Here is a 72,089-nt window from a genome sequence, read left to right on the forward strand (position 1 = left end):
GTTTCATTCGCTTAATGAGCAGCTATCAATTATACACCCCTTTCCTTTTTGGCGAGGATGAAAATGACAGGTGGAATGTCTCGTACAACCTGCAAGCCTAGCACGCTATGTAAGCGCGACGCGACGTGAGATAATATAATAAGCTTCTTGGTACCCTCGACTACAGGGAGATCCGCGATTTTTCTACTATCTCATTATTGTATAAGAAGAGCCAAGAAAAAGAAAACAAACACCAATTTTAATAAGAAATTAAAAAAAAATGTTTTTAACAGGGTTCGAATCCCGGTGGGGACAAATCACAAAAATCACTTCTTACTGATGTAAATACGTAGTCGTTACATGAGTCATGTCAGGGGCCTACAACAACCCTGACACCAGGGTTGATGGGGTTGGTAATCCACACGATAGAAAAACATCATTTGTGTGAAATTGTGAGACACTTTTCATATTCAAGTCGCAAGTCGCTGGTGAACGAGGAACTTCGTCTGTCAAATTTGAGAACTCGCGCTTTGACATTTACTCGCTCTACTCGCGCGGTGCTGGGCCTGCAGAGCAGTTTACATTGAGAGTGTGCTTTACTACATCATACACAGTTGAATAGACGGTCTACAACTACACACTTCGAACGTAACTTTATAATATCCTTCAAAACAAATTCTACGTGTTCCACATCAATCCAGAATAATATTCGTCACGTTCGGATCTTACTCGACCAAATTACGGGAGCGAAGAGGCATTGACACATCAAACAAACAGTAAATTATCCTAACTCAATAAAGCTACCTACATAGACCATCACAGAAGAGAAGGGTCCCAGTCCCTTCTAACTCGATAATAAAAGGTCCCGTAATGCTTTGACTTTACTTGCGAAAATAAAAACGCAAAATTACCCCAATATTCGGGGTTCTGTAACAACCTTTTTATTCCTCCGCATGGGTATTAAAGTTTATTCAGGCCCTAAATAGGTAGAAATGAAAATAAACATGTAAATAGGTAGATATGTCTAGCTAATTTAAGTACAACTGTAACTGTGACATAGACTTATGGGTGTCAGGGTCATTATTGAGCCGCCAAAGACCCCTGACGTGGCTCATGTAACGATTATTTACATCAGTAAGTAGTAACCGGGCCAACGGCTTAACGTGCCATCGGCGGATCAACTTAGGTACTCTTTCGACAATCAGGTGATCAGCCTATTATGTCCTAACCAAACTAGGGATCACAAAGTGATTTTTGTGATATGTCCTCACCGGGATTCAAACCCGGACCTCCGGATCGTGAGCCCAACGCTCAACCACAGGACCGCGGAAGCCGTTACTAATTTAATTAAGAAATAATTGATGAGTTCTCATTTTCCCTCTGATTGTAAACATAATAACTGAGGGTCTGTGACAAGAATTTTATGTGAAAAGCCGGTCGAGTACGAGTTTGACTAGTACAGCGAGGGTTCGATACATACATCCATAAGCCTTTCGAACGATCAACAAAGATAATCTAAGGGAGACTTTTACTTTGCCGTCGAAAAAAAATTGTCTTAAATCAACATAGGTTGCGATTGGTTTACCAACCTGCATATAAGTTTTTTGTGATGGAAGAACAAATTTACGTCTTTTTCCTTTATTTATGATGTTTTTGCTAAAGTTTAATGATTCTAGGTCTATGGGAAGCATTCTATAGGTTTTAATTCCTCTTCTCAATGTTAGAAAATAAGGCTCAAATGGCTTATTCTTGAATCGCATTGACTTAGAAGCTCGTTTTTTTATAGGTTCAAGGGACAGCAGATTACGACCGAATACTTATGTATTAGATATTAATTTCAGCTTTATACCTCCACGTGTTTCCGAGAAAAAGGCGACGGACAACAAAGTGATCATTTAAGGGTTTTATTTTTTTGAGGTTCGGAACCCTTAAACACATCTTTTACATTTTTCTTGCCTTTTATTTGACATAAATGTCCACTTATATCCAACGAGACCTTTTACTAGAAAAACTTGTATGGAAATTCCTTTCGCTAAATAAGAATGTCAATAAATTTTCAGGATGTTCGTAAAAAGGGCCTTCTCGGGACTATTTCGAGGAGACCTTGGTTTAGTGGTATTTTGTTTTTTTTTGCTTTTTGACGTGACTTATTGTAGATTTGCCACAGATGGCATTAACTACTTGGCCGGACAAATGAGGAGCACTGAAGGCTCTCACCCGGTACAACGTTTAAGACAACAGGCCTGAGGGTGCCCAGGTGGGCGCGAACCTCAGCGCAGGGCGTCGTCTGAGAGGTAAAATATTTGAAAGAATTAATCGACCCTAGTGGGTCGATAGCGAAAAGCGCTGATTGAGGGAAATCGTCGACCACACCGGCGGGGTCGGTATCGGGGTTTAGTGGTATTGTATTCTTTGAAGATATTCGTAAAATATAAACATTAATACATACATGATTTGGGCGGTTGATTTGGGTCATCCGATTACTTTCTTGCTTGCAGACAAAGCCAAGTTTCTGAAAGATGTTTCTGTAATTGTTTTGTGAAATTTTTAATGATGTTTTGGCGGCGAGGGTGTGCTGCCGCCAAAGGATGTTTTCGGGGTACCGAACTGAGCATAGTACCCCGCTAGCCACAAGTTGGTAGTGTGACTAGGGATCGACGATCCGACACACGACCTTGTTGTTTGTTGTTTGTTGTGTTGGAAGTTGTATATATGCGTCTTGCTGTGTAAACTTCGATACCGCGTTTCACGACCGCTTGAAGACTGCATTATTGAATGTGGCGCCATCTGTTGCATGTGAGCGGAACTAGGTGGCCAACTAGTTGGGTCCGCTACAATGTTATTGTTTTCTTTTTGTGTTTGGCGTTTTTTTTTATTATAAACTATTTCTATTCTAAAAGAAAAAAAATGATAGGTATATGTATCGTGCTTCAACAATCATGTTGATCATCAGACCGGAACGGTTATTTATTAGAGAAGAAATTTTAATATGCGCAGATTTTTGATTGCGGAGTACTTATCTTGCCTGCCTTTGAAACACTAGAGTGGTTTAGGAAATTATTTAGTTCTATTGTTCCACATTCATAATATGATTGTTGTTTTAAAGAAATACTCGAGCGTATTTTGATGTCAATATCCGTATTTGCCATTCGAAGCCCAAAACAAAAACTACTAAACGGTAAATCTAGTTTAGAGTTCACCTCAGTAGAAATACCGGGTGAGAGCCTTCAGCGTTCCCCATTTGTCCGGCCAAGTAGTTAATGCTATCTGCGGCAAATCTACAATAAGTCACGTCAAAAAAGAACCTCAGTGGAAATAAGCAGCTTGCATTGTCTCGTATAAGAATTTTGCTTTCATAGAATTTAGCAATCATTTGTTTGTACCAAAAAAAAAAGAAAATATAACAAATAAAACTATGCGGTTATTTAAATAAATAGGGACAAAATACCAGTTTGAAGTGGTATATGAGCCATAAACAAATAACTGACGGTTGCAAGCCTTATAATAAATCTTGAATAAAACTGCTGGAAGGAGGAATAAGCGAGGAAAATGTACGGTCATGAACTTTAACGCGTGATATATCGCGCTATGTTGCTGGTACTAAATTGAGAAGACCATATGATAGAAATATTACTATCTAGCGCACGGAACTGGTACTACATGCAGGGTTTATGCATCATTATGCGGACATTTATGATGTTTAGCATTTTCTTCAACAATGTTTCTCAACCTATGCTCTTTGTTATTATTATTATAGACTACGATAGAATATACGCGTATAACATAGGTAAGTTCTCTAAATAGTAGCCAGTCACGATATAGCTACCTACGATAATATTATAAGATATCGCAAGCCAAAAGTTTAAGAAAACATGCACTTTAGGTGAAGTTCTCGTATTAGAGAATTCGCAATCGAAATAGAGGAATAGCGTTATTTTAATTGCAATAACGGTGATTAACGAAACTATTCTTTCCCTTTACTTACTCATAATTTCCCTAGCGTTATCAGGTTCCAATAACCTCACCTGAGGATTTGACAAGTTCGGTTTTTGTTTAAAAGCGACTGCCTATCTGACCTTCCAACCCGCGAAGGGAACCACGAAGGGAAATCAGCGCATTCTCGGGAATGGGGTTTCCACGCGATGTTTTCCTTCACCGCTGAGCACGCGATGATCTGATCAAAAATGAATTCGAAAACAATTTCGAAAATCATTGGATTCGAACCTGCGATCTCACCAACTAGTTCTTCCTACTAACAGCCCAGTTGCCTACGGTTCTCTACCTACTAAGTGAATATTTTGTATATTATGGTTAAGAGGACTACGTCATTAAAAAACTAAGGTGAATTCAATTTCGAATACTGGAACAATGTACAAGTGAAACCCACAAATGGTGCATCAAACAAAAGTCCAGAAGACCAGTTTATCAAGGCCCTTCATATATTGAATAAACTGAAGAATCGCAGCTTATTTACCCGTGTCAATAGGTCTTTGTATTCTGGACATCAGTTACTGCGAACATCCGTTTCGCTGCCGTTGAGCGCTGTGAAGTCAATTAAGTAGGCATACGTACTTACACAAAGTAACAAAACCAATCAAAATGAGATATGGTGAAAAGGAGCACTTCGAAATGAAATAAATTCAAATTCAAAAATATCTTTATTCAGTAGGTAACATAGTTACACTTTGAATTGTAATTTTTTACATAACGAAAGTCTTATCCGCCTAAATCTACTGCAGCTTCTCACAACCTATATAAATATAAATATATATATTTATTTATATTATTATATGTATACCCGGGAAAAAGAAGCTGCAAGAAACCTCGGCACAGGGCCCTAGACGTTCTTTCAAATATATCAGATACTTAAATCAAAAGGCGCTGTGTAAAAATTTGTTATCATAATTTTTTTTTGTGTAGGTAACGACCCTCTGCCATTTATGAAACTCTATCTCGTGCAATAAAACTCGAATAACTGACTTGGGATAAAAAAACTGCAAAACTCTGTTTTTTGACGTGACTAATTGTAGATTTCGGGACTAATTAGCCGGACAAATGGGGAGCGCTGACGGCTCTCACCCGGCACAAAATTTAAGACAACAGGACTAAAGGTGCTCAGTTGGGGCGCACCTTTCCCTCATTCAGCGCTTATCGCTATCGACCCACTAGGGCCGATTAATTTTTTCAAATATTTTTCCTCTCAGACGACGCCCTGAGCCGAGGTTCGCACTCAACTGGGCACCCTCAGGCCTGTTGTCTTAAACGTTGTACCGGGTGAGAGCCTTCAGCGCTCCCCATTAGTCCGACCAAGTAGTTAATGCCATCTGCGGCAAATCTACAATAAGTCACGTCAAAAAAAAAAAGGTTGCGCACCTCGGCTCGGGGCGTCGTCTGAGAGGATTATAATTGAAAAAACAATCGACTCTAGGGTAGTAGTAGTTGTAGTAGTACCTCTAGTTTATAGTATACCCTTCTACCAGCATATAACCGGATGTTCAATCAAAGCAACACGTTAGTTTAATTTGGGAGGTTCATATTCCCTAAGGAACGGTTAACGAAGCTTAATTTATATTCGGTATCGGCGAACTAGTGTACCCGTTAAACATACCGACGAGCGTATCCGATCAACTTACAGCGAGTAACGAGGAACTTGGACAAAATAATAAAATTACAGGAACTTAAAAAAAACCTATAACTAAAACAAAACTGGTGAACAAAGGAACAAACAGCTTTTCTGACAGAAACAAATGAATCGCGAAACCAAATTTAGAGTTATTATTATTGAAAACGGATTTTTTTTTTACTTATACTTCATGCGGTTTTGTTGCCTTATGATTGCAGTCGGTTTAGAGTTTCCATGCAGTTATACCAATCGCTACACCTTAAGATAGGCAAACACCCTGTAATATTAATTTTATTAACGGTTACTTACCCATGTCTGATTCCATTTTTTATTTTGAAACAGTTTTGTTTGTATTATATGCTAAATGTTCATATCTGTCTAAAAAATCTATCAGATTTTAACTGTAAATTATTTTTTAGTAGTAGCATCTTTGTCCTATAACCACTGGCCCCGATTCCTGCAGACACATCTTAATTTTATTTTAAGTTATACCTGTCATTTTCTTATCCGCTGAAAAGGAACAGGACGGATGATTGACAACTGTTAATATTAAAAGAAATGAATAACCCGGGCGAATAAAATAGGCATCTCGCAACCCATTTGACGTGAGCTGTCAACTTAATTCCGTCGGGTTATTGGCCAATATAAAATTTGGTAAGTGTTTTTTTAAATTTCTGCCTAAAATTGACGTGTGTTCTTTAAAATTTATGCCTGTCGATTACCCGTTCTTTTCATTTTCAGGGGATAAGAAAATGACAGGTTTAATTTAAGGTTAAAATTAGATGGTGTGTACAGGAATCAGCACGAATGTCATCCTAATTCAGCCGTATTAATCAAGGAAATAGGTCAATACGGCCAGCTAAGTCCCCGGCAGTGGAACAAGAGCCTTAGTTCGAAACAATCTCAATCAATTCACCAATATTCAATTTGAATAATCGATGTTCGAGCATCGAGGTCGCTGAGATTGACTGGCAACTGTAGGCACTGTGGCTATCACGTTTACAGCTATTTTCAGTTCAAATGGATAAATAGCGAAATTGGCGTGATTGGTAGAATGAATAGGCTATTTTCCACCAATAACGCATCGATTTGTACCGTTATAATAAGGTAAAGGGGTAATTTAGTATCAGTAAATGAGAATGCATAATAATCCTATTACGGATTCTCATGTTCTGATACTAAACGTCTCTGGCTACTGTGTTCCATCTCTCTTCTAGAAGTTAGTGTGGGCGGAGAAGAATCTAGAAGTTTCTGGTGGCTACGTGTGCGACTATGTAACGAGTTTAAAATATAATCGATATTGGTGATTAAGTCTCTAAAACCATGATTTCAATTGTTCGTAGTAAAGTGCGCCAAAAGTCAAAATGCATGTGAATTCTTACTGAATTGTAAACTTGGACGTTAGTTAAATCACATCACAATATTGTGTCTGACAATGTTTGTTGTATAAATGTTCTGTAAACTGTTTTTAAAACATAGAAAATTGAATTTTGATGTTTATCAGAAAATTATATCGAAAGTTATGAAGGTCGCCTGGGAATGTAAAAGCAGTTTGTTTATGTTTTATTGACATTAGGGTGATACTCTTGATTGTCCATGAAGGTTATGAATGCTAATACTAGAGTTATTCGTCTGCGTACCTCACGACTGATGAACGGACCGCAGAACCCAGTAAATGATGAAAATTATACTTTTTTTACTTAACATTATGTTAGAAACCCTATGGGAAATTCCGTTCCTCAAGAAAATCTAAAGTTACAAATTTACAATGTCTGAGAAGTTTATAAATCGAAAAATTCAAAGAACTCGGGAACTGGAGTTACATCAAATGGGACTCTAATTTAAAATTGCGGTTGCTAGTTTTTCAGGGGAGGTTCCTTAATTTGAGAAGTTTAAGCCGACCGCGTTTTAGTATTCGCCATGCGAAATGTAAACTGAACAAACTTTCGGAGTCTGAACTAACTTTGACAATAATCAACCGTGGGGAAAATCAACCAGCTCGCAGTCAGAAAACCGCGGAAGCTACCGCTGCGAAGTTAGATGTCAATCTGGCTCTCTTTTTAATATATAATTGTGGAACTCAGAATTAACATAACATAATATAACATAGCTTCACATCTGTCTCCTCGAAGGGGTAGGCAGCGGTGTATAGTATATACAACAACTCCTCGCTAGCTATGTATGTATGCCATCTGCGGCAAATTTACAATAAGTCACGCCAAAAAAAAAGGGCAAGCTATGTGAGTTTGAATCCCCACTCGGACTCTAAACTACTGAATTCGACTTTTTGAGTTTGAATTCATATTTGGATCATAAAAAAAAATTCACGTGGTATCCAGGATTTGTGCCTGGTTCATTGGCTGGACTACACGGGACTGAAACATAACTCTATACGTATATTATTACAACGATTTTTGTTTTCTTGCCTCTTTATAAAAACAACATAAACAGCCTATGTACGTCCCACTGCTGGGCACAGGCCTCCCCTCAATCAACCGGAGGGGGTGTACAGAGCATACTCCACCACGCTGCTCCAATGCGGGTTGATGGAGGTGTTTTTACGGCTAATAGCCGGGACCAACGGCTAAAAAAATAAAAATAAAAAAATAAAAATAAAAATCATTTATTTCAGGTGTTTTCCCATAGCAATTGTTAGTAACAAAAGTCTTATATCTATGTTAGTAAAAATTATATAATTTAGTGTATTTGGCAAGTTGGACGCGGGTCCAATGCTGCATAATAGCACTGTCCACGTCCAGCCTTGCCGCGACACACTTTTTGCTTCCAGGCTAAAATAAGTTAAAAAATTATTTCAAGTCTCCGTGGTCTAGTGGTTTGAGAGTTGGGCTCATGATACGGAGGTCCCGGGTTCAAATCGAGGTGGGGATATATCACAAAAATCAAATCAAATCTTTGTGATCTCTAGTTTGGTACATTATAGGCTGATCACCTGTTTGTCCTAAAGTAAGATGATCCGTGCTTCGGAAAGCACGTTAAGCTGTTGGTCCCGGTTACTACTTAGTGATGTAAGTAGTCGTTACGTGAGCCATGTCAGGGGCCTTTGGCGGCTCAAAAGTAACCCTGGCACCTCACAACTCACACGACAGAAGAAGTCCGTTTTTAAAAGATATTTTTTTTTGTTTTTGACCTTACATGATCGGTTTCACTTTTTATACATATGTTTTAATTTTACATACATACATACATAAACTCATGCCTATTTCCCACCGGGGTAAGCAGAGACTATAGAATTCCATTTGCTTCAATCCTGACACACTTCTCTTGCTTCCTCCACATTCATCAATCGCTTCATACACGCACGTCGGTTCAGAGTAGATCGTATTGAACCTTTTCTAAGGACATCTCCAATTTGGTCATCGTAAGTCCTTCTCGGTCTTCCTCTGCCAGCCCTACCATCAACTTTCGCTTTATATACCGCTTTTACAATTCTATTACCCTTCATCCGCTCTACGTGTCCAAACCAACCTAACATTCCCTTCTCAATCCTAGTCACTATATTGTCGTTTTAATTTTAAGTAAGTATTATCAGCATAATGTAAAGCAATAACACCATATACGATATGTCTGTGTGAAACTTTATCCACTGGATGTATGTGCAATTAGCTCGGTCCCAGTTGCGGCGTTCGCGGTACAATATGGCCAACTTGGGAACACCTAGTTAACCGCCGCTTGCTCTTACTTAGGCGTAACTTGATGACTTTAGTAAATAACATATTACGTGCTTACTGACAGTTTCCATAGTCTAGTGGTTAGAGCGTTCAGCTTCTAGAAGTTTGGGTTTAATTCTTGTGGAAAATTTGTTAAGATTTTTTGACAATTAAAACACATAATAACGGGTTCTTACCGCGTTTAAATCAGGGATATGAGACACCCGATATTATTATGATAATAATTATGATAATAACTGTGTAAACCTAAAACAAGATTATTTTGTTTGTTTATTATAGACGGCTAACCTATCACGTTGATCTAACAGAAAGCTCGTATAGCTGTGGGTACTCAGTTCATCTTGTGATGAATGACTTTGACTACCTCTTTTGGGTTTTGTCGTGAACTTATGTTATGTTATTTTAATAACTGTCCTGTTTGTTTAGAATCTATGTAGGATTTTAAAATTCCATGAAACGAATGTATGCCTGAAGAAAGAGGTCTATGATATTTTTTTTGTCTATGGAAATACTCTAGATTGGTCTATGAGTGGTGTGATTTTTAACTTTTTTCCGCAATGGCGAAAGGATTATAATTATAATATGTAAGAATAATAAACGTCGTGCTCGTGGTGCTTCGAAAGGCACGTTACGCCGTGTGTCCCGGTTACTACTTACTGATGTAAGTAGTCGTTACCAGGAGCCATGTCAGGGGCCTTTGGCGGCCCAATAGTAACCCTGACACCAGGGGTGATGAGGTTGGTACTCCACCTCAACCCACACGATAGAAGAAGAAGAATAATAAAATAAACTGTGTTGGATCTGAATTGCCAAGCTTTTATTTCCATCCCACATCTAAATATATAAAAGGAGAAACTGACTGACTGAATGACTGACATATCAACGCACAGCCTAAACGGCTAAACGTAGGCACTTGAAATTTGGAAGGGACGTAGCTTAGGTACCGTAGAGATGCACTAAGAAAGGAATTCCCGAAATTCCCACGGGAACGGGAATTAGCGGGAAAATTCTTTTGTATGAAAAATCTAAACCGCTTCAGTTAGACGCTTGAAATTTGGCATCTTTGTTAACTTATAGCTTAGTTGCAACAGGATATTTCAAAATTCCCACGGAAACGGGAGTTAGTGGGAAAAATCATTTGTATGAAAATATCGAAACCGCGTAAGATAGATGTTTTCAATCTAGCATGCATGCATACCTTAGTAAATATAAAGTTTAGTTATGGCTGTATTTTGAAAAATGGGAGTTAGCGGGAAGAAAAAAATGTACGAAAAAATCTAAACTGCATAAGTTAGATGTTCTCAATCTAGCATGCATACCTTAGTAAATATGAAGTTTAGTTATGTCTGTATTTTGAAAAATGGGAGTTAGCGGGAAGAAAAAATTGTACGAAATAATCTAAACTGCATAAGTTAGATGCTTGAAATTTGATATGCACTCCCACACACAAAGATCTCTCTTTTATAACACCCCACGCTGACGAAGTCGCGGGCAAAAGCTAGTCTATGTATATAATATATTTACCTGTCCGAAAAGTGCGAGGTGACTCCGCAATTCGTAAGGCAGGTTAAACCGTTGGTTCCGTATTATTTGCACAAGTAAATACAGTACGGTACGTAGATAGCTATAAAGCTACCTATCCGGTTCAATAATATGGCACGATAGGTTATCGACCTCACTGACACACGATATTAATTTCACACTTCAACACAAATTGTAACAGCCGTGGACTAGTGGTTTGAGAGATAGGCTCACGATCTGGAGGGCCGGGTTCGATTCCTCATGGGGACATTGTCGAAATCACTTTGTGAGACTGTCCGTTGTTTGGTAAGGACTTTTCAGGTTTGAATCACCTGATTGTCTGAAAAAGTAATATGATTCCGTGCTTCGGAGGATGTTAAGCTATTGGTTCCGGCTGTTAGCCGTAAAGTCACCTTCAACAACCTGCAATGGAGCAGCGTGGTGGAGTATGCTCCATACCTTTGTTGTTGTTTGACGGGAGGTTTGTGTCCAGCAGTGAGACGTATATAGGTTGTTTATGATTTATGAACACAAATTCTAGTCTTGCTAATAGTCACAACGGCATTTTGCTATGACAATCGTTATTTAAGTATGATTTGCACAAGTAAATTAGGTACGTAGTCCATACATGAGCTATCTATCCGGCTCAATAACATGGTACGGAAGGTTATCGACCTCACTAACACAACACGACCACCACACGATATTAATTACCCGACTGCGGCGAAGCAAAAAGGAGGGTTATGTGTTTTACTGCTATGTATGTATGTGTGTATGCACGTCTGTTACAACCTAACGTCTAAGCCACTTGTCAGATTTCATCAAATGTGATGTCACTAGAAGCGTCTTGATTGTCCGGTGTTTATAGATTATAAATGCAAACTGCCGCTTTCTAAAGACATTAACTGAGGATGAACAATTTTTTTTGAATGGTATCTATTGTGTTGGGTATCAAATGAAGGGGCTTAATTTACACATTTATTACTCGCTCTTACTTGCGGTTTTCCATGTATAGAAAGAAAGAAAGAAAGAAACATTTATTACTTCCGGACACCACAGACACAGACAGACAGGTGCATTACATTTAACACAGGACAGAAACCACACGGAAATCGATAAATATTTACTCGTTAAGTACGTCGTATTGATAACATAAAGAAGAAGAACATTACTGCTCTGACATGTTCCGGATAGGTTTTATCTCCAAATGTTACATAAACATGTATCGGAGCTTTTTATCTTAATAAATAAGACCCCAGACTAATATAAATAAAAATATACGTTTAAAACCTGGAGTAAATTTTTAAACTTATTTTTTTTGCTATGAAAATAATGAATTATTAAAAGAAAATAAGAAGCAGTTGTTAAGGTCGGAAAAGTGTCTAATTAATTACCTTCATTTGTTTGCTGGTGCCTTTTGTTCGACTTGCAATTTATAGTCATTTATTTCGTTATTAAATTAAAGAAAAAAATATGTGCAAGAAAACAAAGTATTAACAAAGTAACAAGGTATATTTTAACTTTGAACTGGGGATGGGGATCTGAAAGAATGTATACTGACTATGTCTTCCAACCAAGATAATCTAGATATTCACAAAACAATCCAAAACTATGAATGAACTGGGTTGTACATTCACCAATCTACGAGTATGTTTCAGTTTAGTAAGTGAAGCGATTTATTCTATCGTGTGGGTTGTGAGGTGAATTACCAACCTCATCAACGCACCAGGGTTATTATTGAGCCGCCAAAGGCTCCTGACATGGCTCATGTAAAGACTACTTACTTACAACAGTAAGTAATAACCGGGACCAACGGCTTAATGTGCCTTCAGCTCCTGATCAGCCTGTAATGTCCTAACCAAACTAGGGGTCACAAAGTGATTTTTGTGATATGTGCCCACCGGGATTCGAACCCGGGACCTCCGCATCGTGAGCCCAAAGCTCAAACCACTTGACCACGGAGGCCGTTAAGCGGCTAATTAGGTGTGTATTCGAACATAGTTCGAGGCGTATTCGATTGTGATCACCACTATCGCTATCGCCCACTACTTGCAAACGAAATCGATTTTATAGAGCCCGATTCGATATTAATACCATATTAATACTGGGATTTGTGGCATGATACCGAGGTCTGTCTATTGAGTGGAGTCGCTATTTCAATTACCCTATATTCCTGAACTGTATTTGATGTGGCTCAGGCATGTCATGAATGTCGACAATGGGATATTAATAATTGTAATTATACAATACGATTCTTGACAAGTTTAAGTATGTACCAACATAATTATGATATTCCGACTTGCAAATGTCTATTTTATTTTAATAATTATATAATGAAGATAACATTTGAATAGGTAGCCAGTTCCTGTCGGTTTTTTATCGTTTTTATGTCTTCGTTCTTTTTGTATAATGGCATTTAAAACACTTATCTTATCTTATCGAGCCTAAAGTGTACCACTGCTATATAAAAAAGAAGAAGAAGAAGTGTGTCAGGATCGAAGCAAATGGAATTCCGTAGTCTGCTTACCCCGGTAGGAAATATGCGCGAGTTTATGTATGTTTGTACGTTTTTAAAAACCAAACGAATTTATATATTACAGAAAAACGATTGTATTTCTTTGAAATTTAATGCTGTTTGATGTTTGCCGACTACTCGTATTTGGGGTTAGTATGTTTTTACCTATTTTCGTATTTAATTTATTATTCAAATTAGTACTGAAGTTACGATTAAAACGATCAGCCTTTGCAAACGTATGGTAGGTAATTAAAATATGCCGCATCGGCGAATCCCATTACAGAAATATGAAGGCGTAGATTGGACGTGTTTTTCCAATATTGCTTAATTATTTTGAGCATTTTGCGGATTCAAATATCCTTTTACGAATTGTGAGGTCATTTTATCCACCCTTATTTTAAAATCTGGTATATTCCTTCTGAAATGTTTATATGATTGTTAAGCACAACATAAAGACCTCCGTGGTCCAGTGGTTGAGCGTTGGGCTCGCGATCCGAAGGTCCTGGGATCGATTCCCGGTGGGGACATATCACAAAAATTACTTTGTGGTCCCTAGTTTGGTTATGTTAGGTTAGGTTACATTACAGGCTGATCACCTGATTGTCCGAAAGCAAGATGATCCGTGCTTCGGAAGGCACGTTAAGCCTTTGGTCCCGGAAACCTTACTGATGTAAGTAAGTAGTCGTTACACGAGCCATGTTAGGTGCCTTTGGCGGCTCAATAGTAACCCTGACACCAGGGTTGATGAGGTTGTTACTCATACACAACATAACTTCCTATAGAGCATGATACAATAAAAAAATAATGTACTTAAGTATCAACCTTGTGTCATGTTTCTGAAAGTGTAGAAGGAGAGAAGCAAGAGTCCTTGCCTTATCTAAAGGGGGTAGCGTACGCAAAGTTCGTCCGTCATAAAACTGACCCAGCCGAGGATCAAAGCCGCAACTAATAGGAACAACGCATCCAGAAGCTAAAAACATTTTGGTTTGTCTCTTTGGTTGCGTTGTCAAACCAGAAGTTTTATTTTTAATTATTCCGTCTAGTAGCCGTGGTACCCCAGTTGGTAGAACGCTTGTATCTCACTTTCATGTCGCAGGTTCGAAACCAGCACATGCCTAAACCAACGATAGTCGAATTTGTTTTCTAATTCATGTTTGGATAACAAATAATTATCACGTGCTCAGTGGTAGGAAAACATCGTGAGGAAACCCACAATCCCGAGAAATGCATCTTTCGGTGGTAGTGACCTAACCTGCATTGGGCTGGTTTTCCATTCGCGAGTTGGAAGGTGAGAGAGGCAGTCGCTTCTGTGAAAAATCGGACCTGTGAAATCTTCAGGTTAAGTAAGCGGACCCTGTGAAAAAACGGGATCATGCTAGTGAGATTATTCCGTCTAGGAACTACCCCATTCTGTGCGACAACAACAACTTTAGTCCAACTGGTGCGTGAAATCTGCCCCTAGTCTAGAATTACGTGTGCTGGTCTCTATGTGTCCATTCTTTCGTCCTATATTTCTGTGGTTTTACGAACCCAAAAAAACCTCGTCTATTCTGCTGGTTTGTTTGTAGCCCTACTAATTAAAACACTTCGAATGTATTTCAGTTCTTAACACAGTTTCGAAGGCAGCTTTTAATTTCAAATGTAGGGCACTTGGAAACTTCGCTCGGGAGAGAATAATGCTTCGAATGAAACATTCTGCAAACTTCTTTACTTTGGTATTAAAATAACTATACTATACTAACGTGCGTTAGTTATCGTGACAAGCTAAAAAAGCGTAGAAAGAATCGTAAAGTGTAAAAAGAAGCTAGTTACCTATCAACTGTTTTGAAATTGAAAATTTTAATTAGTTCAGTTTCTATGAGATTTTGAACCTAGTTTTATCTATACTAGAATATTATAAAAAGGAAAGTGTATGTGTGTGTCTGTTTGATTGTTTGTGCGTCTTTCACGGCAAAACGAGGCGACGAATTGACGTGATTATTTAAGAAGGGATGGAGAGTGACATAGGCTACTTTTTGTCTTTTTCTAACCCCTCACTTCCGTAAAATAGGGTGGGGGGGTGGAAGTTTGTATGGAATATTCCGCAATTTTCAAGGTAGAAAGTAAAAAATTGGTATGTGGTCTTTTTGTGACTAAAAATAAATATACATCGTCACTGGAAAGGCAAAAATACGTAAGCGCCAAGAGGCCATTTCGGGAAAAAGTCATTTAAAGTTTATTTTTCGTTTTTTTTTTTTATCCATTTATTCAATTTATATGACGTCAACGTAACATAGTAACATACCAGGTACATAGCTTTTTCATTTTCTATATCTAGTAAGACATTAAAACATTGACTGCAATATTTTATGGTTAAAAGAACTTACCTTAAGTGAATTTCAACCAAAATTATACGAAATGTTGCATCCGAAGAGATTTAACATACCATGTAGTCCGTTCTTCAATTTACTGCATCGTCTATCACACTGTTTAGAGAGGCTGAATAGAAGCCAGATTCTAAATAGAGAAAAAAAAAATCATTGAAGTCGTTACTGGTTCACTCATTCGCGCCGCTGTCATTTCATTCGTTTTAGATTTGTTTTATTCTGCAATAAAGGGGTTTCAAAAAAGGTCAGATAACGTATGCGATAGGATTTTGTAAGGTAGGTACTACCGATTGAAAGGTAGAACTCATAGGTAAAATGTCTGACGGGGTTGGGTGGGTTGTTAAATCTCTTCGGATGCAACATTTCGTATAATTTTGGTTGAAATTCACTTAAGGTAAGTTCTTTTAACCATAAATTATACTTCAATGTTGCATCCTCGAGATTTAACATACCATGTAGATGTTTAGCGTTTGCAGAATAAAATACGCCATAAGTACACTTAAAATCAATTTTTAATTATATCATGAAAAAAACAAAGGAAATTTTAAGTTTGGTCGTTTATAATTGCTTCAGCAAATGAACTATCACATTCCGTATTAATCAAAGGTTGATTATAGAATTTTGCGAAACAGATAGAGTTGCCAGTCCACCCAGCAGTTTTTTTAATTACATCAATAGCAACGCCGGACCTATTAGCCGCGGACGTGGCCGCGTGGCGGGTACTGTGCGCACTGAAGGTGCTCACGTCCACGCCACTCTTGCCTAATGTTTGTTTGATCCAGCGACTAATGGTTTGTGGGCTGGCAGCATGCATCGGTTTTTTGAATGTAAGAATGAGTTTATTTGTATTGGCATTCCGAAGTTCGGAAGTCTTACTTATATATGTACAGAGTGTCATTGCAGGGCAAATGGATTCTTTCTGTTTAAAAAAAGGAATAATCAGATTAGGATTATGCCTGTTCGGACGTGAAGTTTTAATAACTTCATTGATAGGTATAGTGATTTGAGAATCAGTAATATTTACTTCTTGAATATTAATTAATGATAACGTCTGGACTCGTTGTCCTGTTGACAACGCAAGTAGAGTTACTAATTTTTTTGTTAACATATTTAGATTTAATGATTCATTTGGGTATAATTTCGATAAGTATTCTAAAACAAGGTTAGGGTTCCATATTGCGTTATATTTAGGGAACGTAGGTTTGATTCGAAATACTCCTTTAAAGAATCGACTAATGTTTTCATCATTTGATAATTTTTTACTAAGGATTAGTGATAAGGCTGACCTAAAAGAATTAAGTGTACCATAGCTGGCACCTTTTTGGAAAATATGTGTAAAAAAATTTAGAATAAAGGCCACTGTAACATCATACAGATCAGTGTTGTGTAGTTGACAAAACTGGAACCATTGTTTTAAGGCTACATTATATTGTGATATTGTGTTTTTAGACAAGGAGTTAATCATAATATCGATGGTTTCGGTTGTAAAGTTGCGTTTTAAGTACGCTTGCCTGATAATATTGCACACGCCAGGGTAAGACTGCTCCACAACGGGTGTTGCTCTCTGAAAGGAGAGAGTAATAGATTTTTATTAGGCGTAAGGTAAATTACATCAGATATAGTTAATGATTTGAACAGGGGATACCAGGGTTGACTAGGCCAATTTGGAACTATAAAAATGCCAGTTGCTTTGTCGTTCACTATTTTTCGAAGACATTTTAAAATCAGTGCAAATGGTGGGAAACTATAAAAGAAATATTGATCCCATTTAACAGTAAACGCATCGATTTCATGGGCTCCAGGATCTCGTTTCCATGATATATACCATTGACATTTATAATTTAATCGGGATGCGAAAAGGTCTATATCAGGTAACCCGAATTTTTTTGTGAGTCTATTGTAATGTTCTAAATTAAGACTCCACTCAGTGTCGATGTTGGTGTGTCTAGAAGCCTGATCAGCGTCTGTATTATCCCGAGATCTAATGTAGGAAGCGAAGACGTGAATGTTCCTGTGTTCACACCACTGCCATATATCCCTGGTAATTTTGTTTAAATGAGGGAATTGTATTCCACCCATTTTATTTATATATGCAATGGCAGTGGTGTTATCAATTCTGAGTAGGACATTGATATCCTTTGAGCTTCGACAGAATGATTTTAATCCTAAAAAGGCTGCAAGCAGCTCAAGATAATTTATATGATTGCTGGATTCTTCCAGTGACCAGTGTCCTCTAGCCACCTCACCATTGCACACCGCTCCCCAACCAGTTAAAGATGAATCGGTGTAGATTTCTAATTCATAATTATTTTTATTGATCGAATTACTAGCTTTATATGAAAGTTCGGACCACCATGAAAAGTCCTCTTGCAAATGTGATTTTATTGGCATTAGGATATCGTAATTACCATTTGATGTATCAAGTGCTAAAAATTTTTCACGTTCAAAATTTTTGATGTACATCCACCCATAAGCTACAGCAGGGCAGGCCGCTGTTAAGGTACCGATAAATTTGGCAAAATTTCGAACAGTAGTACTACATTTGTGTTTTAATTTTCGAACTAAATTTGTAATTTTTTCGATTTTCTCTTCAGGTAACTCTAAAACCATTGTTATAGAATTAATGTTAAAACCTAAAAACTTGCATACTTGCTTTGGATCCGTGCAACTTTTTTCAAAATTAATTACGAATCCTAAATTTTGTAAAGTTTTAGTGACAGTTTTGACTGTATTTAGGCATGATTCATAATCAGAGCCTATGCATAGAATGTCATCCAAATATGCGATCAAAGTATGGCCTTGACTTCGAAGTAACGTAAGAAATGGTTTTAAAAGCTTTGTAAACACAAAAGGCGCAGAACTAAGTCCATAAGGTAAACAATTAAATTCATATAATTGATCTAATCTAAATCTTAAATATTTCCTATGCGAAGGATGGATGGGAATTAGAAAGTATGCTTCCTTCAAGTCTATTGTGGCCATATATGAGCCGGGGGAAATTAGTCTTATAGCCGTGCGTGTATCTTCCATTTTAAAATGGTCAGTATAAACGAACTTATTTAGTTTTTTCAAGTTAAGTATAAATCGGTAGCCGCCAGTACTTTTGGGAGTCAGGAAAACCGAAGAAATAAACTGATTTTTCATGTCATTACAGGGTGAGATTGCACCTAATAGAAGTAGTTTTTCAATAGATTTTGTCATTTCTTTTTCTGAATAAGAGGGATTTGTAGGTTCATATACTTGGCATACTTCTGCAATGAAAGGTATTTTATATCCTCTGACATATGACAGAATAACAGGATCATCAGTAATTGTTAGCCAATTATGAAGAAAATACTGAATACGTCCAGCGTGAGGTACCTCTATTTGCGACGGCGGTCCTGCATTCGACCGGAATGAGCACCCCGGCCGCGCGGCTGGTTGGTGGTGGCCCTCCTCGTCGAGGTCGACGTCTGTGACTCGTGGTACTTGGGTGCTGGCTTCGCATTGGCCGGCAGTCGAGGAGGGGCTCGGTAGTTTCCCGAGAATGTTGTATTTTTACGTTGAAACGATTGCTGGGGCGGAGCGGATTTTTTAATTTGTTGGCTAGATCTCTCGATATCTTTTGTATTTTTAATACTTTCACTTAATCTTTCCCCAAACAAAAAGGAGTCTCTTTTAACTCCTTGTATGGTACTCCAGAATCTTTTATCTAATAGCGGTACTATCAATTTACGACGATTATTGGTTTCATCGTGATGTAGATCTAATAGAACTTGCGCTATTTCTGAAATCCTTTTTATGGTTTCAAGCTTTTCCAAATCCGTGTTAATAAGGTCCTTCGTGAGGTTTACCAAGCCAGCTAGACCGGATCCAAGTTGGTTCTGAGATTTTTCGAGTCTTTTATCTCGATTTTTTGCAGCTTCGGATAAAACTGCAGCCACCTCAGGGTTTAATTTCGGGGCATGCGCCAAAGTAAAGTTCTCTGGGACAAGCATCTTTTCAATCAATGTGACTTTGTGCTCTTTTGTCAAGCCGTCTAGTAAAATATTACCCCAGCGTTCAGAGATCTCACTAGGGATTTTTTCTCCTAGAGGTCGTTCTGATATTTTGGCTACGCCAAGAACCGAAAGTATTTCTTGTGGCACATCGGATGTCGATGGTTGGCTCTGATTGAGGGTCTCGAAGTTAGTCGGTTGTGTTTCAGAAGGCGTAATAACTTCTGGTATGTCAGCATCTTCTACTGGCTGTAGCGATTGGTCTTGCGATATTTTGCTTACAATAGATTGTGGTCTATTTGAATAATCATCCACCTCATTTTCTAATTCATAATCCGCATTACGTCTGCTATCGTCAGCAGAATATTCTGCATCTGATCGGTAATCTTCTGAAGAAGATGTATTTAAGGATTCTGAACGTGTGCGCCTGCGTCGTCGTTCTGAAATAACGTACGCATAATTACTTTCTGGGCAGTATCACGTACTACCACTTTAGGAAAGTAGTAATTTATGTTCCTGGATAATATCACGTATCACCACTTTAAGGAACAACATGGTCGTACATCACTATCAGGATAGCATCTCGTGCTACCACGTTAAGATAGTAAAATATGCTTAACCGTTATTTGAAACTATAGTACTTGCATAATTGAATGAGAGAATAAAAATTCTAAACGTAGGTAGTTGTAGGTACAAGGAAAAAAAGTACTCACCGGCATGTTCCCTTAGACTTTTTTCTACTAAACGACGAATTTTCTTGCTGATATGTTTATCATCACGTTTGTGTTTTCGTTTACCCATACTTAGGAATCTCTTATCAAACAAACAAAAGTTTAAGAAGAAAAACAAAACAAAAAGATTCACGAATGTTGGTTAATTTACAAAACTTGTTTTTTACTAACTGAGTGACGTGTAGACGATGCAAGAAACGAAAAACGAATGAAATGACAGCGGCGCGAATGAGTGAACCAGTAACGACTTCAATGATTTTTTTTTTCTCTATTTAGAATCTGGCTTCTATTCAGCCTCTCTAAACAGTGTGATAGACGATGCAGTAAATTGAAGAACGGACTACATGGTATGTTAAATCTCGAGGATGCAACATTGAAGTATAATACGATATTGGCGCTTACGTAATTTTGCTTTTCCAGTGACGACATCATTTTTTTGGTAATCTGCTTGCCTTCAAAGAGGGGATGATAACTTTCAAGGTGAAGTTTTAGGAAAGGGAAACCGTGTTACCTCGAATTTAACGCGAGCAAAAGCTAGTAAGTAATATAGTTGAACAGAGGCTCAGGACACCCAGAGAAAAGCGCTCCGAAGCAATTTTTTTTATTTTCTCTGTATATCTAACCCTTTTAGCACTGAAATAGGGAACACGATTGATGAAAAGAGGGTCGTTCTTACAGCTTTACGTCATAGGCTATAACACGCACTGAACCATTAACATCGTACCATCTGTCTTTCAGGGTAGACAAAGAGAATGTAGCTCCAGTTCCGGACATAGCACATTCCACCAACAGAATGGGGCCCTCATACGAATAAAGCTGTCTCATACGATAATTACGAATGCATCCAGCGCACTGCGCTAGAAAATGACTGAGCAATTACATCCATTGTTTCATAAGAGTTCCACCACATGCTCTCATGCACTTCCGACATTGTGGAATGTCTTTTTAAACTTATGTCGCTTGGGTTAATCAGGAAGGACCATTACAGTACTTTTGCTTCACAATTCGGAGTATTTTTTTATTTATTCTGAAATGATTCTATTCTGATCTACGTCAACCACTCTACTAATATGATACATTTATATGTATCATATTAGTTGCAAGTATCATCCCGTGATCATGGCACTTGCAACAGTGTCGAAATATCGGGAGTCTCATATCCCCATTTAAACGCGGTAAGAACCCGTTATTATGTGCTTTAATTAGATAGATGGATATTGTAAAAGGTTTATTTACGCCTATAGTAACATAACATGTTTTATCACGGCGAACACCTCGACATTTTGTTCCGCAGTTTATTGTGAAAATTGTTCAATAAATTGAGATAATGGGAAAATTGCGGGCGACATTTACGAATCAAAGACATCGGTTGGTCTTTTCTGAGAAACTCAAGGTTGACTCGTTATTGCATTTTCAGTAGCAAACGCGCGGTTGTAAATGTCACTCCTTACCAACCTTTTAGAATATAATATGTTTAGGGCTAGATAGACAACACATTTGTTTACAAATTTTCCTCCTCTATGCCTCTCTCGTTTACTTCACCTAAGTTTTCAATAAATCAAGAATCACCATTCTTAATAATCATCTCCCTAGCATTAACTCGTTTTGTCACAGGGTCCGCTTACCTAACCTGAAGATTTGACAGGCCCGGTATTTTACAGAAACGACTGCCTGTCTGATCTTCCAACCCGCGAAGGGAAAACCAGCCTTACAACTTTAGGTCACATACCTCCGAAAATGCATTTCGGGGAAATGTGGGTTTCCTCACGATGTTATCCTTCACCGCTGAGCACGGGATAATCACTTATGATCCAAACATGAATTCGAAAACAAATTCGATATTGGTTTAGGCCCGTGCTGGATTCGAACCTACGACCTCAAAGTGAGAGGCAAGCGTTTTACCAACTGGGCTACCACGGCTCTCGGTACGAATCACCATTCTTTATAATAGTATCAAATATCGATAATACTCTAAGAAATTAATAATAATAACTTATTATCAATGTATCTACTATTTTAATCCCCATACACTCTAGAAAACCTAGAATTCTCCACGATGCTTGTCATACCGAGCATGTCGTACAAACAGACATAATGAAATCCTGTTTAATGTGATAGGCTACTACTACTTCTAGGTCCTCTAGTAAGATGACCTAGACTAGACCATGGGGTCTAGAATTACCTGTTATCTCACTCTTTATACTCGTAGTTGTTGTTTGCCAAAGGCATTGCTTGTATGAGTATACGAATGTAATGTATGTCGAGTCAGCTGTATACCAGCTTCCAGCATTCCAGTTAAGCTTTTTATCAAATATAAGTCCGCAAAATGTAATATACACTTTTGCCAATCACGTTTTACGGCGAATGAGTCGATAACCCTAAAAGCTTTGGCATGTCGACGACAAGGCATTACAGTATATTTCTCGTAAAATCTTGATTTGATGGAGTACCTACGGTGTAAAATATGTCCCACATTTTTATTTTTACTTCTACTTTCTTTACACGATGTGATTATGTGTCAAATGTCTTGTACGAAACATTGATCAGAATTTTGTTACGACAGAAAGTTGGTTGCCTACGGCATTGAGTTAGTAATGTTTAAAAATCTTAAAGGTCGATTTAGACCAAACGAGTATGCTCATTCTATAAAGGAGAGGCAGAGACAAGAATACACCAAAATAATACTCTAGATCTATTGCCTACGATATTTGGTTAGTAATGTATAAAAATCTTAAAGGTCGATTTAGACCAAACGAGTATGCTCATTCTATAAAGGAGAGGCAGAGACAAGAATACACCAAAATAATGCTCTAGATCTATATTCGTGTGGTCTAAACCCACCTTAAGAATGTTACTTTGCGTGCAAAGTTAATTTAAATTCTCGTTATTGCATAACATTGACGAAGTTTGCGGCTTGAACGCAGAAGCCGAGTTAGATTAAAAGTATAAAGACCCTCATGAAATTATAATTTAATTTTTCCGAGGAACTTATTCTTTGAAGTATCATGTTAAGAATACGTAAGGCGTAAGGTTGATTGCGCGAGGAACATGGTAACTTGAGCGCCTCAAAGAACATGCAGTGCCTCCTTAAGTAGAATGATAAATGGCGTGGTACTTTTGTACCTATTTTATTTTTAATTAACATCCCATAAAATCCCGGCAATCCTACACACTTTCATACTTTTGCTATCCGAATTTAATTGTTACGTGTTTCACGCGTATATATGTTTGTGGAATACTTATATCCATTTATCGAAACATTCCATAGGTTTATTGGATATTCATAAATGAGGCGACTAACGATACCTAAGTTTTGTTTTCATAAATTCAAAATGGCGCCGTTAAAATACAAAATATCGATGGAGACGAACAAAAAACTGTTTAACATTATTTTGAGTAGCATATCATTGGATAGGTCTTTCAAAATAAAGTAGACATTTCTTAGACAATTTTAAGAGTTTATATACAGCCCGAAAGTTATGCAGGTAAGGTAACCTTAATAGACATCTGTAAAACGTCATCAAAACAAAACGTGTTTGTGGGTAGATAAAACCAGAAATTAAACACATCTGAAAAGTTATCAATGTAAAATTGTACATATTAAACAACAAAAAATATTTTTATAAAAATAAAACCAACAACTGAATTGAATTGAATTTTAAGTGAACTAAAAAACGAAGTATACAAGATGATATGTAGGAAAATAGTATGGATATCCTTTTTACCTAAGTAATTGCAGTCGGAGGCACACGATACATGTAGCTAGTACTTCTTCTAGCCGCAACAGGTTCACACCTAAACACAAATCCAACGCCTCCGAGTGCGATTGATTGAGTCTTCTATCACGTGCGTTATGAGGTTGATTATCAACCTCATCAACCCTGGTGTCAGGGTTATTATTGAGCCACCAAAGACCCCTCAGAAAGGCTCAGAAAATTGATTGAGTAAAAAGTGAAAGTTTCCATTACTTTGTAGTTGTTTTTCTACATCATCTTGTTTTAAACGCTCATCTTGTTATAAAGGAGCGCTGATCAGGCGAGAAGGAAAAAAAACAGTCAAAAACGTTTTTAGAAGAATATTAAAAATATAGCATTATCTTAATTATTTATTCTTGTGGAGGAAGCGAGAGAAGTATATTCATATTCATATTCATAATTTATTGGTAATAATTCGTATTACATGTCAAGATAAAAATTAGTCACATTACAATATTAAAAATTAAAATAAAATTGTTACATCAATACATTCATACAAATAATGTACCTACACAATATTTGAACTGTACTGTCCAGTACCTAATTATCTAAATTACAAATTAATAAATTCATCGTAACTGTAGAACGTGTGCTCAAGAAGCCAACGTTTGAGTCGCGATTTAAAACAAGGTATAGACGGTGCGTCAGTGACGTGTGTCGGCAGTTTATTGTACACCGACGGGCCCATGACGTGGGTCAGCCGATCGGACTTTGCGAGTCTGTGACGAACACCTACCAGTCTACCACCACTCCGCAGGTTGCGTCCATGCACCTCCCTAGCCGTTATGTATTCGTCTAGGTTACAGCGCACATAAGTGGCTACCTGCAGCACGACTATGGACGGCAGTGTCAGGATACCCAGAGACCTAAATAGCGGCTTTGCGGACGTATCTTTTGGCACCTGTACAATAGCCCTGACGGCTCTCTTCTGCATGCGGAAGACTCGCTCCCAGTCAGCAGCGCGTCCCCACAGCTCTGCGCCGTATTGTACGAGCGAATGCACAGTGGCAAAGTAACTTGAGCGGACTACATTTTTGGGCACAACTCTCGCTAGCCTTCGGAGTGCGAAGCATGCGCTCCCTATCCTTTTGCAAAGCTTCTCGATATGTGCTTCCCATTTTAAGCCGCGATCTAATTCAAAGCCCAAAAATGTAGTTGCTTGCACCTGCTCTATTTTTGTATTGTCTACAAAAACCGTCAAGTCCCTCGGGTATCTTCCACCAAGATGAAAATGGAGAAAGTGTGTCTTTTTTAGGTTTAACGCGAGCCCGTTGCCACGGAAGTATTGGGCTAACTGGGTCGCCGCCTCATTCAGTTTCTGCTCAAGCTCGTTAATAGTGGGTGAGCAGATTACACCGGCAACATCGTCCGCATACATGAGGATTTCCCCTGCTGTGACTGCCTCGGGAAGATCGTTGAGGAGCAGCGAGAACAGAATGTTAGAGACGGATGACCCCTGCGCTACACCCATCGACGTGGTTAGTGGTACTGACCTCACTCTCCCTCCATCGCTCACGACTACTTGTGACCGGTCGTGAAGAATGTCGGTTAGCAGTGCATGTGCCCGTCCAACTATATCAAGCTCTAACTATATCAAGATCTAAGCAAATTTAATTCCATAGTCTCTGTTTACCTGGTGGGAAATAGGCGTTATCTTTGTAAGCTATGATAAAATGATACTTCGCTAGAAAAACTATTAGAATAAGTACGACTGTCTTATAACAATAATGGTTTCCGGCGACTGTCATGTCTGCTGCCACACAGTTGTCGTGTTAAGGCGTATGACAAATATATAATAAAATACTGGATTCCAGTTCGACGCCATTTCGCGCGGGAATTATCGCATCACATTTTATCTTTAGCCTAGTTTTTTACCATGAGATGGCTAAATTTGAAGTTCGGTATTACCCCCGATGCTGAAATAAATACGAAGTTGTGTTAATTACGGAAATTGTATCAATCAATCAATCAATCATTTATTTGCAAGAACACAAAGTTAAAGATCTTATTCTAAGTAAAACAGTGCATGTATTCAACCTGCAAGCAGGTGTGCAAATATTTATGCATATACCTAATTATATTATTATTAAGATCCTTGGGGGAGGCCTATGCCCAGCAGTGGGAGTCATACGGCTGATGATGATAATTATTATTAAGACTTATTCCAATAGTTAAAGAATTCGTTGACACTATAAAAACACATATGTAATAACCATTTCGTTAAATCATGCTTAAATTCTATCATATTTAATTCCTTTAAATTTTAAGGGTAGGTAGGTATTTAATATTATTATAATTTTATAAACGTCCAGGGCCCTGTAGCGGCGTTTTTCTTGCAACTACTTTTCCTCGGCTATACCGGTTATGAGAAGCTGCAGTAGTTTTCGACGGATAAGACGACAAGAAATATGTTTACTGTTTAATGTAAAGTTATATGATTCAAAGTGTAAAACTCTGTTACTAAAATGAATAAAGGTATTTATTTATGCAATTAATCAATTTCTGCAATTTACTTGGGTTGATAAACACAGGATCATTTTCCTTTTTATTTGGTCCTAAATGAACATACTTATTTTTAAGCAAAAGTTTTCCTTGATCGAACTGACCATAAATGTTCAGAAAATTAATTATAAAACGAAATATTTTGCCAATAGTTTCTGTCGCAAACTGTTGGTGCCAGTTGCTCCGCAACGATAGTGTTGAAATTAAATACATATTTTCTTGGTAAGCAATTATAAAATCTATATTAGTTTTTGCTGTACAATTGTTATTGCAAGTAATTTACACAAAATTTATTTTTAGAGTTTTCCTTGGATAAATGAAATACATGATTGAGTGATTTCATACATGTATATTTTTTTCTGGAGAAGCTCGGTGGCGCAGCGGTAAACGCGCTCGGTTTGCGATTGTTGAAGTTAAGCAACTATCGCAAAGGCCGGTCATAGGATGGGTGACCATAAAAAAAAAGTTTTCATCGCGAGCTCCTCCGTGCTTCGGAGGCACGTTAAGCCGTTGGTCCCGGCTGCATTAGCAGTCGTTAATAACCATTAATCCGTACTGTGCCCGCGTGATGGTATTAGGCCCGATTTCCCATCTCCCTATCCATCCATAGGGAAGGCTCGTGCCCCAGCAGTGGGGACATTAATGGGCTGATGATGATGATTTTTTTTTTCAAGATTTAGATCAAGACTTTTTCATTAATATACCGAGTTGTTGGTCACCGCCTATCTGACAAAACATAATAATATGACCGAAGAGATATCCTTGAACATGTGGTGTGGTCTAAACCAAGAGTTATAAATGTGATTATGAATGTGTACTTACCATTTAATTAAATGATGATTATTTAGATCGTTGCCCACCAAGAAGTATATTCTTAAAAAAATAATGTTCCGTTCTGAAAGTGTTTGAGTATGCGACGGGATCCAATTGTAATGCAAGAGGGGGATTTCGCTGGCCTGGGATAATGTACCGCATCTTATGTATGAGATTGTGCGAGTGGAGCTCTTCTTGGATCTCTTTGTTTGAGGCTTAAAGTCTACCGCTGCTGAAGTTATTATGCCTTATTTGTTCTGTGGGATTCGTATCTTTACTACTGTAGTGTGAGCAGACCTTAACATAAAGTATTAAGAACAACGATTGTGTAAACCAACGAATAGCTAATAGAAATCAAACGTGTACCATTTAGCAATAACCTATGTAGTTGTACCATATACGGATAGTAGAAGGCCCCGATACCGACCCCGCCGGCGTGGTCAACGATTGATCGACGAATCTCTCAATCAGCGCTTATCGCTATCGACCCACTAGGGTCGATTAATTCTTTCAAATATTTTTTATTTTGTTTATATTTCAGACGACGCCCTGAGCTGAGGTTCGCGCCCGACTGGGCACCCTCAGGCCTGTTGTCTTAAACGTTGTACCGAGTGAGAGCCTTCAGCGCTCCCCATTTGTCCAGCCAAGTAGTTCTCTCTATCTGCGGCTGCGGATGTCTACAATAAGTCTCGTCAAAAAAAAAGAGGATCGTAGAAGGAAGTATAGTACTGTATAAAAGGACCATCCCAGATATCAATAAATCAGTTATATCTCAGGATTCAACGAGTGTTTTATTCACTAACATTACATTACCACGAATATAAAATACAAAGAATATGATGTAATATACGATCGAAATGAAGAAGAACACTGTGTACTTCTTCTCTACCTGCTGATTGTTATTTCTACACAATTTTTCGAGATGATCAGTTACAGCAGTGCTTCAAAACATATTTTCGTAAAATTATTTTTCCGTAAGTGCTAGCACTTTTCCATACAGCAGTAAAAACAAGAGTGCTCGAGTGAACTGTTTAGTTTTTACGTACCTACGTAGTAATTCACTGACAGTCGGTCGGTTCAAAAGTACCGAACGACTCTCAGTGAATCAGTGGAACATGCAGCAGAATGCATTGTAGGTACTTTTCTGAAGTTGCTACGAGTGTTAGCAGTCTGAAGTGGGTGACTAGAACCATCATCCGAAGTGGTGTAATATGATGAACTACGGTCTATGGTTTCTGCCACATATGGTTTTGGTTAATTCCACCTGCGGCAAATCTACAATAAGTCACGTAAAAGAAAAAGGTCTATGGTCTTACCTTACAAATCAGAAATAAACGTGGGATGAACGTGGGTTTAAGTATTTGACAGCAAAGCAAAATTGAATCCAATTATTATCCCTGGTTTATTTTTTATTTGTAAGGTGGTATGTGTATTAAGATAATATAAGATAAATTTATTTATTTGCGTGGTGGAGTATACGCCCGTATATATAGGTAATAACACCTTCGGTTGATTGAGGGGAACCGTGTGCCCAGCAGCGGGACGTATATAAGCTTAAATTTTTAAGCGATAATTTAATTCTTTTAATTCCTAAGCGATTTAAATTTTCTCTTTGTGCGTTTCCCCAAGCACGGGTAAATGCTATAAAAACAAAAATCATTTATGTTTATATTTCAATTATTATCTGCCAAAAAGTTTAAATAATTTTCGACCAATTAAATGGCTTCCAAAGTCCTCAACCTCCAACATAATCTCATAGATAAACAAACTTGTTCTGGAATCAGGAGCGCTAGTATCAAATACCTCACAAAGTCTACGAATAGGTCCTAATTTTATTCAATTTGCAACTTTGGATCCCGAAAGTTTGGTGATGCATGACTCGAACAGTAATTTGACTTTTATTGCTTTACTCCAGATATTTGGCAAAGGGTTGGTTGCGGCGGGTGTGATACGAAAAATTCACACACGGTTCGTGTACAACTCAAATAAAAAGTTAAACTTTTTTAATGGTTATTTGAGTTAAGACTGGGGTTTAGTGGACATTTGCCTGTTTGAGAAACGAGACGATATGTATATAGCTTTACTTTATTTAGGTATGCAAACCCTGTCGCGGTTTGACTTACGCATGAGTACCGTTTAAGTAGGATTTTTAAATTTTTGCACCTACTTTAGATTATGTCTGACAGTAAGTATGTATCGTGGGTAAAATACAAATATTATTTACTTATCATTCTTTGTCAGGGGGGTGCTTGTAGATAGATAAATTAAGGAGGAGGGTGGAAAGCTGAAAGTCAGGTTTAATTCATCATCTCCCTAGCGGAAAAACAGGATTCTTTCACGGGGTCCGCTTATCTAACCTGAAGATTGGACAGCTCCGATTTTTTACAGAAGGACTGCCTGTCTGACCGTCCAACCTGCGAAGGGAAAACCAGCACAACGCAGGTTAGGTCACATACCTCCGAAAATGCATTTCTTGAGAATTTCGGTTTCCTCACAATGTTTTCCTTTACCGCTGAGCACGTGGTAATCATTTATGACCCAAACATGAATTCGAAAACGAATAAGAGGCAAGCGTTTTACCACGGCTTCAAAGTCAGGTTTTATTGACTTCACTAAATGTAAGTATTTACGATGTAGGTACCTACTTCGGATTAATAATAATAAAAATAATAAACAGCCTATATACGTCCCACTGCTGGGCACAGGCCTCCCCTCAATCAACCGGAGGGGGTATGGAGCATACTCCACCACGCTGCTCCAATGCGGGTTGGTGGAGCAGATGCACTTCGGATTAACAATGATTATATTCCTGTTTCATGTATCCATATTTCTTGACGTTCAAATGTTTATCTTCAATTCCTCGGAGAATATGATGGCAAAACCACTCCGGTTGAATTTGTCTTTTCGCCAAAAGCTCGGTAACACATCGAACACAAAATAAATTAAAGTGAAAACATTTCAAACGGCGGGCTTTATCAGCGACTGTCACACCGTGTAGCGTCGGTTCTTGGAGCTGGACCAAGCCTCGCCTTTCTACAGGGTTGGAGTCAGAGGGTTTACAACCAAAAATAATTTTTTATCCGTGCTATGAAGTCTTTTGTTGCGTTAAAAATCTACAAGACCGAGAAAATGTGTTTTGCAAGAACGTGTGACCTGACTTAAACGGGGCTAGTTTTCGATTTGGGTTGGAAAATCGTGACCGTCAGTCAGAAAGGCTGCTCAGTCGTATCGACGTATTTTAAGTTGAGATGGTACTCAATAATTGCTGCCCACTTAATGCCGCCTAGTGCCTGTCACCAGACATTTGCTTGGCAGTTGGCTCTGTTAAAAGTGCTCCTGCAATAGACAAAAGAGAGATGATTATGTAAGCAGTTGGAAATAGATGTTTCAAGGAAGCTGAAATAATATTTTAGGTGTTTGTTTATACATTTATTTGTACAAAATAAAACAGACAGTACAGGTAAGCTTATCTATGTGGTGTTATGTGGTGTTATGTGGTGTTTGTAGTGTGTGCTATTGAAATAAAGGGTGTATGTGACATCATAACGAATACTCAGGGGGATGATTTAGACCATGATTCTAAGTTAATATCAAGTGGAATTTACCGTCGCAAAATTCATGTTTTTTTTTTAGATTTATAAATTATTTTTAATTCTATACTTTTGGGATGGAAAATTCCACTTGATATTAACTCAGAATAATCAGCTGAATCATCCCCCTTAGTATTCCTTACGTTGTTACTTACACCCCGTTCAAGTACAACCCCCGTACAGTGGCTACCATATTGGTATAATAGTCATACAAGTAGGTATAGGTGTTAGTGACACTGTAACAAATACCGAGGGGGATGATTCAGACCATGATTCTGAGTTGATATCAAGTGGAATTTCCTGTCGGAATATTCATGAAAATTTTAGTGTTTTTAAATTATTTTCCGTTCCATACTTTTGCGACGGAAAATTCCACTTGATATCAACTCAAAATCATGGTCTGAATCATCACTCGAAGTTTTCGTTACGATGTCACTAACACCCTGTATAGTCGTTTTCGGTTAAGATAGGTAGATCTGCGTGGGACTGGAATATATTTAACAGGTAACGATTTTGAAGAACTAGTGTTGTAATGGTATGTTGTAACAAAAAAAAAACAACACTTAGAAGGATATACTGATTTCATCCCTGCACTTACCGTTGCCCTGCTCTCTAATTTTTCAAAACAACATGGCAGAGCTCCAAGATGAATAACACGTTATTCTGATAGTGCATACATTTATAGATTTATGTTGGTTAGTCCAGAGAACTTTACAAGCCTTTTAGAACGACCGGCAGCGGTGGGTTTTGGCAGCTTTGTTTCGTTTTGAGAACCGATGTTGAATTCCCTTGCGGACTGGTCTATTGGGAACTAGTATAACACTTTCGTATCTAAAGAGTCTTAGGTACTCGAGTAGGACAGATATTAGAGGGAGCCCTGAAAAGGGCTGTTTGTGGTTGAGTCCTGAAAAGGACAAACCAAACCATATCTCACATAGTGAACGAGTGTCCTCTGCACCAGTTCCCAGGTGGTATAGCCGAGCTGCATTATGTGACGGATGCAGCAGAGACTTGGTTAAGGGAGCTTAAGCTGGATATTTGATCCATACAGGATATTTTATTTTTGTCTGCCATACGCAATAATAATAATAATCTAAAAAGTAAGTACCTACTTACCGTCAATTATAAAATCACTCCTGTAGGTATAACTCAACAGACTTGGCCTTTCATCTGCTTTTGGTATTTATACACCTTGCTTCGTCCACTCTAGTCAAAAATATTGCTATATGTGTCTCAAAATAAATTTCTTATGATTTCTGTATAGTATGAGATACCCAAAATTATTACAGTTATGGTAGATTGTTTTAAATTTTGTCCTACACCACGCATGGAAAGAAATACAACAGAAATGCATGTAATCCTACAAATTCAAGTAGGATTTAACAAACTATCAACTTTCATACAGAGTTGCGGAAACTTAAGGAGCTTACATAAAGCGGATGCAGTTACTTGCGTCCTATTTCCTCAAAACTTTTAGTAACATAGTGGGCCGCAACGTTAAACATTCAATAGTGGATGTGGACTGTAGCTGGTATGGGCGTATTGAAATAGTTCCAGCGCAGTAAAAAGAAGCAGTTTATAACTATTGAACCGGAATAGATGTGCCTGCTACAGACGCGAGAGTATTTCTTCCGCAGTAAACGGTTTAAAGACAGTTTGGTTCTGTGAATTGGCTTATCTGTGGTAGTTTCAACGCTACATATGGTCAAATTACAATTTAATAGAATATGAAAACGGATTCATACATATAGGATGAATGTTTTGGAATGTTCGTGATTCGAAATTTTAAAAATGTTTCGGTATTTTCACTTTTCTGAATTAAAAATACATTTTGTTTTTAAAAGCTACAAATTTTATGCATAATTATTCGCTTATTAGTTGGTAGTCTGGAAAATATATATATTCCTTGCAAAACAAAATTTTTAATTTCGGGAAGTGATTGAATTAGATGGTTTTCCCTTCGTGGGTTGGACGGTCAGACGGCAGTCGCTTCTGTAAAAAACCGGACCTGTCAAATCCTTCAGGTTAAGATAAGCGGACCCTGTGACAAACGGGATAATGCTAGGAAGATGATGATGATGATTGAATTAGGTGATAATACTTTCTCTCTCTCTATACCTAGAATAATGCTAACATTATTCCCATACAATATGGTGGCCGGGTTTATTTTCGCTTTGTTTTTATTAGTAATACAACTTGTTAACATTTATTATAAAAAAACGAATCTGAATGGTAAGGGAATGAAACTTTGTAAAACTCGCAACGACACCATTAACGTTTTGAATCTCTTTCATTACAATTCTTTTATTGAATATTGTTTGACTTCAGCAACTTTTGCGAGTATAAAAAGTGAACGGATGACGCTGGCTGGCGTTCTTTGATTGCAGTACTTACTTGAATTGTGCAAGAAGTTCTTCCCAGTTTACTTGTGTATATTTTGTGAAATAAGTAAATATTCTTGATAGTTTTCAAAAGTGTTTGTCTACATGCGTGAATTGTAGCGTTGACAAAGACTTTCCGAACGGCGTTTCTCGCTACGGCGAGTGGCCTTATTTTCCCTCTACGTCGAGCGAGTTTTGATGTTATTGTACAGTGATGGTAAAAACTGTTTTGCTATTTTCTTATACTTTCAGTTCGTTGTTTTTATATAAGTAGTAGTGTTAGACCTATTCTTTTTATTTATGATTTGGTTTTAATAGACAAATACTTACAATTAATTTGCACGCAATCTTACATACAATAATTCGTAGATATTAATTAGTATTACCACATACTATATCCTCATTTGTGTCTAATGTAAAAAAATGGTGGGTTCGTGCAAGTTTACTTCTTCTTCTGTCGTGTGGGTTGTGAGGTAGATTACCAACCCTATCAACCCTAGTGTCAGGGTTACTATTGAGCCCCCAAAGGCTCCTGCCGTGGCTTAAAGTGCCTTCCAAATCACGAATCATCTTACTTTCCAACAATTAGGTGAACAGCCTGTAATGTCCTAACCAAACTAGGGATCACAAAGTGATTTTTGTGATGTGTCACCTCCGACCACCATCACCTTTGGACCTCCGGATCGTGAGCCCAACAGTCAAACAACTGGACCACGGAGGCCGTGCAGGTTTACTGGGAAAAGTATTCAATATTTCTCTACTTCTACTGATTTTTCCGTGAAATTTAACTCAAATCAATATTAGAAATCGACAAGTAACCGTGAATTCCCTTCATATTCCATTCGTTTAGCGTCAATAAACATTTTATGCAACCACAGTTCATCGTGTCTTTGACTTTAATATAAAAACCTTTTTTTTTGCGAAATACATCAGCGTCATATAATGGCATTCGGTGTATATGGAAGGCTTTTAGGAAGGGTAAACACCATTGACGCTACGCGAGCGTAGGTTAAATGCGTGGAGCTGGGAAGTGACTATTGGAGTTTGTGTTTTATATTGATGTCGAGTTTTAATATTAAACTGCAAGCGCAAATTGTGAAGTGAATAAATGATGGTTAGAATGATGAAACCAATGATTTTCGAATTTGTTTGGATCTAAAAGTTATTTAAAAAAAAGAAACTACTTAACTTCAAAATCTGTCAAACAAAAAGTAAGAAATAATTTATATTTGTCGAATACAATGTAAGAATCTAAATTCTGATTGATCACCTGATTGTCCAAAAAGTAAGATGATCCGTGCTTCGGATGGCTCGTTAAGCCGTTGCGTTGGTCCCGGTTACTACTTACTGATGTAAGTAGTCGTCATATGAGCCATGTCAGGGTCTTTTGGCGGCTCAATAGTAACCCTGACACCAGGGTTGATGAGGCTGGTAATTCACCTCACAACCCACACGACAGAAGAAGAATAAGAACTTCGAAAATAAAAATACGAAGCCTGATTTAAACTGTTTGCGTAGCCTATTTCTCTGTCAGTGGTTATTATCACCCGAATTTTTTCCCGTTCAAATGTGTTCCGTTTTATCCCGCCGGATATGACTATAATGTATGGATTTCGGAGGAGTTAAAATTTTTATGAGAGGATATACTTTTACCCGATTTGTAAATTGATTTTCCCTTGTAGACTTGATAAGGTCCATTCAGTTATTTTCATGAAAACATCGTGCTAAGAATTCAGGTGAACCTCGTAAATATTTTAAAAAGGTTTTTATTTCATCATTGAATTTAGCATTCAAGGACAAAATAAGGGATGTAGTGAGATTGAATAGCAATTACTATTGATTACTGGATGTGAAAACAAAATGACGAACTTTTTTAATTTATTTTAGGAATTATAATTCACTTACTCAATTTGTACCGCCTACCCGATGTTATTTAATTAAAATGTTTGTTGGTTAATAAGATTATGGAGTTAGAAGGAGCCTACATGTTTTCACTTTGATGTTCGAGTGTTGTGGCGTAGCTCATTTCATCAATTCGAATATTCATTTAATTAGACTTATAAATACGCGTCTCCATTTGATGCCGATTTACATTACATCTTAAGAATATAAACATAACTGTTGAGCTAATAATAAGGTCATGTTTACATGAAACATACCAGCCAGCCAGATCCAGAGGCTAAGGAAGTAGTGTCGACGCTTCGACTTCGAACAATAAATTCCCTAATAGTTTTAATTGTAATATTGCATTATGTATTCTTAATCTTAAGTTCGGGTCTTAAGGCATAATATATTTTATGGGCCATAAATAGACTAACTAGTGTATGTAATCTCTAAAAAAGTGGATGGACAAGTTATCATAACACAACTTTCACGCACTTTTGACACTTAGTCCTAACAGAAAGTGATATAGCAAGGGCTTTAAAAATGCCGCATCAAAAGCAATTCATCTATAAAGAAATATTGGAATGTATATTTGCACGCTAATTTCGGGCTAACCTATAAAATTCTACTTGGGTTCTATGACGATCTTGTGACGTAGTGAGTAGGCGCCGCTACTTCAAAAGCGCACCCCGGATGCCGGGCAGCAGCGGTATCAGTACTGGTTGGAGGCCGAGGAAATGGATTCTGGTAGGGCTCTAGCTAGAACATCACCGATTCAGAAATTGGTCGGTGTACGATTGGGGCAACCATCGTTCTACACGCCCTATCTTTGGAGTATTGAAGGCGATTACTCCACCAACAAGAGCGCAGCTCTTAAATAAAGAGAGAGAGATACTCGTATTTGCACGCAAATATATTGCTGTTTTAGGTGAATTTGCTTCAATGTGGCCTGTTTAGCCTCCCGGGTCATATGTACTGATCCATAATCATAATATTCAAATTGATATGATCCCTCCGTGTGTTTCACGATATGCCGGGAAGATAAGCAGCAGAACACGTTTTATATGTTTTATTCACTGCCAAAAAAGTATAAAAATGACATAACTTAGTATCATACCTGTATTCCTGAAAGGGTAGGCAGAGATATACATATAGTAATAGTAATATACACCCACTTTTATCCAGCTAAGGCCCATGTATCAGGGGACGAGCCTATTGTCTCTATTCGGTCACATAATATCCTGGAAACCAAGTGATATCAATTATCCATGAGCCAAACATGAATTGAAACTCATAAAGTCGAACTCAGTGGTTTAGATCCCGATAGCCATTGGAGATTCACGGATTAACCCAATAAGCATAGAAGAATAAAATAGTATAATATACAGGGTGGCCCAGAAGTTCAGGTTCAAAATGAAAGATAGAGGGGCTCATTAGCTACCAGAAACACCCCCATGTATGTTCAGCAATTATTTACGGTTTAGGAGATATGACCCATTTTGTACCTTTTTCTAGATTTTCTACCTTACTTCAGAAATAATCATTTTGTCGCTATCGCTTTCTTAATAATTATTTTATTTTACTTCACAACTAACCTAAGGCTGTGTACCGCTCAATCAAAGATAAATCAAAGTCAAATCAAAGATAAAAAAAAAAGTTATCGGAAGTCAAAGTGAGAATTCGACCATAATTGTTACAATTGTTAATATTCGCCGAAGAATAATAAACACATGAGATTGTCATGGACCCTGAAAGTATTTCTAAAAACTGCTCCATTTTTTAGAAAAAATAGGCTTTTAGAAACATCCAAAAAAAGTACCCTTAATATGGGCAAACAACTAATAAAAATAATAATAAAATAAAAACATTTTCTATGATAAGGTATTTAATATACTTGCCTTTCATTCGTATTTCTGTAAAATCTTGCAAAAGTGTAATTTATTCACGAATCAGAGTGTACCTACCTATATAGACTCGGCGCTTTCCAAAACAGAATAAATTATTAGCCACGTTTTAAATCGCACTTAGTTCCAGTTATATTTGAATCGATGTTCGGTTAAATGAGATTTTTTACTAAACGGGATCTTTTAAAGCGATTAAAATATGCTTTTAATATCGCTTCATTTGTATCCATAACAACCTTGGTAGAGTAACATTGAGAACCTTTGACTCTTGAAGTACACTGCATGGGTGGCCCGATTCCTGCAGGCACCTTCTAATTTTATTTTAAGTTATACCCGTTATTTTCTTATTCGTCGAAAAGGAAAGGGACGGATGATTCACAATTGTTAATTTTAAAATGAAAGAATAACCGGGGCTAATAAAATAGGCATCTCGCCGACATGCAACCCGTTTGACGTGTGCTGTGCTAGCAAATATAAAATTTAAGGAGAGATTTTTAAATTTTAGCCTAAAATTGACATGTGTTCCATAAATTGTATGCCTCTCGAGTACCCGTCCAAAGGGACGGGGGGGGGGGGGGGGGGATAAAAAATAACTTAAAATAAAATTAGATGATGTGTACTGGAACCAGCACCAATAAAAATCTTAAATTTAGGTCTGTTTCGAACAGCATTCACTACTTGGCTAAACAAATGGGGAACACTGAAGGCCATCACACTGTTTCAAATTCAGGATATATAATACTGATAGATAAATACTGAGCCGCAAACCTTGAAGGCGTAATTCATTGAAACTTAAATTTATTTCAAGCTTGAATTTATTTACAGAAGAAATTAAGTAAAGTCGCTGGCATTCAGTAGTGTAGAATAAACTCTCCATTGCATATTTACATAATTATTCACCTAGCCGTAACGTCCCGTAGGCCGAGAAACGGCAGAAGTGAAATTTTAAGTAACCTCTCTCCTCTGAGTCCTGATGACCGCATTATTTATAAGGAGGCTCTCTACTTTATGTTGATTTAATTTTGCCCTTTTTTCGCCTGTTACCTAAAAGAACCTTCTCGGATGAAATAATATTTCGGGGTGTAAAACAGAAAGCTTTTTTCTGGTGAGTTGTAGTGCACCGTACCAACCGCTATGTTCGTTTAGAAGCGGGAGGCTTAAAATAAACAAAAAAATAAGTTCAACACGTCCGGGACACATCACATACATATAATAAGGAATAATACTAAGTATAGAATGGCAACTCGGCGCTCCTCACCAGCGGCTGAGCTAGGTTAACTCCCTCCCTCGGTCTTATTTTGAACAGCAATATAATAGTGCAGTTCAGAGGACAGTACACGCATAGCAATTTTTAGACGTAGGTTTAGGTCCCAAGATTTTGATATGTTTATTTAGTAATCCTTAGACGATTTGCCCTACTCGTGTCTTTCAACTTAAGTAGCTTGTTTAGTACAAAGGTTTTACGTAGGTACTCCAATTATGTGCCTATAAACGGGGTGTTAGTGACATCGTAACGAATACTAATGGGGATGATTCAGACCATGATTCTGAGTTAATATTAAGTGGAATTTTCCGTCGCAAAATTCACGATTTTTTTTAAATTATTTACAATTTTATACTTTCGCGATGGAAAATTCCACTTGATATTAACTCAGAATAATCAGCTGAATCATCCCACTCAGTATTCGTTACGATATCACTTACATCCCATACAAGTATATACGGTAGCCATACAAGTAGGTAGTGTTAGTGACACCGTAACGAATACTGAAAGGGATGATTCAGACCATGATTTTGATTTGATATCAAGAGGAAATTCCTGTCGGATAATTCATGAAAATTTTACTGTTCTTTTTAATTATTTTCCGTACCATACTTTTGCGATCGAAAATTCCACTTGATATCAACTCTAAATCACGGCCTGAATCGTCTCCCTCAGTATTTGTTACGATGTCACTAACAGCCTGTATAATTTAAACACTATACTAAATGTAACAGTTTTGTAGAAAACAACTGAATAAGTTATAGCCTCGAATTCGGCTAATTCAGATCAAATCAATAGACCTTTGATTATTTATTCAATAGAATTCGCTTAAATTGAGAGCTTTTGGTTGTAATTTTATTTATATTCAATAGGGTAGAACGATTAAAATACAATTTGACATTAATGACTGGCTTTTTTATATAATATATCTTTTTTAATAATAAACCTATTATTAGTAGCTTTCTGTCCGCGCCTTCTTTTGTCCGCTAACCTCTGATATCGCGGTAACTGCCTATACTGAGTTTGTCCGTGGAAAATGAGAAAATAACACACCATTACGCCTGTATCTCTAAAGGGGTAGGCAGAGGCGAGTAGTATACACACTCAGACTTCACCAGTTGTGTTGAAGTCCCATAGAAGGCGAGCCTATTGCCATTAACCGGGCACGAATCCTGAAAACCATGTGAAATCAATTATTCAATATGATCCAAACATGAATTCAAACTTATATGACATAAAGTCGAATTTAGGTAGTGGTTTAACACTTTCAAGGACAGAACGTCTACAGACGTTCCGATTCCAAGGTATCATACTACCTATTATGAACCATCAATGACCCATGGTCTCTGTCCGTGAAAGAGTTAAAGCCCGAGCCGGGATTCGAATCTGTGACACTACGATGTAAGTCACGCGTTCTCCAAACAGGGCTATTACGGATTTTCACGGAAAAGGAGAAAATATTCATTAAAATACCTCACGTCTGCCCCTGGGGTAAGTACATCCAAAATCAGTAGCCGTATAAATTGTGGCTGATTTTGTAAATTGACGTATCTGCAATATTTTGCTAAAAAAAATAGCCTACTTGACGACCTAGTCAAATGAGATACTTTTTACGAAACGTCAAAACAATGGTTTTCTACGGAGTTTGTATGGAAATACTGTCCTGTGACGTCATCAATAAAAGCGGTCAAACATCGTACTCATTGTTACTTAATTCATAAATAAAATTCGGAAGTAGGTAGAAAAGTAAAATAATATTGATTTTTGGTCATCTTAGACAGGCTTCTATTTCTAGTTTATAATTTATCTTTAACCCAGTCAAATACCCAATTGTGTCTTATCGACAGTAGCAAAAGGTGAGATTTGCCAAAAATTTCAGATAAGTACGTCAGTTAGCGACATCGCTACAAAATGTGATAAGGTAACACACAGAGTCTGTTTCTTTCCCCCCAGCCGTTGCTTTCTTTTATTCCAGTGAGGTCTATTCATGGAGCATCTCCACCACCGCCATATGACTACCTATTTCGACCAACATTATATAGAATGACCCAGAAGTTTACGTTAAAAATGAAAAACAGGCTAATGGACAACCTAGTCAAATGAGATATTTTTTACGAAACGTTAAAACGAAAGTTTTCTTTGGAGATTGTATGGAAAAACTGTCCTGTGACGTTACCAATAAACGCGGTCAAACGTCATACTCATTGTTACTTACAATACAATACAATACAAATACACTTTATTGCACCAAAATAAAAAAGAAATAATTACAAATTAATTATTATTATTATTATAATTACTTAGTTAATAAATAAAATTCGAAGTAAGTAGAAAAGTGAAATGTGATTGATTTTTGGTCATATTAGACTAGTTTCTACCTCTAGATTAGCCTTTTATAATTTGTTTGACCCAGTCAAATACCATATTAGATAGAGGGGCTCCGGAAAGCCACGGGAGCTCCGTGGTTTCTTCGCAATGAAAATCTGCACATTGACTTAGGTCTGCCAACCATTGCCCAATGGCTGAAATTAGCTTCCAAACGTTTTTTCGATTCTGCTCCGCACCACCCAAATCCCCTGCTAGTTGCGGCTTCCGAATACATTTCGCTTAGGGATGGTACTGAAAAGTATCGGCGTCCGAAAGACGTAATATACGATCCCGACGACCCCATTACTCTAGCCATAGAGGCAGCCAATCAGGTCGCGACACCAAACACTTCAGGACCCCGATACCGACCCCGCCGGCGTGGTCGACGATTTCCCTCATTCAGTGCTTATCGCTATCGACCCACTAGGGTCGATTAATTCTTTTAAATATTTTTCCTCTCAGACGACGCCCTGAGCCGAGGTTCGCGCCTAACTGGGCACCCTCAGGCCTGTTGTCTTAAACGTTATATCGGGTGAAAGCCTTCAGCGCTCCCCATTTGGCCGGCCAAGTAGTTAATGCCATCTGCGGCAAATCTACAATAAGTCACGTCAAAAAAAATAATTGATAACCAGAAACACACCCATGTACCCATATATGTTTAGCGATTATTTACGGTTTAGAAGATATGACCCATTGTATACCTTTTTCTAGATTTACTACCATACTTCAGAAATCATTATTTTGTCGCTTTCTCTTTTTTCCGACTTCAAAAAAGGATGAGGTTCTCAATTCGACCGTATATAGTTTTTTTAATAATTCTTTAATTTTTTTCCATCTCCTAAACCGTAAATAAAGGCTGAACATACATGTGGGTGTTTCTGATAGCCAATGAGCCTCTTTATCTATTTTTCATTTTGAACCTGAGCCTCTGGGCCACTCGGAATATTATTATTTTTAGTTATGTTATGTTATTTTGTGTAATGTTTTTCGGAGCTATGTGACATAACCTGTATTGGGCTGGTTTTCTCTTCGCTGGTTGGTAGGTCACTTCTGTAAAAAACTGGGCGTGTGAAATATTCAGTTTAGGTAAGCAGACACAGTGAAAAACAGGATAACGCTAAGGAGATGATGGTGTAACTTTGTGTTTCTGATGTTATAGTATTGCTACTGTGGTGTCATCTAGCAATATTTTTTTCTTACTTTCTTTCCATGAAATTTCATTCCAATTTTGAGAAATAGTACCTATCAGTAGAATATCTGGTATAAGCTTCCTAGCTTAGTCGAGTCACGAGTCTGTCTTTAATTCTTCCACGCCGGTGCACAGGGGTGTCTAATGAACGAGCGTTCACGTTCAGTAGATAAATCACATTTTTCCTGCACTCGCCGGATTCACTTCTAAATTATTTCGGTACGTTCGATTTTCTCACTGCCAATTCTAGCTGACACACGGCAGTACCCTAGTAAAGTGGGTTGATGTCTATTTAATTTGCACCAGTTATTCTTTACAACATTGATACAGAATTATACTAAGCCGAATAAAAAAAAAACAACAAGCTAGTACCTATGCAACCTCTTTAACGCAAATGTTTATTTATACATTGTTTGAGGTTTACGCGGTTATTATCACAATTAAAATACATAATACCGGGTTCTTACTGCGTTATTAGCAGGAATATGAGACTCCCGATATTTCAACATTGTTGCAAGTGTCATGATGGGACGACTGCCTAACTGCTGCTAACTGCTGTTTGCCCTTAGAAAATTTTGGATCTACCTACTCCACTCCAATGTCATCAGTCGTCTCGTGATTATGGAACTTGCAACAGTGTTGAAATATCGGGAGTCTCATAACCCTGATAATAACGCGGCAACAACCCTGTACTATGTGTTTTAATATTGTTTATTTAGTTATTTCGTAAGGGTTGCATTTAGAGATTTGTAGAAACAGAAATGTTTGGCACTTGGCTAGACTCTCTATAGATTTAAATGCTAAAGGCATAGTAGGCGTAGTGTGGAAGCGAGATAGTGTGGTAGTCTTGAACTAAGTACTTGTCATAACAGCCCTTAAAAACAGCTAAACGAGGAAAGAAAGTATTTTATTTTTATACATTTTTTTTGACGTGGCGTTTTGTAAATTTGCTGCAAATGGTATTAAACACTTGACCGAACAAATGGGGAGCGCTGAGTGCACTCACCCGGCAATTAAATAAACAATCTATAGATATAAGTACTTATTAACATTTTCATAATGTTGTTTGATTTGTTTGATCTTGTGAGCAATGTGTATAGGACTTCAAATTGAATGCCTGGATCGCTTCTCACTGCCTTAGCGCATACTTTTACAGCGAATAAACCATCAACATATTGTACAAGAAGCCCAAAACAGTGTCTCTCTAAATGGGAATTATAAGATGTAAAATTACATTATTTTTTTATTCCTAATAATAATCCTTACGAAAGTTAAATTTGAGGTTAAATGTTGGTTTGTTTAATGAGGAGTTTAGTTTCGTGAAAAGAAGTTTGAAATGTTGCGATTCTACATACATAGCATACAGTACATAAACAGCCTATATACGACCCACTGCTGGGCACAGGCCTCCCCTCAATCAACCGCAGGGGGTATGGAGCATACTCCACCACGCTTCTCCTATGCGGGTTCGTGGTGTTTTTACGGCTAATAGAAATATAAACGTGCCCTCCGAAGCACGGAATCATCTTACTTTTTACAAAGTGATTTCGACAATATCCCCATCGGGAATCGAACCCGGACCTCCAGATCGTGAGCCTAACGCTCTAACCACTAGACCACGGAGGCTGTTGCGATCCTATAGTACAGTAGGAAGTGTGTTTATTTCTATGTTGTAACTAAAATATACACATATGATGATCATGATCTTGTGGCGCTTGGATGACATTGACTTAAGGGCACTAGTGTGCATAATCTCCATACATTTTTCTTTATAAAAAAGCGGTCAAGTGCGAGTCGGACTCGCCCATGAAGGGTTCCGTAACAGCAAGTAATATAATATAAAAGTAAATTACGGTTTACGATTTATGATGTATTAAAAAAAACTACTTACTAGATCTGGTTCAAACCAATTTTCGTTGGGAGTTTGCATGCTTATCTACATCATGTATTTTTTTTAGTTTCAGTTCTATGTATGGGGACCCCCAAATTTTTTTTTCTATCATTGCGTAAAAATCTTAATGCGGTTCACAGAATACACATATTTATCAAGTATCAACAGTATAGCTATTATAGTTTCGGAGAAAAGTGGCTGTGACATACGGACGGACGGACAGACATGACGAATCTATAAGGGTTCCGTTTTTAGCCATTAGGCTACGGAACCTTAAAAACTGATAAAAATTACGTTTTTATAAATTAGCAGCAGAAATAAACAGACTATAGACTGCCAAAGTTGAAAATTACTTTTTCACAACACTACATAAAATGTTTTTTGAACCTGTACTTAAAATAATACTACATAAAGAAATAGTATTATTCAGAGGAGGAGGACAGAAGTCCTAGTATGGCTTTGTAATAGACTATTCTGGGCGCCATCCCACTTGCGTCAGACAGAGTACTGCGGGGCGTAAGGCAAGAGGGAAACCACTGTCCTATTTTTCCCTAAAAAGTAGCATGGAGAGTATTTTTAATGCTACACCGACAAGAGCGTGGCTCTTAAATTGATGATGATGACTTAAAATAACGTTGAATGTCATGTGCAATATTTTGTTTCGGATACATACGTGATATACTAAGCTCCTAAAACATCGGGTTTGATTTTTCGTAGTCGGTATATAAATGTACATTACTTCTTCTCTCGTGTGGGGTATGGGCTGTGAAGTCAATGACTGACCTCATTAACCCTAGTGTGAGGGTTACTATACGTAATATTGAGCCGCTAAAGGCACCTCACGTGGCTCATGTAGCAACTACATACTTACTTAAGTAAATAATAGTCGGTACCGATTACTTACCGTGCCCTCCGAATTCACAAAGATCATAATAATATGTTACTTTCGGACAACCGGATGATCAGCCTGTAATATTCTAACCTAACTAGGGATCACAAAGAGAGTTTTACCCACTGGGAATCGTATTCGGGGCTTCCTTGTTTAACAACCAACGCTGTAACCATTAGACCACGAAGGCCATTACCTGCGTTACTTTCAGAACAATTCGATTGATGCTTCATACAAATGACCATAAATTAGAAAGTGTGTTAATAAGATATAGGCCTCCCGTTAACTCTGTCAAAGGGTGATATTTTAAAACTACTCATAAGTACAGTTTAAAGGTAGTACGTATTCAAATCAGCTTATTTGTTTACATTTCATTTATGAAACAAAAATAATTGGGGTATTAATATTAAGAAACAAAGTGTAATTTCTAAACAAGTACAACCAATAAAATAGACACCCGCGTCATGGGACTGCCTAAAATTTTTAGTTATTTTACAAGGGGATATAAATAAAACACGGCTGAGTAACCAAACCTCAATCACGCTGGGAGGTTTTAGTTTACTCATCAGGATTAGCTGACAGAGACACGGAGTAAGGAGAAGTTGTCCAAAAAGTTTTCGTACAAAACGCCTCCGGGAGTTGTTTCTTTTTAAAACCGAAGTTGGGTATTGGCTGGCTTATCTGTTCATGCGGAATTTTCGCTGAAACTCGCTTCGCCGGCGGATTTCCGACCCGATACGGTGCCGTCGGTTTAAATCGACCTGTTTGCGTTACGCACACAATCTTGTTTGGGGACAAAGTATTTTTTTCGACAGGAGACGTAAGTCCCTAACTCCCTTGCGGTCCCGATACTCCCGATACGTCTCCAACAGCCAATAAACTGGCTGCCAATAAACTACAGACGAATAAATAGGTAAAATAATTTGCGGTAAGTACTTACTTGAAGTTCTTGTAAAACCTTTTTATAATAATCTAAACTTAAATAATCTAAAAAATTCCCAAACACAGAACAATATACAATTCTTTACAAATAATAAAAAAGTTAAAATAAGTAGGTATTATAAAATTACACTTTACACTTACTTTAAATTACACTTTTAATATAATTTTTTTTTTTTCATTTTTATTTATATAATTGAACAAACATATCACAACAGAAGTAAAATTATTTTATACACAGAACAACAACACTGATTTACGATTGTTAGTCAGTCAAGGACACGTCGTTCGTATCAAGTCTGCAAAATTAACCTTCTTTCTCTCTTAATAACATGCTAAATCTTTATGGGCATGACTGACGTTTTCAATAAAGACGACCTCCTTTCAGGGAACGAGAATTTTCCTTCAAGACGAAATAGACCTTTAAACTGAAATATAAAAAAATAGAAGAAAAATAACGGCTTTTTGAGGCTGAGCCGCTTTATAAAGCTCGTTCACCGAAATGAATACTGATGTCAAGCTCAAAGGTGGGTTTTACCTTGAATTTTCATACCTCAAAAATGATGTCAAATGAAAAATATAATTTAGGATCCGGGATTACTCATCTCGATTGTTCATTTTGTCTTCGTTAAGATTTTTGTCATTTTTTGACATTATTTCTATATACATATCTGATCCAAATATCAAGCATCAATTATTTTTATACATGCCTTTGCCATTGCATTATATTCTTGATCTTACAGCGCCATCTATATTTTTACTGGGGAATGTAGCCTGGAAAGTTCCTCATTCTATATTGAGTTGAGCCGTGACGAAGGTCCGCAAAGTTGCTTCTTAAGTTTCTAGTGTTCTTACCTCGTTATAAATTGCTGTGAATTACTAACGTAATATAATAGGAGCTCGGTGGCGCAGCGGTCAACGCGCTCGGTCTGCGATTGTTGAAGTTAAGCAACTTTCGCAAAGGCCGGTCATAGGATGGGTGACCACAAAAAAAAAAACAAAGAAAAGTTTTCATCTTGAGCTCCTCCGTGCTTCGGAAGGCACGTTAAGCCGTTGGTCCCGGCTGCATTAGCAGTCAGTCGTTAATAACCATCAATCCGCACCGGGCCCGCGTGATGGTTTAAGGCCCGATCTCCCGATCCATTCATAGGGAAGGCCCGTGCCCCAGCAGTTGGGACGTTAATGGGCTGATGATGACTAACGATGTAACTTTACTCGCATTATTATTTTATTTGTACGTCTTATGTTTGTTCAAAGCATGGTCTGATAATAAAAAAAAAAACGTCGTCAGTAGTACTTTGGAATTCCCTGGTCCCCAGAGTCCCTGGAATTGAATAATTGCTGAGATAGATAATATGAGATAATAATATTTGACTGCGTTAATGATAAATTATCTTCTTATCGTGTGGGTTGTGAGGTGGAATACCAACTTCGTCAACCCTGGTGTCAGGGTTATTACTGAGCCGCCAATGGCCCCTGACATGACTCATCAAAAAATAAAATAATGATAATTTTAAATTATATAATGCTTATTTATAAATAAGTACCTGTCTAAGGTGTCCAAAAAATCTTAAATTTTATTAAATAATAATTTATTTATTTAACAATTTATTTTACACAGAAACATTATATTATACAAGTTGATTACATACAAATCAGACAAATGGTCCGTCATATCCAACAAAGGACATAATTACAAGTGGCTGCAAATTCTCTTCAATTTATTTGTGTCTCTGTTCACCTCATTAAGGATTAAGAGATTGAGTTTATATACAGGGTGTTTAACTAATTATTTCCGTCGTCTTCTTCTTATCGTGTGGGTTGTGAGGTGGAACACCAACCTCATCAACTCTGGTGTCAGGGTTATGTCCGTGGTGAAAGTATGAAACTGAAAATAATTAAAAAAAAAAGCACTAAAATTTTCATGAATTTTCTGATAGGAAATTTCACTTGATATCAACTCAGAATCATCCCTTTCAGTATTTTTTACGGTTGCACTTACACCCATACGCATTTGTATGGCTAACTGTACGTACTTGTACAGGGTGTAAATGTCATCGTTACGAATACTGAGGGGGATGACTCGGCCCATTATTCTGAGTTAATATCAAGTAGAATTTTCCATCGCAAAAGTGTAGAATTGAAAATATTTTTTTAATTTTGAAAAAAATCATTAATATTTATTAATAATAAAATTAATTTTATTTAATAATAATTCTCCTCAGTATTCGTCACGATGTCACTAACACCCTGTTTGTGATTCATTAATGGTGTACGGGATTATTTCCTCCTTTGACCGTGGGAAAGGCGGCCAGCGACAGGCATAAGCTAAAAGCTAATAAAAGCTCTATAAAAGATTTCTTTAATATTTTCCCGGCGAAGAGTAAGCTGTTTTAACCCAAAAATATCGCAGATTTACCCCCCGCCTATCCTTTTAAATGGCATCATATTTTTGATAGCTATGCTGTAAAAATTTGACACGCTCTTATCCCCATTGTAAATGAGTGGATTATTTGTAGCTAAAGTCCCTTTTTCTTGCATCTTTAATGTAAGAAAAATGGACTCAGAATGCTTAAGAATAAAAGGGCACCTTTTATTCTTAAGCATTCTGAGTCCATTTTTAGGTTTAAGTGCTAAGATTAGTGTGCTAAGACTAATTATTTATTAAATAGGTATATCAAGTTAAGCTTAATAGCTACTTATAAGTCTTTATAAAAGCGAGTAGTAGTTTTTGACGTGACTTATTGTAGATTTGCCGCAGATGGCCTTAACTACTTGGCCGGACGAATGGGGAGCGCTGAGGGCTCTTACCCGGTACAACGTTTAAGACAACAGGCCTGACGGTGTCCAGTTGGGCGCGAACCTCGGCTCGGGGCGTCGCCTGAGAGGAAAAATGTTTGAAAGAATTAATCGACCCTAGCGTGTCGATAGCGGTAAGCGCTGATTGAGGGAAATCGTCGACCGCGCAAGCGGCAAGATTGGTAGAAAGGGGTCCTGAAGTGTTTGGTGTCGCGAGTTGATGAGCCGCCTCTATTGCTAGAGTAATCGGGTCTCAAAATTTTACAATGGCATTTGTTTAGGCTAAGCATTTAAAATCTCTAAAATGTGGTGTTAATTTCCTATCAGGTCTGGGATCAGCTATAAATCTGGCTTTTAATATCCCTTTTGGGGATAGAATTTCCTACGAACAATGACCGAAAGTGCCTTGGGGTAAGTTTTTTTCTTCTAATTTTCTATTGGTAAACGTTTGTAGACGTTAGGGCACGTACCTACTGAGTAGTCAAATGTTTAGGTTGATTGTTATTATGTACTAATTCCTTGATTCATGATAGGTGTAGGCAGAGACATAAAATCTCATAAAACGATTTGCAGTCGATTCAGATCGTAATCGAATAGCAATATTGCTATTTGACATTTGTTGACATTGCGCACTTTTTTTTACATGCACAGATGTCAAACTGCAATATACTTTTTAAAATGAATTATTTCGCTACCGCTGAATACTTTGAGATTATACCGTCAAAATTGAGTGTCATCTCCCTAGCATTAACCTGTTTTTCACAGAGTCCGCTTACCTAACCTGAAGATTTGACAGGTCCAGTTTTTTTACAGAAGCGACTGTCAGTCTGAGCTTTCAACCCGCGAAGGGAATACCAGCCCAATATAGTGTCAAAATTGTGTGTACGATGTACTTCTTCTATCGCGTGGGTTGTGAGGTGGAGTACCAACCTCATCACCCCTGGTGTCAGGGTTACTATTGAGCCGCCAAAGGCCACTGACATGGCTCATGTAACGACTACTTACTTACATCAGTAAGCAGTAACCGGGACCAACGGCTTAACGTGCCCTCCGAAGCACGGATCAATTTACTTTTTACGATGTACTATATAATGTTGATATGGCTCATAAACTGGCTTTACAAATTGAAGCTTCGCTATAGCGACGTTCGTCCGTTCGTGCATTTGTTCGGGTCGTTCACTTCATTGTGCTGTAGCCTTTATCGTCCTTTTGTGATTCTGCACACGTCCAAGCCTCTTTATTAACTCTGTTGGGTAACTCAATTTGGCGTTGAAGGGATGACGAGAAGGGCTAGCTGGCTAGTATAGCTACAGTGTACGTGTAACGGCTACTCTTGTGTTAGAAAAATATATCCTGTAAACGAATCGGACCGTACAGCCCCGTTGATGGATGGAGAGAAAAACATGAAACAATGTTATTGGTCATTTTTGCTCGTATTTTTTTAACATCGTGTGTGTTAGGTTGTAGTTTTAGCCGTACCGCGAATTTTACAATTCGTTTGTTGTCAAAAATCCATTGTATTCCTAGTTTTAAAGTAGCTTTAACAGTATCTAACTTTCTTTTCTTATTTATAGAATGGAAGTAGCCGAGTTTTCCTTGTACAAATATTTTGTTTTTCACAAAATAAGTTTTCTGTGTTTCATCAAAACTACATTCGCTACCCACTGACTAATGGGTCACTATGTTATTTTAATTGCTTTGCACTCAAATAACCACAGTCAATTAACTTGCAAATGTAGAGGTAAAAGCGAAAATACATTATTGTACTACACGGAGAGCCATAAGGCAACCTGCAGACACTGCTGATATTTATCCCGAGATGGATGTGATGTATGGTCACACTCCATACAATCGACTCGACTTGTGCTTTGACACGCGCGTATGTGTGAGTGACCTACTACGGTTTACGCAAAATTTGTATCTACATAGTAGTATATAGTTGATTAATAATGTTTCAGAAATTAGAAATTTTAATATGAATACATCTGCTGTCTCTATAACATAACATAAACTTATGTATCCCAATTAGGGTAGTCATAGGTACATCCATCGCAAGACGAACCAAGCATAAGTACACTCGCTTCACCGCGTTTTATGTTGACCACTATGACAGGTAGTGAGCTGTATCGCCGTCTATTATGGTCGAGCCGACTGTGATAGTGAAAAATGCACTTAATTTCTTTTTGTTGTCTCTAAATTTAAGTATTAAAACAAGTGGTAGTAACCAGTTACTTTATCATTTTACAACTATTAATAATAATATCATAACACTGTCATAATTATTAACAACATAACACTGTCAAAACATCTTTCCATACATACATATTATATAAATATTTCTCACTTTACCCCAGTGAGAGAGACTATGGTATTCCATTTCAAAACACCTTTACTCAATGACTCAATTCTAAAAGTATCTCAATGAATTAGTGTTCCTATAGGCTATAAGGCTAGGAGTAAATGAAGAAAAACACAAGTAGGTATTGCCATATGATGATATCACTTTACAATATTTAGTGTGACTTTGGACGCTTTGCTGCGAATAACTAGCACTCAGTTGGAAGCCACTAATGTGTTCCGACGGGAGTCAACACGCCGGATGACGTTTTAGTAATATTTACTCCCACTAAAAGCTGGACCCCTATCTAACTTTACGTACATGTATATATACTCTATGGTACATTTTTTATACTATTTAAAAATGGCCGCCGCACACACACACACACACACACAACACACATCTTTGTTTGTTGTATTTTTTTTTTTCATTTTCATTACCATAGTTATTGAGTAAAAAGTATATTATTGTACCTCAAATAATAATGAAGTATGTCAATTTGGGAAGACACTGGCTACTGAAATAGTCTAGTTTAGGAGCCAGGGTCTTATTTATAATTGTTACTTGTTTTTTGTACGGAATAAACTTTCTCTCTTTCTTTCTTTAGTCGTTTCGGGGTGCAAGCGGTTCGGACCACGGTGCGAATAGACTGATGTCCTTTTTTAATGAGTACAATCGGATTACTGTTTAAATCGATGCCTGAAAGCTTCATAAACACTTCATAATTATTAACAAAATATGGTTTTATAACAAATTATAGTTCTTGAAAATCAATAATTTATTTTGCAAATACAAAAATATATCAGTCTGTTTGTGTGTATCAAGTCGACTTTGGGTTTGGATTATCTTTCTTTTACTATACATGGTATTACTGACATCGTAACGAAAACATTGAGGGATAATTCAGACCACGATTCTGAGTTGATAGAATTGAAAATAATAAAAAAATCATGAATTTTGCAACGGATAATTCCACTTGATGTAAACTCAGAATCATGGTCTGAATCATCACCCTTAGTATTCGTTACGATGTCACTAACACCCTGTAGATAATTATATCCTCCTCCAGCACCCATGTTTGTACGGCCAAGTAGAGAATGCTATCCGAGTAAAATTCACGCCGAAAAAATCGTTTTGACGTATAATTTGTTAGAATATCTATCGAAGTTTTATCTCCCGCCGTGCATTGAAGTTGATAATTATGATAATCCGTATAATTGTTATTAAAATATAAGTAATTGTTTACCAGAATCAGAATAATTTATTCAACGTAATTAGCAAGGACAAACTTGTTGAACCCCAATTTAACATTTTTGAATCTGGATGAGGAGAAGAAATGACAAGAAACTGCAATAGCAACACATCATTTGAATCAATGTATACATTACAAGTTTTTTTACTTTAAAACAGTTTATTAAATTATTAATTTACATAATATAAAATTAGCCAAAATAAAAATAATATAAAAAACAAAACAAAAATACTTAATTACTTTCTTGCTAGGTGAGGTGTGGGTATTTAGATCATCTTGCGATGAATGTAACTCTGACTTCTGACTAACTCATAGCCCTGAGCATATCTTAAGCTATCGCACTGAACTGTGTTTCCGCCTATTGGTACAAACGTACTGCAGTATTTCAAAGTAATGCAATTTATCTAGTAAATATCAGGACCAGGGTAATACTCTAATGGAAGTGGGAACGCGGTGCTATTTTGTTTCATAGTAAATAAATATTTTTCTCTGAATCAGGCACTGCTATAAATCGATTAGGCAGGGTGGCTTTCGTCGGTAGCCGTACTCAGTAAGATTATAGTGCGGTATAAGTTAGTAGCGATATTCTGAAAACGAAAAACGAGAGAGTATAACGTCACATAACCACATCTTCTTCTACTTATCGTGCGGAATACCAACCTCATCGACACTGGTGTCAGGGTTATTATTGAGCCACCAAAGGCTTGACAAGACTCGTGTAATGACTACATACTTACATCAGTAAGTAGTAACTTCGGTAAGCAGTATCTTACTTTCGGACATCAGGTGATCAGCCGGAAATGTCCTAACCAAAATAGGGATCACAAAGTGATTTTTGTGACATTCCCCCATCGGGATTCGAACCCGAAGCCTCCGGATCGTGAGCCCAACGCTTTACCATTGGACCACGGCCGTTACATAACCACATGTTGTTAGGTATATACTTACGTGCACTAATAGGTGTCAACATTATTAGCGTCTAGTAGATACTTATATAAAATTTATCTGAAACGATTTAAACGCCAACGATACGTGTGTATAGAAACAAAACTTTGGGTCGATAAATCTATTACTTGTTATTATGTAAAATGGTTTTGACAATTATAAACTCACGCCTATTTCCCACAGGGGTAAGCCGAGACTATGGAATTCAATTTGCTTCGACCCTGACACATTTCTCTTGCTTCCTCCACATTCATCTAACGTTTCATACAGTACTGAATGTTTTCTAAGGACATTTCCAATTTGGTCGCCTTCCTCTGCCAGCCCTACCACCGACCTTCGCTTTATATATTGCTTTCGTAATCCTATTATCCTTCATCCACTCTACCATGTCCAAATGAACTTAACATTCCCTTCCCAATCTGATTTCAAATAATATTTAAAAAAATGCACATCAAAAAGAAAATGTCAACAGAATCGGGCTTGCCTCTGGAAAATCAGAAATAGTGCATTCATTGATATGTAGGTAACCAGTGAGTGAAACCATTTATTGCCTCCGCTAAATGTATAATTTGACTGTGGATTGAACTTTATTCTATACTACTCAATCAATCAATAATTCCTTATTGCACATGTAACATAATAATAGGACAGTTTCAGACGAATAAAATAAGCACAACAGGCGCCCTTATTGTCAAGCAATACAATACAATACAATACGAAAACGCTTTATTGCACATATTAACACAACACTAAAAGCAATTACAAATGAAGCAATATTATTTGTGTTCACTAAATACTGGGTGTTAGTGACATCGTAACGAATACTGAGAGGGATGATTCAGACCATGATTCTGAGTTAATATCTAGTGGAATTTTCCGTCGCAAAATTCATGAAATTTTGAGTTTTGTTTTTAATTATTTTCAATTCCATATTGTGCTTTTAGCTGCATAGAACCCAAATTTCAATAAAAAAAACAATAATGACAAATTATCGAAAATTTTCGATGTAATGGAGACAACAGCTGCTCGAACGGGTCAACGGCCACACGCACCGCGCGCCGCGCGCCCCGCGCCGCACGCCGGCGGCGGCGCGGCGGCGGCGCGGCCTACAAAGTAGGCACTACGAACCGGTCCTATTTCTTTCTCTGTCTATCGTAAATTATAAATTTATTTTATTCTTATTCTTAAATGGACGGATAATCAACAGGCATAAAATTTATGGAATACACGTCAATTTTAAGCAGAAATCTAAAACAACCGACAGATTTAAGTTGACAGCACACGTCAAACGGTTTGCATACCAGCGAGATACCTTTTTGATTCGACCGGGTTATTCATTCATTTACTCATAGGAATCGGGGCCATTATCTACCTAAAACAGTTGAAACAGTAAATAATTGTATTCTTTGTTGTCATTAGAATAACTAACAACCAACTAACACAACCACCACAGATAAGGTAATTAGTTACCTACTATGTCAACCATCCACCAACTTAGTATGTAAGTACCTACGCAAAACCTCGCTACACAAAAATCGAGCGAGATCGCGTCTAGAATTGGGCGGACACTCCGCCAGAGTGTTGCCTATCGATATTCTATCGATACCTAGTTAAAAAAAACCAATAGTAGGTACCTATCGATAGATCTTTTAGATCAATACCCATTATTGTTACAAAGCAAGACCTATCGGTACTATCGCTAGTATCGATTTAAATGTACTTAGACAATTCGATAGTTTAGACAATTTTCAAGTTCAACAATTGATAATCTACCTATCGATAGTTCGGCAACTCCGCCGCGTAGGCAATGTCGGCATCTTCAAAGAAAAAAATTGTCCGAGAGGAGTGATCTTATTTTTCTTGTTACATGTTGGTACCGAGGTACTAAGTACTAAGTTATTCGTGGTTTTAAATCTCATTGTTAAATCATCAGTAAAGAACTAATTAAACCTATCCTGTTCTGTGTACAATATTCATGTAACGGCTACGTGCTTACATAAGTACCTAGTAGACGGGAGCAACGACTTAACGTACCTTCCGAAGCACGGATCATTTTACTTTCGGACAATCAGGTGATCAGCCTGTAACGTCCCAACCAAAGGCCTTATAAACAGATTTTTGTGATATGTCCCTACCGGAATACGAACCCGGACCCTCCGCATCCCATCGCTCAACCACTGGACCACATAGGCCAAGAAGGTTCTAAGACATAATTAAAGGATCCTGGGACGCAAGACCTCCGAGTTAGGGCTTGTTTGATCTGTCTTGATGGATACTCGGACGTGAATAGCCTCACGGATCAAGGGCAACGCGCGCCAATAAAGTAGGCATTACGAACAGATACTAGGTATTTCTTTGAGTTGATAGGTATCAAGTGAAGTTTCCTGTCGCAAAATTCATAAAAAAATTAGATTTTTTTCAGTCCCATATTGTGTTTTAAGCTGCATAGAACACACATTTAAAATAAACAAATAAAAATTACTAATTATTAAATTTTATCAATGTCATCAATAATAATAATAACGTATCTACAACTTCAGCTATGCGCAGGTGAATAGCCGGCGCACGGGTCAAGGGCAACGCTCGCCAATAAAGTAGGCGAACAGATACTATTTCTTTCTCTGTCACTTGCACCATAAACATACTTCTCTCTCTCTCTCTAGTCGTCGGCTCGACTCGGCCGCGGCCGGTGCGTCGTCGGCGCCCTTAGTCGGCGCCTTTGATTGATGCTTTGCGCTAACGCCGCCGCGCGCTTCCGCTCAGTCGAATACTAAGCTTGACCCGAATCGCGTGATGTTTTTCGAGGATATTTTTTTCGTGTTTGTGAGTATTTGTTTCATTCTGTAAATGAGTAGTGTCGACTATGATGATAGATCATAGACCATTTACTGCGCAAAAGTATGGAAGATTGTTGATGTTTATTAAAGAGCAAGGTGTTGTGTTTGTGAGTGCGTGTGATACCTACCTACCGCGGAGGAAACGTGATGTTGCATACCTACGTGACGTGACATGTTCTAGGGTACCTACCTAGGTACTTCATCCGAAGGAATAACAATTAAGGTAAGGCAAGAGTAGGGTTTTTATTGTTAATAAGTTAGGAACGTTTTAATAACTGGTAGGTAGGTACCGTGCGTGAAAAATCGTGGTAGTAGGTGTTCTACTTCAACAAACTCAACATTTTTAAACGTTGCACCACTAAGCATCTAAATACAAGAGAATGAAAACTCCTACCTAGATACAACATCGTATCACGCACGCACGCGTAACGTAGCCGTGCGTAGGTTTAACGTCTGTGTGCCGCGTTGTTCGACTTACATTGCGGCACAGTAAAAATTCAAAATCTTAATTAAACATTTGCGACAAGAAAAACACCCACCATCGTTTTTAGTACAATCAAATAGGCGTTCCATTTTTTTTTCGTTACGATGTCCCTAACACCCTGTATACGATAGGTAAGTATGTAAGTCTTTCACCATTGAAAAATGTCTCAAAATCTTTTAGTTTAAACCGTTTTCTTCTATTCTTGCTGTTTCGATTCCTTGGAATTTCGATGAAGCAAATTGAGCTTAAGGGATTGTAAGAAATACCAAAGTAGAGTAGGCATGCTTTACCTTTCCAATTTAATTTATAAACGTTAGGGTTCGATTTTTTAAAGTAGATTGCAAATGTGTACGTCGGTTCCTATTAAGCCATCGAAAATACGAGTAAGTACGTAAATATGTAAGTACATGTTTAATGAAAGATCTTTTTTCAAAGGAAAGGTACAAAATTTGAAAAGTACTTATATATACCTAAATATGTTTTAGATCACTATTAGCTGTACCTACGCGTTCTATGTTTTTATGCGCTCCTAGTTAAGAAAGAAATATTATAAGAAACGAAATAATGTAGATACAATAGCCTTACGATATCGTAATATAATGCTGGTTTTTCGGACGCAATAGTTAAATAATGGAAATTGGATTTTAACAGGTCCCGACCATATCCTCAGCTAGACTAGGAGTAAAGAGCAAATGAAAGTGGTATGTATCTACTCAGCCCGTGTCCCTCCACTGCTGGGAAATAGGCCTCCTCTCTTTCGCGCCATTTTTTCCGATAAGTCTCATTCACTGCTTTTCGCAATTCACAATGTCATTCGACCATCGGGCTAGTGGTCTGTCTCGCTATCGTAAGAGAAAGCATAGAATTCGTTTAATCGTCTTGTCAATACAGTACCTATTTCCTATTAGTACATTTATAATAGTCGAAGTTTCAAATTTAAATCCAATCAAGGATTTCGTTCAACCTGTATTTTCCCGCAGCGTTGTGCGCATAAGTTTATAAGTTTATATAATATACGTCATACAGTTTATTGTACGTAAACGAAATAGCTGGTGAGAGCAAGCATTACAATAATGAAAGTTATAAAACGAATGTGTCTCGACATTAACACAAATACCACGAAGCCTTTCATGAAAGTTAATTACAGTTTACATAGGAATGTATTGGAGCTGTTTTAATGAAATTTCGCCAGGGCTTAATTTCATTTTAGTATCGCGAAGAATGCAAGCTTTTGTGAAAGTGGTCTCAATTTTCTTTGTCACGATTGTAACGAAGAGCGAACCGTGGTAGTGCAGTTCGTAGAACGCTTGCCTCTTACTTTGAGGTTGCAGGTTCGAATCCAGCACAGGCCTAAATCAATCTCTTTCTCTCTCTCTCTCTCTCTCTCTCTCTCTCTCTCCTTGGCATTTATTTTTCCCATCTGATGGTGGGGTCTGCCTACTTCGTACTTCTCTTCCACTTCGCTCTATCGGACGTGTCGTTCGGTCGGAGACATTGCACATGCACAGGTCCTTTTCAGGCCTAAATCAATGATTGTCGAGTTTGTTTTCGAATTCATGTTTTGATCATAAATAATTATCACGTCCTCAGCGGTGAAGGAAAACATTGTGAGGAAACTTTCGATAATTGCATTTTTGGAGGTATGTGATCTAACCTGTATTGGGTTGATTTTCCCTTCACGGGAAACGGCGGTCAGACAGGCAGTCGCTTTTGTAAAAAACCGGACCTGTCAAATCTTCAGGTTAGGTGAGCAAACCCTGTGAAAAACGGGATAATGCTAGGGAGATGATGATTGTAGCGAAGACCAGAATAATACGTATTATACGTACTAACCCGCGACTTTGTTCACCTGAAATCGTACTATTAAAACTATAGAAGTTTCCCACCGCTTTTTACCCCCTTAGGGGTTGAAATTCGCTAAATATCGATTTAGTGAGCACCTACAAAAGTTAAGATTCCTAGCACTTGTAGTTTCTGAGATTTCGTGATGAGTAAGTCAGTCAGTCAGTGAGTCAGTGATCTTTCGCTTTTATATATTACATAATTATATGTCAGTCAGCAAATATCATAGTCAGTGATTAGTCATAAAATGGCCGTTTGTGTTTAGGTATGTAGGTAATACGGCCACCAACTATAATTACTTAAGTAATAAAAAGGATATTCATTACGCACTCTACTATTTTCCTCCATCATCTTGTTTACACCTCTTTTTAGTTTGTTTTATACGCAGTCGAGTTATTTTTCTTATAGAAGTAGTTATAGTTGATTAAATTATTGAATTATTTGTTATTTATTTTCTTGCAACGATGACTTTTTATGATTTGTATGTGTAGTACATGTTAAAAGGATAAGCAATTGCTAGTGAGTATCTACAAACAGTGTTTTGATGAGTACTATACATGTCTATGAAGAATTACAATTAAGCTAGTTAGATTCTACCTACACAACTTTCAACTTACCAAAACGGAACATTTGCTTCTAAAATAGTGTAAGAAACATTGGCTTTATTTTGAAAGATCTATCCAATGATTATATCACTCGTATGCCACTCAAAAAAACTATGTAAAAAAAAATTGTCTCCGCTCCAGTCATTTTGTATTTTTCGGCCGCCATTTTAGATTTATGAAAACAAAACCCAGCCATCAACCATCGGACGGTTAAGACAAATTGATAGACATCTCATTTAATAATATCCATTCAGCCGTTGGGATGTTTCGAGGGAAGCACAGATACGCGTGAAACACATAACTATTCTTGCAATCGGGTAAAAAGACTGACAAACAAAGCGATTTAGATACATCATTCATTCATTTCTCCAACAAAAGAAGCTTTGGAGAACAAAAAAACGAGTTTAACGAGCTTCTTTGTAGAAAGAGTAAAGGAACAACTTCAATTTTATACCACAGCAAATAGATATTTGCAGTGGGGACACTCATTAACTAACCAATTTTAGGTTTAGGTTTAGGTTTAAAGAATATTTATTTCTCAACACAAGACATACAATGTCACTTATATGAGAAAAAAGTTATAACAATAAAATGTAGGTGAGTCAAATATTATGACACCTCACAGATACAGTAGAATATTAAGAAAACAACGACACATTCACCGCATCCACCTAGGATATACCTATAGATTTTAACCAAATGAATCCTTGGTTAGCCAGGGGACACGGATGATCGTTTCATATTTGTCATTGAGACTTTCCATATCCTTTTACTATTCTATGTTTTTGCTGTTCGTATGAAAGTTTCGGTCGAGTTTAAGACCGCACGGTGGTAGCTCAGATGGTAGAACGCTTGCCTCTCACTTTGAGGTCGCAGGTTCCAATCCACTGGCCTAAACCAATGATTGTAAAATTTGTTTTCGAATTCATGTTTGGATCATAAATGATTATCACGTGCTCAGCGGTGAAAAAAAAACATAGTGAGGAGACCCACATTGCCGAGAAATGCATTTCCGGAGGTGTGTGACCTAACCTGTATTAGGCTGGTTTTCCCTTCGCGGATTGGAAAGTCAAACAGGCAGTCGCTTCTGTAAAAAACCGGACCTGTCATTTGACAGGTCCGGTTAGGTAAGCGGACCCTGTGAAAAACGGGATAATGCTAGGGAGATCCCAATTAAATAACTATCGATCTATCACGATTTGCGTCGGTGAGACCTAAACTTTGACTATTAAAAATATCTAAAAGAATACCTATTTCAAAGCATATTTAAGATCGATCCATTTTCTATAGTACATGTTTCCGTTTAACAGAGTCAAAGTAGGTTTTCGAATCTCGTTCAAGTAAAAAATAAATCCATCGTAATATTTTGAGTGGCCCTACTGCAGATAAGTTTTGCTGTGGCAATTAATACCGTTATATTCAGTGGGAAGAAATTAAACTGTTCCGAGGATAATCCAGAAGGGGCGATCCTGCACTAAGTACATTTCATTAGAATTAATTAATTTCCGAGCTTATAGCTTGCCCACACGGAACTTCACAGGGCAGTTTTAATGAACTTGAAAGGACTTTGGATTTAATAACCTTCTGAATTTAGAGTTCTGATGAAATTATTTGTCTTTACGATGGATTGGGGATCTTATACTTAAGTATATGAATCTTATTTTATTCGTTCCCAAAAAATCACTGATTTCAGGAGAGAACTGGGATCTGTTGCTTTTTCAATTTAGTATGCCAACCGTGCAACCTAACTACAACTTTTCAGATAGCTAGCAGTTCAAAATGTAGTCCACATATTATACTATATCTTTTAGATCTCTATCATCCTAAGATTTTTTATGTCATTCTGATTGACTTAACTCACTCACTCTGATTGATCTAAATCTCAAGGTTTTAAGCTACTAACATTTGCTTTTGATTTCTTTTAACAATTTCAAGGACAGAACGTCTACGGACGTTCCGATTCCAATGTGTCGTGTGTGTTTTATGAACCATCAATGACCCATGGTCTCTGTCCGTGAAAGGGTCCATGTAAAGTTTGTTAATATAACAAATTGTCATGGAAACGATATCATTCGACTATTCCTCCAAAATCCAGATAAAAATAGACGGAAAAATAAAAATATTACTTTCATTTGTATTCGCGGTACGTTCATCAGAATTGGAGACCCGAAAGTTGTTTATTTCTCCTCCACCTGACACCTTGACGTTGAGGAAAAAATTAGTATAAACGACCTTTCTCACAGCACGACGCGATTAAGCCCTGTCTCCACCTCCGGCCAAGTAGTTAATGCCATTTGCGGCAAATCTACAATAAGTCACGTCAAAAAAAGCCCGGTCGGTTTCTACCAATTTGTGCTGAGCTGTGTACAAAATACCAATTAGATTTTGTTACGGACACGTGAATTGTTAATACACAGCTGAGTAGAAATCAGAACATCTCCGCATTGGTGGAGTCCAGGGCTTTTTTGCTATATCAACATGTAGACAACAACATAGCCATACATAGCTCTTATTATTGCGAAACGTTAAATGTATTTAAGTATATGAAATAATCAATTACTGATGCAACTTCGAAATCTTTGTTAAATGTGATCTAAAACTGGTTAATCTGAAGTCTGCGAAATCATAAGGAATATTGAGGTCAAATACTTATTTAACATCGTTAAAAACTCACATCTCATATTAATACGATATCGAATAGCACCATGAGGATGGTCGCTAACCTGAGCTGCTCACCCGGGGGATAACCTCAAGAAATGTGCTTGACGTTGTCAGAACTGTCAAGAAGTGGAACAAAGTGAAACAAGCTTGGTAAACTCGTAACATGCAAACCATTTTCGTTGCTCTGTACCGACTTAATATTTGATAGTATTTTAATGGAACAGGAATGACAAGTATCAACATTTCCTTTTTTGGAAGGGTCAAAGTATCTAAGGTCAATCTGTAAAAGTACGTCTGAATATAAATCAGTGTGACAATGTTGTTTGTTAAAAGTGTTTTGCAATTTGAATAAAACAATTTTAAGTAAATTCAAATCAAAGTTCTCAACAGTACTATTTGATTGTTGTTGTCGAAGCAAGCCTCGGACACTTCATACAAACAACCTCGTTTTACACAGACGCAACACATTGACATTATCAACACGTGCAACTGTGTGTGTGACGTCTGAGGGCTGCCAATTACAATACTTAATTTAACCGTTATTATTTACTTAGGTAGGTATGTAATACTACTTACGAAAGGTGGTTTTATAATAATAAGTGAGATTAAATATTCGAATAAGACGAAATAACATCGGTGTCCAATTTCAAAATTCGAACATGTAAACTAAACTGTTAAAAAATAAAAACAACCTAGCTCGGACGCTGGTGGGGGCGGAGAGTTGCCGTTCTATACTTAGTATTATTCCTTATTCTATGGTCGAAGATTTAAGCTCAGGTTACTACCCACGTGCTTCTTGTTTATTGTAAATTTATTTCAGACGGTATTTACTACTTGGCCTGGTAATGAAAGCTCTCTAGTAGAGGCGTTTAAATCACATTTGTCTGTGACTTTTGTAGACATAACCTCGCAATGGACATGCTAGTTTCAATCCAGGTAAAATAATGTGGGCTCAACTTTTCCTCGGAATGAAATTAATTGAATGAATTCAATGTTTTGTCGACGAAAATCATATCAAAATGTGATTTTTCTTTCTCTATAAGACGACGATGTCATAGTATTGTGTAAGGTTGAAGTGATATACCTACAGACCGACAAATGTCGTAAGTTTGGAACTTTGTATTCCTGTTTGTAGTAAAAAGTAGAGTCAAGTTATTCGCAACATTATGTTGCATGCGAGAAATTCCAATTTAGTATCTCGTCACTTCATGAAGACTTGAAAAGTTGGAAGAACTCAAGACTCTGGCTCTCAATTTGAATATTCTCTGCAGGCTTAATGTCAGGCGTAGGTACTTTACAGAACTTTGGGAGGTGAACATTAAAATCGAGGAAATGGCCGTGATTCCTGCTGACACCTCCTAATTTTAAGTTATACCTGTCATTTTCTTATCCGCCGAAATGGGAAGGGACGGATGATTGATAGCTGTTAATTTTAAAATGAATCCGGCCGAATCAAATAAGCATCTGGCTGATATGCTACTCGTTTGACGTGGGCTGTCAACTTATTTCAGTCGAGTTATTGGGCTTTGAAAAATTTTGAGACGTTTCTTTAAACTGCCTAAAATTGACGTGTGTTCCTTAAAATTTATGCCTGTTGATTAGCTGTCTCTGTGAAAACGGGATAACGCTAGGGAGATGGTGTTTATTTGTGTCATGAAGTGAATACATTATTACTGCCCACGAAATCGCACTTAAGATTCGGTAGGTTAGTTCCTTATAGAACAAGTAAGTAGTGTGATTAAACAAACTTCATCACATTGATGTATCTACTCCCAAAGACTTTAGCCATTAGCTACATTGAAGCAATCCTAAATTTGTAGGACAACTTCACTTAGTATTATCACAACTTGTGACTTTAACGCCACTGACAATCTAACTTGATAAAGTTTGAGGGGCTCGAATTATTATTGTTAGAGAACATTGAACAAGGTACGTCATAGATACTTTATATTTATCTAGTATGTTAATTTTGGTAAATATTATATTTATTTCTTTCAGGATCATCATCATTAATTTAAGAGCCACGCTCTTTTCCGTGTAGCATTTTCCATGCTACTTTTTAGAGAAAAATAGGGCAGCGGCTTTCCTCTTGCCGTCCGCCCCGCTTCCGACTGAAGAGAGTAGGATGGTGTCCAGAGTAGTCTATTTCAAAACCGTACTACTCTGAGGCATAGGTAAAAACATAGTAGTTTTTATTCCGGAAATAGCTCCCTAAGGGGATGAAAAGGGAGTGAAAAAAATACCGCGCGGTAGCTAGTAAATAGGCTAATTGACAACTTAGTCAAATCAGGTACTTTTAACGAAACATCAAACCAAAGCTGCCTGTCCTGCGACGTTATCAATAAAAACGATCAAAAGTAGTCATGGTTACTTGATAAATGAAATTCGAAAATAAGTCGAAAAGTAAAATGAGATTGATTTTTGATCATCAAACAAATACAAATACAAATCTTTATTGGTACCGTAAGCTACATGTCATGTTGTGTTGTATGTATACATTATTATAGCAAAGAAATTCATTAAATTCATAGATTACGTTCTTAAACAACCACTCTTTTATGAGCTTTTTAATAGATTGGTAGGACGCTGCATCCGGTATTTCCGGTGGTAAGCGGTTATATACAGATGGGCCTATTATATAAACAGATTCCTCACTCTTTTTTAATTTGTGTTGGGGTGTTACCAATTGGTTCTTTTTAGAATTTCGACGGAGACTATGCAGTAGATCGGCACCTCATCTTAGGCTGGGTTCTATTTTTAGAGCATTTTATAATTTATCTTTGACCGAGTTAAATACCCTATTATAATCTAACAAATATAACTGCGTATAGTAAAACACGTCACGGAATATATTCACGTGTTAACAAATGAATATGTAAAAGCGGGATATCCGCCAGGATTACAAAACTTTCGTAATGAGGGATTTTCCTTAGTTTTATCCAAAAACTTGTTGTTCTGCTCGGAATTACTAACTTTCCTAATAGGTGGTAACTTTGCTCGTACTCTCTCTCTCGGGTCGGTCCCTCATACCTGAGGATCGTGGTCAGCATCAGGGTTGCGAGGACCCTTCATGCTGACTCTCTTGGGAAAATAGAAGCAGTGGTTTCCCGTTGCCATCTGCCCCAGACATTTTTGACGTTATTTAAACTTCAAGACCGCTGTTGCCTCTACGGTTGGTTGCCCCACCGGCGGTATGGTTATACCGCCATTGCTCGGTCGCCAGAGCGTCGTCTGTTATCTAGCAGGGAGCACCGCGGCGCCCAGTGGACACCGCCGTCAGCGACTCATAACGAAGTACCGACGCGCGCAGGTGAGGTTGGCAGTTGGGCCGGATATAGGTGTTATTTCCGTTCTCCCCTTACTCGCCCTTCCCAAATCACTAAGTTTGGGCACTTTTAGGACAGTAGATTGTGGCGTAACACTTTTCATGTCATTATTACTCACGACCATAGAATAAGTAATAATTGTCACGACTAATGCCGCGTCACACAGAGGCGTGGAGAGACTTAGTAACAGGTATTATACTCGAACACGTACGGTTTTAAATAAACTTGCGTTCACATCAATAAAAATTAGGAACATATTTGCATATAATTTGGTCTTACACCGTGAAATGCGCAAACACCAACCCAGTTATTAAAATATGTATATGTATGTCGGTTGGTTTATGTAAGTACTCTTCTATCGCGTGAGTTGTGAGGTAGATTACCAACTCCACACTGGTGTCAGGGTTACTATTGAGCCGCCAAAGGCCCCTGAAATGGCCCATGAAACGACTACTTACCTACATCAGTAAGTATACCTTTTGCAAAAGGTATTCAGTGTGCTTAACGAGATGGAGTATTCGTTATTTTTACTTACCTAAATTCCATTCTTTAACGTAAGACGCCAAAAAGTGTCTGCAAGTTGTTTTCTGGTTCTGACTACCAATGGGTATATACAACTCGAGTTTACGTCATATTATGTTACTAATTATTTTCCCGTTGACGTCGTATCGTCTTATGTAAGAGCAGCTTTAAGTAGTAAACACAAAGCTAGGCTAGACGTTAACTAGGTACTCGTTAGGTTGATGGTAGCGAATATTCGTACAAACATGCGATATTTTCATTACGTAAACTGCATTTGCTGTATTAAGTCCAACTTGCCTTCAAGTTTTGTTCCTAGAACTACTTACTAGTACTTATGAGCTTGATTTCGGTTCATATTTACGCGAATCGTACTTTACGGTATACCATTCTAGACGGAGATACGGCTCACCTACGATGTTGGTCTGACAGAAAGCTCGGTGAGGTGTGGCTACTTAGGTCATCTTGCGATGGAAGTACTTCTAACTACCCCGATTGGAATATCCGCGTGTGCTTGTGTTGTATAGATAGATAGATAGATCATCTCAGGCCTTTACATCTTTATCAGATGATTCAAACAGCGTTTCTGTGGCAGCTTGCAATTTTTTTTTAGCTTATACATAATATTAGGGAAAAATAGGGCAGTGGTTTCCCTCTTGCCTTCCGCAAAAAAAAAAAAGAAAAAAAAAGCAAAAAAAAAAGTAGCATGGAGAGTATTTGGAAAATGCTACACCGACAAGAGCGTGGCTCTTAAATTGATGATGATGATAATATTAAAAAAAAGATGTGTTTAATTATGCTCTTCGTCCATTTGTCTTTTGACAAAGGCCTCCTCCAGCTCTTTCCACTTATCCCTGTCTCTTGCCAGCATTCTCCACATATTTCCTGCTGTATTTTTTATTTCTTCTTCCCATCTCTTAATTGGTCTTCCTCTCTTTCTTGTTCCGTATCTGGTATTCCGTATCTGTATACTTTATATTAAATATAAATACATACAAATAGGTACTCAAGTTATCAATTGAAGGGAAATTTGCCAGAATTAAAATACATTTTAACGGTTTTAATTATAAAGTCGGACCAAGCCAGACGGGTCGGTGTTTCCGACATCTTGACAGTAGTCATCAAGAAACCTCGCATACCTCCGGGCTCGGAGACTGAAGATTGGATCGGCCTCTGACTTTATTATTATCTCTTTATTTTTCCCTTTACCACGAAACGTAGATATATCAACTAATATTTTAGTATATAGCATATATGTATGCTTATTGGATAATACAATTACACAACCCAATTTGGTACATTCACCGTATTTTACATGTAGAATTAAAAGGGATATTTTATTTATCTTCACTCCTTTTATTTTCTCCTTTTTTACAAAATAAACAAATGGCCCTTTACACTCCGACCCCTATAATCATAGACCATCCATATTATTTTAAAAAGTTTTAAAACAAAAAATCTCCTTCCGTCCCTACGAATAAATAATTCCGTTCCATTCATTAAACATTCTTAATTCATACCATAAACAACCAAATCCCCATTCATTATTTTTTCATAGTAGTTGACTAAACTTCAGATCCAGAATAAACCTGAATTCTTAAAATAAAATAAATAAAATAGACTTCCTATTTTCTTCAGGTTTATTTATGACATTTTTTTATTGTTTGTAGGTTCTCGAGACCTTCAAGTAGTGGCAAAAAGGTGAAGAGCTCATTCAGTTTAGTTTATCTATGGCAAAAAGCACTACACTTACGTCATCTATTGTTGCTGAGCCTTAAATCTTTGAGTAAGTAATAGAGAATTGTTTTGATTATTTTCTACTTCTTCTATCGTGTGGGATGTGAAGTGGATGACCTTCGTCATCAACCCTGGTGTCAGGGTTATTATTGAGCCGCCGAAGATCCCTGACGTGACTCAAGTAATGACTACGTACTTATATCAGTAAGTAGTAACCGGGACCAACGCCTTAACGTGCTTTCTGATGCACGGATCATCTTACTTCTGGATTATCAGGTGATCAGCCTGCAATGTCCTAGCCAAACTAGGGATCACAAAGTGATTTGTTCCCACCGGGATTTGAACCCGGGACCTCCGGGTCGTGAGCAGTATGCTCAACCACTGGTCCACAGAGGCCGTATTTTTTCTGTATACCTATGTATGATATATGAAATCAGAAGAATGCTTTACAAAAATATACGTACCATTTGCCTCAACATCAAAGGCTTGTATCATTTTTCTTTCTGAACACTTTCCCTTTTATCTGACTATATGCAGAGGTATTCTTTCTGTTAGACTTGCTCAAAATAATTTAACGCTTGGGCTCGCGGCATCGCAAAGCGTTCCAAATAAATAACAGAAAACTTTTTCAATTTCATCCCCCGATCCGTAAATTGTGTTTTGCGTTTGAGTAAATCGAGAAATGAATAACAAATTTGGCGGCTATAATCAAGCGAAAAGCGAATTAATTGCATTTCTTCGAGAAGTGTTTGAGTTACTATTTCTATGAGTCAATGAAGAGGGCCTGAAAAGTGAAATATAAATATTTACTCATGACTTATTCAGTTGATTGTATTGATTTGTGTTCTTCTATGCTATAAATAGTATATTTATTGCTGTGCCTATTTAAATTTACTCGTACGTGTCCGGGTCAGTTTCTTATTTAATAAATCTGAAAACTATCTCTCTCTCTCTTATCTGGTTTGCGATGGGAGCGTAAGGTGAAGAACAATCATCAACGTACTCAGAATTTGGTTTGATGTGAAATCAGAAATCAAAATCATTTATACAACGTAATTATTATCATAGATAAACTTGTTGAAGGTCAATTTTACATTCGTTGTTTGTCTGCTGAGGAAAATAAATTATAATATACTACAACAGCTACACATCGTTTTGTGATTCAGTTATCTCCGAATTAAAAAAAATGCAATGTCCATTCCTGTGCAAACCGGGTGCAGTCTTCTGTGCTACTCAATTGCCCTGGCAAGTATTTATTACTGTATACGACAGACCAATAAAAAGTTCGAAAAGAAATACCTGTGCAGTGTGACTGAGTTAAATAAAGACACCAAAAGCAGGCCAGGAGCAGGGCAGTTGGAGTGCGGGTACGTAAATGTTGTAATACAAGAAACCATTATATTGTGAAGTGCGTCACACCAAATTTTAATGTTTTTGCGCTCAAATTGCGAGAAACTGTAAAGGAAGAAGCTGTTTTTCTGCCATTATGATCGCACGCGCGCACCTAACGCTGTTACGATACAATTTGTTCATAGAAGCCTGCTACGGTTGGTTCGTAGTCAACTGCTACGGTTTGTTCTTAGGTTCTCCTGATAGGTTCATTTCACTTTATTTTCTCGATCTTGCACCACTCAGTTTCTTGTTTAGGATTAGCATGTCTTGATACTGTATTGAATTTAGTATAGTATTAAGAAAGTAGGAAAATGGTGCTGATTTCCTCCGACATCGTCTGGTTTTCATCACATTTACAATTTCTGCCTACAATTGACGTGTGTTCCATAAATTGTGTGACTGTCAATTATCCTTTCTTTTGCGGTGGAATAAGAAAAAATCACATATAATTTAAAATAACATTAGATGGTGTCTACAGGAATCAGCGCCATTGTCAAGTTTAATTTTAGATAATATCATGTTAATGGTGAACCCCACATGTATTTATGGGAACTTGAGCCTAATACGCTACTGTCAGCCCATATATTTTCATATACTCGACTGTTTCCAGTCGAGTATTTGTACTGTCATTATATTAAAATAAATTACAACAATGAGGCACTGCAATCAGTGTTGAGAGTAATCGCGCGACGACAGGAACAATGTCCAATTTTGCATATTCATCGGTATAATTCAATTTTTACCGACTTCAAAAAAGGAGGAGGTTCTCAATTCGACCGTATATTTTTTTTTTTTTTTTTTTTTTTTTTTTTTTTTTTTTTTTTTATGTTTGTTCGGGCATATCTTCGTCGTATATGAACCGATTTTGATAATTCTTTTTTTGTTTGAAAGGAGATATACCCAAGGGGGTCCCATGTCAAGGAAGTCAGGATCTGATGATGGAAGACCAGAGAAATCGAGGGGAATTTTCAAAAATCGTAGGAGCGACTAGTGCGTTTGTAAAGTCATATTGATCGGATCGATCTTTAGGCTTCGGGAAAACTTCCCGACCTTCGAAAACTGGTCAGCATCAGGGAGATACCCTATGGCCTGGCAAAACTATACAACCTGGAGCAATTTTTCTTTCACGAAACGTATTTAAATCTTGATCAAATTCAATCGCCGGTGCAAAAAAACAAAATGGCGGAAAAAAAAGATGGCCGCCATACAAAATTTTGTCGATTTTGGAAGAAGCCCGTTTGGGTAAAAATAATGTATGGGGCGCTTACTCAAAACGTCATGTAGAGTACGGAAATACTTTCTGGTCACCAAAAACTGCTCCGCATCAGAGAGATACTCTACGGCCTGGCAAAACTATCGCACGTGAACCAATATTTCTTTCAGAGCACTTATTTAAATCTTGGTCAAATTCCATAGCGCGTAAAAAAAAACAAAATGGCGGAAAAACAAGATGGCCGCCATACACAATTTTGTTTTTTCAGAAAATGTCTCGGGATATAAAATATATATCGGGGTTGTGATCGGATCGTCATGTTAAGTATGGAAATACTTCCCGATTTTCGAAAACTGCTCCGCATCAGGGTGACACCCTACGGCCTGGCGAAACTATCACACCTGAACCAATTTTTCTTTCACGAAACCTATTTAAATCTTAGTCGAATTTAATGGCCGGTGAAAAAAATACAAAATGGCGAAAAAACAAGATGGCCGCCATACAAAATTTTGTTTTTCCAGAAAATGTCTTGGGGGTAAAAATGATGTATAGGGGTGTGATCGGAACGTCATCTTTGAAAACTGCTCCCAATCAGGGAGACATCCTACGGTCTGGCAAACCTATTGCACCTGGATTTTGTTTGTTTCCACGACACCCATTTAAATCTTGGTCAAATTCTGTCGCCGGTGAAAAAAAACAAAATGGCGGAAAAACAAGATGGCCGCCATACGAAGAGGGACAGTTTCGAATAAACAGGACACGCGAGCTGCTTTAGCAGCGAGCGAACCACGCGAAATCTACTGTATCTATATGTATGCGTGAGTGTGTATGATAGCAGCTTCCACTGACAACCACATGTGTGTATGTACACATACACATGTGTGTGTGTGTGTGTGTGCGTGTGTCTGTGTGTGTGCGTGTATCTGTGTGTGTGCGTGTGTACGTGCGCGTGTGCTCGTGTGCGTTAGCGCGTGTGTGAGTGTGTGTGTGTAAACATGTTCATCAATAATAATTGTGATCACTACTAATAATATATTATATTATTATATATGAATATAAATCAGAAAATCTGTCTGTCTGCATCCTTGCTCGGTCTAACCATCACTTAAAATCGTAAAATAAAATAAAATTTTTAACAAAAAAAAAACCGACTTCAAACGCAAAACTAAAAAGCAATAAATAAATTTACTTCGCACAAAGTAATTAGTACGTATTTTCAATTAGTTAATTAATTTATAATTCTGAAGTCGGTGCCAAGTAAATGCTACAACAACCCTACTACAATATCAAATTACTATGTACACACAATATTGTTTAATACCTATATCAAAGCAATTACAAAACAATGTCAAACAAAAAATTACAAAACAATCAGTATTGAAAAATATATGAATCGGTACTTCGTTGTAGCATTTCCTTGGCACCGGCTTCAGAATTATAAATTAATTAACTAATTGAAAATACGTACTAATTACTTTGTGCGAAGTAAATTTATTTATTGCTTTTTAGTTTTGCGTTTGAAGTCGGTTTTTTTTTTGTTAATCATCGGCCGCTTTACTCGCCGCGTTGATTTTGGTTCATTTGTCAAGTTGCACATGAATAAATTCTTGGCGTTTAAACACAGTTTACACTTTTTGCTTCGGTTCATTTGTTGGTAAACTTTATGGGGTGTTTGCACCAACAAATGTAGCGCACATTTTTTGTGATTTTCATTATTTGTTGCTTGAAAAAGAAGGAGGTTATGACAACTTAGTTCTACATGCAATGTTTGTATATCTGATGATGCAAAAATTTTTAAAAAGACAGGCGTGGTAGAGATTTCCAGTTATTAAGTAAATGTTCAATTTGTAGTATAAAAGAGATCAAAATAATTATAATTATAATATTGCATATGAGTAAATACAAGCCCGGAATCACCGATGGAGTGGACGAACTCAAAAGTAATTAGAAGACAAAGAGTCACTTTGGTACGAAGTCCGATTATAGATGTGTGCATGCCCGACATAGTGTCATAAAATCTCCGGCCCCTGGGCCCACAACGCTTCCGGTACGGCTTCTCTGTGCATTAATATTTTGGTCGATTGAATCATCATTATCACTTACTGTCTTTCACAGGGTCTGCTTACCCAATCTGAAGATTTGATAGGTCCGGTTTACGAAGCGACTGCCTGTCTGACCTTCCAACCCGAAGGGAAAATCATCCTAATTATAGATTTTTGGGTACCATTAGGTACAGACGGCGATATGGCTTACCACCTATCACGTCAGTCTAACAGAAAGCTCAGTGAGGTGTGGATACTTAGTACTCATCTTGTGATGGATATACCTACAACCCCAAGATACAACCCAAAATACAACCCCAATTGATAT

General features: G+C 37.5%; 1 protein-coding gene across 1 annotated transcript; it reads right to left on the minus strand.

Annotated features, from left to right (window-relative positions):
• Nucleotides 1–16,446: 16,446 nt before the first annotated feature.
• LOC126372875 (uncharacterized) lies at nucleotides 16,447–20,536 on the minus strand. The gene is made up of 3 exons (XM_050018799.1): nucleotides 20,384–20,536; nucleotides 19,054–20,110; nucleotides 16,447–17,257 (listed from the first exon to the last, which is right to left on the minus strand). The coding sequence occupies exons 1-2, from the start codon at nucleotides 20,469–20,471 to the stop codon at nucleotides 19,056–19,058; spliced, it is 1,143 nt and encodes a 380-aa protein (XP_049874756.1). The 5' UTR covers nucleotides 20,472–20,536; the 3' UTR covers nucleotides 16,447–17,257; nucleotides 19,054–19,055.
• Between the last annotated feature and the right edge of the window lie 51,553 nt (nucleotides 20,537–72,089).

Source organism: Pectinophora gossypiella, chromosome 14, assembly GCF_024362695.1.
Source record: "Pectinophora gossypiella chromosome 14, ilPecGoss1.1, whole genome shotgun sequence".
Lineage (NCBI taxonomy): Eukaryota > Metazoa > Arthropoda > Insecta > Lepidoptera > Gelechiidae > Pectinophora > Pectinophora gossypiella.

Coding starts and splice junctions, on each gene's coding strand:
- LOC126372875 (XM_050018799.1), bottom strand. CDS start 20,471: ATGGGTAAACGAAAACACAAACGTGATGATAAACATATCAGCAAGAAA. Junction 20,111..20,383: donor AAGTCTAAGGGAACATGCCG/GTGAGTACTTTT, acceptor ACGTTATTTCAG/AACGACGACGCAGGCGCACA.